Source organism: Macaca fascicularis, chromosome 9 (genome assembly GCF_037993035.2).
Source record: "Macaca fascicularis isolate 582-1 chromosome 9, T2T-MFA8v1.1".
Lineage (NCBI taxonomy): Eukaryota > Metazoa > Chordata > Mammalia > Primates > Cercopithecidae > Macaca > Macaca fascicularis.
Genome location: NC_088383.1, coordinates 56,450,542 through 56,522,630, shown reverse-complemented (window position 1 = coordinate 56,522,630; position 72,089 = coordinate 56,450,542). Strand labels below are relative to the sequence as shown.

The following is a 72,089-nucleotide window of genomic DNA, read 5'->3' as shown; positions in this document are numbered from 1 at the left end:
TTAAGCAAAGTCCATAGACCATATTTGAGAAAAGGGGTTAAATAAAGAGGCAGCCACCAACACACCAGAGCCTTGGGGTCACTCTGATCCCATAGACTCTAGAGGTCAAAGGGCCTCCAAGCATTTGAGAATCAGAGAGGACAAGTAATTTGGCTGATATCACATAGCACGAAGGTGGCAGAGCCAGGATTCCACCTGCTGGCCTCCCAGATGTCTTTCCTGCTGGACCCTGCTTGCTGGCCACTCCCAGTGGGGTCATTCCGCTGTTAGTGTGTTCATCAAACTAACAGTTGTGGTCCAGATCCCCTGCCTCTGGTGTGCCCAGCACCTTAGCTGGCACCTCCCTCAGCAAGCCCAGCCCTCACCATCCTCCCAAGCATACTTCCTAGGGCTGTTTTGTCCATTACGGTCCCAGAATATAGGGCCTTTGGGATTTTTCAGCACCTGTAAAAAGGTTTGAAACATGAAAAAAAGATTGGCAGTTCTAAAATTCTCAAATAAAATTGTAGAAATGCCTTAGGAATTAAATGTGTAATAAGATGTGAACACTTCATTACACGCCTACCATTAGTCACATGTCTACGATATGTGAATAACGTCAGGTCAGCTAGTGAACCATTGTATAGTAATTGCACATCACTTATATAGATATACACGAAGTGCACTTACTGACTTAAATGTGTGTGTTTTGTTGTTTGAAGTGGCGTGGGTGGAGGCTCCAAAATATAAAAGAGTATAGGGGCGGTGACTCTTCAAATGGCCCTCACCCACCCCTTACCCTCAGCTCAGCCACCATGAAGCTTCCCCCTCCAAGGAGGACACACCTCCTTTCCTAGAACATTCTGCAGTGCCACAGGCTGCTCAGTCAGCCCTGATTCCAGAGTCTCCAGTGAGTGAGGCCTGGGGTGGCCCCAGCGGGATGAGCCACACTCCCCACAGCACTCGGCCTGGATGTGGCGCCGGCTGCACAAAGCACGAGGCAGCTGTTGGACACCCGATCACCACATGTTCTGTTTTATCCTCCCAGCAACACCGAGTGAGGGAGGGAATATTAACCCACCATTCACCAGGTCTTACCAGAGCCCAAGCCCAGGCTGTCCCCACTGCACACTTTTAAAAGGGTCCTTTCACCTTCCCATTAAAGAGATTTGTTCCTTTGTTCCTCCTCTCCTGTTCTTCCTAAGACATCACTGAAATTTAAGCTTATAAATTTGAAATGGAATAAATCTATAAGGGAAAAGCATTAAAAAAGAGAGAAAGATGGCTTACTAATGGATGAGAGTCCAACACATTTCTGGAAGACAAGGTTCATGAGAGGCCTAGCACTGTGGCTCCCACCTGTAATCCCAGCACTTTGGGAGGCTGAGGCAGGAGGATCACTTGAGGACAGGAGTTCAAGCCTGCAGTGAGTTACCATCACACCACTCTGCTCCATCCTAGGCAACAAAGCGAGACTCTCTCTCTTAAAAAAGAAAAAAGAAGATTCACAAGAGGGTGTGGCAATATTAGACAGGCTAAGCCCCCAGGTGTACCCAGTGTAACCACAAAGGCCCTTTGGTGGAAAGGAGAAGCAGAAGAGGTCAGAGTGAAGCCACGCCTGCTGTGACAATGGAGGGAGAAGGTGGCTGGCCAAGGAACCCCATCAGCCTCTAGAAGCTGGAAAAGGCAAGGAAACGGTCTCTGCCCGGAGCCTCGTGGGAACACAGCTGCCTCATGGGAACACAGCTGCCCTGTGACACTGATTTTAGCCCCGTGAGACCCATGCTGGACTTCTGGCTCCAGAACTGTAAGATGTGTGATGCTCTAAGCAAATCGTAAATTTGTAGAAACTTGTTACAGCAGCAATAGAAAACTAGCACAGGCAGCCTATGTGCTAATTCTCATCTTACCTGAGGTGGGGTGTACAATACACCCTGCATTAACTGGAAAGCTGAAACAGTTCTCTATGCTAATACTGAAATTGTCAGGCCAGTGTAACTGTGACAGTGTGGAAGCAATGGAGGCGTCAGTGAGCAGGAGCGGCCGCCTTTCTCACCACCACAGCTTGATCTCTCTCACAACTTCCTCTCCACCTCCACTGACCTTTGGGTTGGTTTTCTCCTGCACCATCTTTCCACATGTCAGGGGCCTGGAGGCACCCTACTACAGCCGATTTTACATTTCCTTCCTAGAGGTAATCCTAGAACAAAAGAGAGCAGTTTTCGTAGTGAAAGTCCTGGAGGATTCTTAGTGGTCAAGACTGGGGAGCATGCCTGTATCCCACAGTGGCCAGGGCCCAGGACATATGCCTGGCCCTGTGACTGGCCGGTCATGGGCTTAGGCCCCTGAGAAGGAGGGGAGAGTCCTTTCAGAAGAAGGGGAGGGTATGGGAACAGACCCAACCTGGCTGCCCCAGACCGTTACCCTCCCTGAGGTGGATGGAATGCAGAATCAAAGTACAATTATATGGTTTAAAGTTTTAAAAGTAAATAACAGAAAACTAAAAATAACTATGCCAAAATGATAAAACTTTGGAAGGATGAAGGGAGGAAGAAGAGGTGCATAATGAGGCCATTTCTTATGTTCCGTCATAGGAAATAGAAACATTTGCTACTGATGAATAAAAAAATAAGTGCCTATACATGCCACTAAGCATTGTGGAGGCACCCACCAGAAGTACTAAAAATGGAAATGTTTACAAGAAGTTGGCTCTGGAGAGTGAGGCCAGGACTGGGGAGGGGAGAGGTTAGAAACTGTTTTCTCTCACCATAAACCCTTCTCTCATATTTGATTTGTTGCTATCTGTTTGTTTTATGTTGATCACAAGATGTGCTGTGAGAGTGAAAGATTTTTAAATATTTGGATGGATTGAGCTTTGATATGAAGTGCTGATCTGATCAATATCTAATATTGTAACTCCATTTGGGATAAAATTTTAGGGTCATGGGGAAAAAACATAATTTGGAACCATCTTTCTTCACATGCAAGTTATGCTTTTTAAGAAGGAAACTTCCTCGATTCTCATCTGCTGTGCTGAATCTTTAGGAGTTTAACCTGCTATGTCACATGTTTCAATAAAAGAGAGATGTTCCCAGCCTGTTAAACAAACTCGCCTGTTTAAATCAAAAAGCAATTACGAATGAATGAATGAACTCTTGTCCTCACCCTCTCTTCAGGAGAGAGTAAGGCACATTCATTCTCACAAGAAGACCTGGCCTCGCCCCATTTCTCTGTTTCCCAGGCATATGGTTCATCTGCGTCTAGTGTATGTTTGGCCAGGACACTGGACATGTCCCACTCAGCTCCTGCCTCTTGCCCCTGCCAGTCTGGCCTATAGCCCTGGGTCTGGGGAAGGACTGGGAGCCATCAGAGAGAGTAGCCGGCCAGGATCTGATTCGCCTTTGCATCTCTGGGATCTGGGTTGGAGCCCAGACTCTTTCCCTAGATCCCAACTCTGCTTGCCCAGAAGTCTTGGCCTGGTTACCTGGTACTCAAGTTTCCTACCGACTCACAGGTCACAGCCACCCAAAGCCCCAAGGCTAGGAAGCTCACTAAGGCCACCTGCTCCCATCTGCATCCATCTCTTACATTCACATCCCTTCTTTATCAGCCCTGGTCTTTCAGAAGGCCGGGAGCACCATCCTCCTGGTGGCTGCTCATCCCCAGACGTCTCCAGGTAAATCAACATTCACCGCCAGGCTTCCCTCCTGCAAGGGGCAGCACTAGGTCCAAGCTGTGGGAGCCACTGAGGCAGAACTCGGCCTGCCCTGCCAGCAGAGGCCCCAGGCAGCCAGCTGTGGCCCTAGGATGCTGGTCTGCCATGACCCAGGCCTAGTGCTCAATGCAGAGTTACTCTTCAGGCCCCAGCTCCTTCATGCAGAGCCGTGGGCCACATATTCGGAGTCAGATTCTCCACCCTCTTCCAGGGGTTCAGGTCATCGACTTACATCAAAGCTGGGAGCCATAAATCAGGAGCCTTCATTGGTCTCATTCCTGAACGCATCCCTGCAACCTTTGGTCATCGCCCCATAGGCCAGCCCTGACCATCCCATCTCCCTGCCACTCCCTCCATCCTGCTCTGGGACTCCTCTCCTTCCTGCTCTTCCGCCACCGCTGACTCTGCCTCCTCGTCACTGTTCCATTGGGAGGCCCATTTCAGAGCCAATGAGCCTTCTGTGTCATCAGCCTCTCTCCCCTCCCTTGAGGGCACACGCTTTTACTCTAGGTGGGGGCTTCTCACTCTTTCACTTCAAACTTGGCTAAGGACCCAGCAGGACAGGGAGCCTGTTCCTCCTCCCCTTTGCCCTCCTTCCACATCCCATTGTCTTTCACTCTCTGGAGGTGGGGGGACGGGCGGGGTGGAACCATCTCCCCAGCTCCTCACTCCCAGGAGACGGTCACCGTCTCCCTCGCCTCCCTGAGGCTGGAGGCCTGGCCGTGCCCATAGAGACAGCATCTCCCTTGCTCTGGGACCTCCCCAACTGCACAACAGGCTCCCAAGCCAGGACTGCTTTTGTCTCATCTCCCCTCGAGACTCAGGGAGCCCTCCATGGAAAACCGCAGTCGAAAAGTGGATTTAGCATATGCATTGCTCAGGATCATGGCAAGAAATGGCATCGAATGGTTCAGATGATGAGACTTTAATGTCAGTAGTCCTTACAGAAGTGTGGCCAGGTGAAGAGGATGAACAAGGGATGTTGAGAAGCACGAAGACAATTCTAGGATGCTGTTACCCATGGGACTAAAGGGACAGAGAGGAATAGTGTTGCCAGAGCCAGTAAGAGCTAGAGATGTGGAGAAGGGGCTTCCAGCAGGAGCTGATGTCTTGGAGAGACATAGCCTTGGGCAGAGGCAGTGGGGACGGGGTGGGGGAATACCCTGATCACTCTCTCTCTCTTCCTATACTTTTGCCTTCCAGCTAGAGTCTCCCATGGGCTAATTCCAACCTCTGTCCAGTCAGTAAGAAAGCCTGAGAGGCAGCTTAAAGAAGTCAGGTTCCCAGGGTCAAACAGGACACATGGCTGTGGGGGTGGGAAAGGAGAGTGGGCAAACACCCTGAAACTAAAAGGAGAGTAGCAGTGCAGAATCCAGGGTCACTGAAAACAGTTCCCAGAGTCCAACTTCTTCATTTTGCAAATGGAGAAGCCAAGGCTGGAAAAGGTTAGTGATTTTCCCGAGTCACACAAATTTGTGGCCAGGCTGAGCCCAGACCCTAGATCCCCATCCCCCTGGCTGCCTATCACACAACAAAGGCCTTGACACCAACACTCCCTTCTGTGGAGTCTCTTCAAGTGTTTATGCACTAAAAATCATTTTTAAAACATTTTCATCGAGTATATTGCTTTGAATCTCTTCACCAACAGGAAATATGCTGGCTGACTGGCAGAAGGCTTAGCAGCTGACCTTGAACTCCCTTGACCTCCCCACATCCAGGCTGAGATTTTCCATCCAACGGTATTGCCAGAGCCCAAGCTGAATGGAGGAGGCTGGAATTAAACAAGAATAGCCCCTTCCAGTTATCGCTCTGTAGTCAGCAGTTAGATAAATATTCGGAAAAGATCGGAGGAGAAATCTAATTGAATTCAAACATAATAAATTGAAGCCAACTCACTGGATTTATGGTCATGTCTTCTGGCATCTTTTAATTTTGCATCACATTCATTTGGAGGCAATCAAATTAGGGCGCTCATTAGCGGCCAAGGGAGGGGAAGCTGGAGCCACGCTCGCTGCGGTAATGAGATCTCTGCAGTGGGATGATTCAGAAGTCGGTTGCCAGGGAGGCTGCAAGGGAACAGTGGTCACTGCCTCCTTCAGGAAGGTTGTTGGGAGGAGCAAGAGGTCGATTGTAGGAGGGAGCAAGGGTGGAGTCCAGCCCGGCTACTCACAGGGTAACTGCAGCCTTCCCCGCCCACAGTGTCAGACTCCTCGATGGGATAGTAGTAGCGCCTGCCTCCGAAGGCTAAATGAGTAGGAAATGAGACAAGAGGTAGAAACCATATCTTCCTCCAGCCCTCAGAGTCGGATAACCTCTGCCCTCTCATTCCATTACAGCCCCATGGACAAAGCTCCTTGGCCCCCGATTCTCACCCATGGACCTCTGGCTTGTACATGTGAGAAACAAACTTACCCATTCAAACCCAAAGAATGGACTCAGAGACCTGGAGAGCAGCGAAAGTGAAACTTTTAATGATGGTCTTGCAAGATGGGGTGTCTGAGGGACAGGCACGCCCAGAAGCTTCGACAAGTAGTTTATCCGTAGAGTACGGGTCCCTCCCCCAGTTGCTCATAGACTGAGTACTATGGGATCACGATCTTCCCAGATGTTGCCAATTGATTGGGCTTTAGGTGTTTTTTTTTTAGGGTTGTCTTGCTGCATTTTGTTGCAGCTCACAATGCACTGCAATCCTAATCAGCTCAGGGGCTCTTCAAGTACTTGACTTATGACCTAAGTAGCGAGGCAGGCTGACAAGAACAGACAAATCAAGCTATTCTGCAGACTAGTAAACTTTTAACTTAAACTTCTTTGGTTCGGGTGAGGGCAACTAAGGGGGTGGGGAAGAAGGAGGAAGGAGGCGGCTATCCAAGCAGGGGCCTCGTGTGTCCTGTGTCTTCTATAGTTTGCTGACCTAAGCCGATTCAAGGCACTTGGTCTTGGAAATGGACCACTGTGTACATTATTTCCTTCAGACACTCACCATGGACACAATGCTCAGCTCATCCTGGCAACCTGGCAAGATATGGCCTTGCCGCTAGAGCCGTTCCAGGCATCCCTACCCCACACCAGGGGACTGGTCCAAGAGACCTGAGCTGGAACCTAAGACGGACATTCAGACAGCAGCCAAAGAGGTGCCTGGTGCCAACAGGTGTTCAGGAAACATGGGCTTTCTCATCCACCCCAGCCCCTGCACGGGGCCAAGGAGGAGGAGGGCAGGCAGCTTTCTTGTCTGACACAATCAAACATTCACTTATGGAACACCTCATACTCCTGTGGTGCCAGGCAGGATGCAGAACGTTCTCCCATTCCATCCTCACTGACCATAAGGGAAGTATGAACACATTTCACTTTGTAGATGAGGAAACTGAGTCCCAGCGAGAATAGGCATTTGCTCACAGCCACATAGCAGGTAAAAGATGGAGTCAGCAGTCAAACCCAGGTCTGACTGACCCGAGCCCGTGCACTCTCTGACAAGCAGCCCCACAGAACCGTGGCTGCCCAAGCAGGTGACTCCACAAAGAGCCTGGTACCTCTGGGACCTGGACAGGGAAGCAGATTACAGCCTTGTGAGAGCTACATCATGTGATGAGGGCTTTCCGATCCCACAGTCTACAGAGGGAAACGCAGCTGGAGCTGAGCAAAGCCAGCTCATCCAGGCAGGGGCTCCAGTGAGTGGGCCCTGCTGCTCGCCAGGTGGTCAGCCTTCCAGCTTCCCCAGGGAGGATCTACATGGCCCCCCAGTGCTTACTGCCCACTCTCAGGAGGGGCTGCGTGTCAGAGCCTGCCGGAGTGCCAGATGCCCTGTAAGCATGTGTCTCTGTGTGTTTGTGTATGTGAGTGTGCACACACATGTGTGTGGGTGTGTACACACTTGTGTGCATGCACAGGACTGTGTGTGTTTATAAGTGTGTGTCTCTGTGAGTGTGTGAGAGTGTGTGTGTGTGTGTGTGTGTATGTGAGGTAGGCCAAGCAATTCCAATCACTTATGTTCTGAAATGTCCTCAGATCCACCCAGGTGAAAGGTCATTACGTCATTGTAATCACTTTTTTTTATTGTTAAAATACAGTCTTGATTATATTTGCAATGACGACAGTTTACTTTACCCAACACAGTAGGTGATTCAATTAAACCTCTCCCCATCTATCCTTGGGCAGCCAGACAGGCCAGCCTTTCCAGGCACAGGGAGAAGAGGAGGCAAAGGTGACACTCCCATGGCTGCATACTCTCTCATCACATTCCTGATGCTTCCCCTCTCTTGGTTTTTTGAGGTCCCCCAGGGCTTGGCCAGGTGTCTGCTCATTAACATATTAGGCCTGAGTTCAAATCATGAGCCCCATGAGCTGAAATGCACTCCAGGTCCCCTCCCCACTCCACAGAGCAGTGCATCTGAAGCACAGACCTGACGGAGTAAAGAAAGTCTTGACAGTAACCACCGGATGTTAGCACAGATGCCACAGGCTTAGGGCCCCGCAGGACACTAGCTGCTTTCCCAGTGCACCCACACTTCTGATCACTGGCTGCCAAGATAGAGGCTCCCACTCAGGGCTTCAAGTTGAATAAATAATTCACTAGAATGTCTCACCAACCTCTGTACTTACAATTCTGATTTTATTGATCGGTACAAGTCAGGACAAGCTAAATGAAAAGATGCACAGGGAGAGGTTTGGGGAGATTCCCAAATGTGAAACCTCCCAGAATGTGGTTATAGGATTACCAACCAGGGTGGCTCCACTGAGCTACAATGTCCAGAGTTTTTATTTGGGTTTTGTTACGTAGGCATGACTGATGAAATCATTGCTTACACCTTTGTACTCAATTCTGATACCCACTCTCTCCCCAGAGGTCAGGCTGATACCATGTGGCTCAAAGTCCTGACCCTCTATTCACATGGCTAGTTTTTCCAAGGTTGGCCAGCCTGCATCCTGAAACTATGGAGTCCCACCATGAATCACCTGGTCAGCATAAACTCCGGTGTGGCCCAGGGACCCACGAGGAATAGCAAAGACACTCCTGCCACCCTGAAAATGCCAAGGGTGCAGAAGCTCCCTTCCAGGAACCTGGGACAAAGCCCAAATTCTTCATTTTACAACACCATGGGCCCCCTAAAGTATCTGGTGGCTCTTCATTGCCTTCTGGGTAAATCCAGGCTTCAGCCTTGCCTGGAAAGCCCCTTCCTCCTTGCCTGCCCTCATCTCCCAGCTCTCTGGCCAGGTGTCTTTTGTTCCAGTCACTCTGGCCTTCTTCACTTTCCAGACATACCAGGCCCTTTCCCATCCCTTTGGGATGATATCCTCCCCATCCTTTCTCCTTTCTTGATGCTTCCACTGTCCTGGCATGTGTGACATCTGCTCACCTCTCCATCTCCTTAATGAGGCTATGAGCACCCAAAGGCACCCTCAGGGCCCACACATTTCAGTTCTCCTGGATGACCTGAAGTCACACAGTGCAAGGTCTGCAGTGACTGTGCCATTCAGAATCCCTGAGACCCTTGACTGGGAGCCATATTAATGGTCCTCCCCTGGCCTACAGAGAGGCTGCACCATGCCTGAGTCCTAAGCATGGCATGGCCACAGTATTTGCATTTACCTTTAGCTCTGGTCATGTGGTTGAGCAAGCAGCTGACTCAAGGGCCAATGATCCTGCCAAGGTCTTCCTACAGGTGTTCCCAGCAGGCCTGCTGGCCAGGGGTGTGGTGCCACAGGTGCTTATCATGGGCCCACCACAGGATGGCTGGTCCCCAAGCAGCCCCACCCAGAGAAGCTTCCACCACGATCCTGAGGCAATGCCTAAGGCCTCTGGAGAATGAGGTGACTATCACTGTTGGGGGAGCATGACCAACACAGGGTGCAAGTAGGTTTCTTGGGTGCTTACAGTGTTCAATTCTTTAATCTGAGTGCCGGTGACATGGTTCCCTTGGCAAAGATTAATCGAATCATATACTTATAATTTGTATATTTTTGTATATGTCTGTTCACTTGAATAAAAATTTACATAAAATATCCTATTTAAGGCCGGGCGCGGTGGCTCAAGCCTGTAATCCCAGCACTTTGGGAGGCCGAGACGGTCGGATCACGAGGTCAGGAGATCGAGACCATCCTGGCTGACACAGTGAAACCCCGTCTCTACTAAAAAAATACAAAAAAACTAGCCGGGCGAGGTGGCGGGCGCCTGTAGTCCCAGCTACTCGGGAGGCTGAGGCAGGAGAATGGCATGAACTCGGGAGGCGGAGCTTGCAGTGAGCCAAGATCACGCCACTGCACTCCAGCCTGGGCGGCAGAGCGAGACTCTGTCTAAAAAAAAAAAAAAAATATCCTATTTTAAAAAAAAAAAAAAGGCTACTGTTGTCCCAGCTTCTTAGCATAGGCGTAAAGCAATGCTCAGAAAGCATCTTATTGATCACGAGAGTTGCCCCAAGGTGTTTAGAATTGGTTCTCAGAGAAATGCTGGCTCCCTCCTTCTGTCCCCTTAGCTGAAGCGGGCTGTGCATGATACAGCCGGAGGAGGGAGGCCGTCAGTGTTCTGCCAGAGTTATTTGAATTTAAGCTCCTGCACTCTAGAATTCTTGAGACTACCCAAAGCTTCATGGAGCTCTATGATGAGACTCAAGGTGCAGATTCCTATTTTGACATCTAAATCAAGTGAAGACACATTTATGCTAGGACCTTAAGCATCCATATAAGTCACAATAAACAATTTTTGAAATAATTTTAATTATTTTTAATAATGCATAATAAACAACCTCAAAACCTAGTGGCTTAAAACAATAATTTGTCACTATCTTTCACGGTTGAGGGAGTTGGCTTGGCTAAGCCAAGGAGGTGTTGTGTGGGGTCTCTCCCTGGGTTAGTCAGATGGCGTCTGAGTCATCCAAAGGCCCGACAGGGCTGGATATCCCAAGTGGCTTCCTCACATAGCTGGCCGCTGGGAACCAAGCGAGGGTTGTGGTCTGCAGGCCTAGGCACGGCTCCTCCGTGTGGCTTGGGCTTCTCACTGCATGGCATCTGGATCAGAAAGGCAGGAAGTGGAAGCTGACAGCCTCTTAGCCCTGAGCTTAGAAGCAGGTACAGCACCATGTCCCTCACTCTATGGGTCAGAGAAGTCATAGAGCTCACCTGATTCCAGGGGATGGGACAGAGACCCCACCTCTCAAGGTGAGCTCTCTAACTGGGAAATCCGTGATCATGACTTTGAAGTGAGGTTGGATCCAGGAGTCCCAGCAAGGTCCTTGGTTTTCCCTCCCCGTCTCTGGCCTCTGCAGGGCTCTCCTGGGCTTCAGCTTCAGACACAGGCTCCCCAGGAGACAGCTATGGTGCTCAGCAGGTCCAAGCTCAGAGTCCTTAGAGCACATGCAGAAGGAGAGACATTTCCTCTCCCAGCACTCAGTTTCCTAACAGTAGACCCTGGTTGGCCCTGTTTTCCACGTGCTGATCCCAAATAAGCACATCCAATGTCTGACACACTCTGGCCAATGGGGGTCCTCTGACTGCCCTTGTGGTGGGCAGTGGAGAGCTCTCTTTATTATTACCCCCACCACAATCACATAGAAAGTTGGTAAGGAGGATCCCTTTTCTCAAAGCAGGGAACCACAGAGCTCATACTGTACCCCCAATCCCCTGCAATGTGACCTACAGGTCATGCAACCAGCATTAAGTCACAAAGAGAAAGGTGGGTACATCTGGAACTCCCTAGATCTTCTTTTCCAGTCCCTACCTCGGGATGCCCAACTGTCACTCCACCCCTACGTTCTTCCCCCACCCTCTGGGCCTCACAGGCCACCTACCTCCCCCGCCTTTCCTGCCTCCTTCTCTAAAAGGTCAACTGCTTCTACTGGCCCCTTCAGATGCGCTCATCCACCGGCCCTCTCCCAGCCCTCACCCCTCTCTTGAGTTCTGAGAGGATAACATCGATGATACGATTTGGCTGCATCCCCTCCCAAAACCTCATCTTGAATTATGATCCCCATAATCCCTACGTGTTAAAGTCAGGACCAGATAGGCAGAGGTAACTGGATAGTGGGGGCAGTTTCCCCCATGCTGTTCTCATGATAGTGAGTGAGTCTCATGAGAACTGATGGCTTTGCAAGTGCCGGGCATTTCTCCTGCTAACACTCATTCTCTCTCCTGCTGCCCTGTGAAGAACTGTGAGTCAATTAAACCTCTTTTCTTTAGAAATTACCCAGTGTTGGGTGTTTCTTCACAGCAGAGTGAAAAAGGACTAATATAACTGGCTTCTAGGGAAAGCCGGGGAGTACCTCCAGCATAGACCGGGGGCCACATGGATTCAACATCAGACCACAGGCCTGTTAGAGGAGGAGGCAAAGCCATCGGTGGAAGACACACGAGGGATCTAAGTCCTTTTCCTCCCTGCCTGTCTGTGGCACAGGGAGCCAGTGGTGGAGATGCCACTTATTTTTATTTTTTATTTTTTTGAGACAGAGCCTCACTCTATCGCCTAGGCTGGAGTGCAGTGGCTCGATCTTGGCTCACTGCAACCTGCACCTTCTGGGTTCAAATGATTCTCCCGCCTCAGCCTCCCGCATGGCTGGGATTACAGGCATGCACCACCTCATCCGGCTAATTTTTGTATTTTTAGTAGAGACGGGGTTTTGCCATGTTGCTCCGGCTGGTCTCAAACTCCTGATTTCAAGTGCTCTGCCAGCCCCGGCTTCCCAGAGTGCTGGGGTTACAGGCTTGAACCACCATGCTCAGCCGGAGATGCCACTTCTAAGGTGTCCTTAGGTTTGGAAGGCCATGCGGGCCAATGGCGGGACAGTCGTGGTATTCTGCCTTTTGTTCTGGAATAATTATTATTAAAATCCTGGAGTGGGTTGAATTGTGGCCCCCACAAAAGGTTGGTCCAGGTCCAAACTCCCGGATCCTGTGACTATAACCTTATTTGGATAAAAGGTCATTGTAGATGTAATTAAATTAAGGATCTTCAGGTAGGTTCATCCTGACTTTGCCATTTTTAATTAAATTGTTTGTCTTATTATTGAATTACGGGAGTAATTTTTATGTTTTTGATACCAGTACTTTGTTAGATATAAGTTTGAGTACTCAGTCCTTGTAAGAGACAGAAAGGAGAGACACACACAGAAGAGAAGGCCGTGGGAGGCTGGAAGCAGAGATCAGAGCCACGAGCCAAGCCTGGAGCTACTAGAAGCAGGAAAGCAAAGAAGGACCTCGCCTGGAGCCTAAGTAGGGGACACAGCCCTGTGACACCGTGATTTCAGACTTCCAACTTCCAGAACCGTGAGAGGATAAATTTCTATTCTTTTAAACCATGAGGTTTGTGGCAATTTGTTACAGCAGCACTAAGAAAATAATACAAATCTCCTTTCACTGTCAAAAGTGCCCAGGTTGGAATCTATTGTAAGGACCCACAGAGAGCTCTGGGGAAAGGAAACAAGAAGTCGGCCCCCTAGGCCTGGGCCTGACTGAAACCGGGGACCAGAGGCTCAGGTGGGGCCCTGGAGGCCAGCAGGAGGTCCCAGCCCAGTCACCAGCACAGGAGATTGACAAGAATGAAAGAAATGTGTCAAGGGGAGTGCCTTAGGTCACAGGTCCCCAACAGCCAGCAGCATCCGGAGGCTAGCTGGGGTCCTGGGTCCTGGGTCCTGGCCATCTCTAGTCCTCAGAGACACAACTGATGTGCATGCCAGTCCATCCTCAGGCTCACAACCTTGAAATCTATCTCCTCTGGGAAAGAAAAGGAAGTTCATGTCAGAATTGGAGCCCAGAGAGATCATGAATATTCATAAGCTGATGTCAGTGGCCCACGCACAGCCAACCTTGCTCCTCTGAGCACCCTTACACCCAATCAAACATAGAAAATCAATGAGTCTGTAGCCCAGGATGCTGGGTACTACATCCACAGCCCAAACAGCCTCTCCGGGGACGGTTGCTGAGATACTAAGGGAAGGATACTTGAAAGCAAAAATATTTCCTACACCTTTTCTTTTGGAGAGACTATACCCGTATCTGAGATGCACAGGTGAGTTCAAACACCAGGGCATTTGTGGATGGTGCCCAGGCTATACTCGAAGCAGAGCAAGTATCTCTCTCGTTCCCTGAATGCCCTGCTCCTGAATGACCAACTGCAGGAGGCAGTGTCAGGCCCTGGGCTGTGCGAGGAAGGGAAGGCAGGGCACAGTGAGCCAGGGAAGGACACAGGACAGGGTTCACTGAAGCCCTACCCTACAGTGATACAAAACTGCTGCACAAGCTAGTCACCAGAGAGCAACAGAGGAAGACTTAGGAGGCAGAGAGACTGGGAACACGAGTGGGGATGGGAGGGAAGTCTCCAGCCTGAAAAAGAAAGCGGCCAATGGAAGAAACTGGGAAATAAATCATGGTTGAGAGTAGGGCATTCCCTACTTCTTCATATGAGTCTGGGTTCTAGGAGGTGAATATGCATACAGTCAAATGCTGTGTGACACTTCAGTCAACTACAGACTGCGTATTTGACAGTGCTCCCATTAAATTATAATGGAGCTGAAAGAATCTTATCACTTGGCAACAGCCTAGTGCAATGCATTACTTAGGTGTTTATGGTGATGCTGGTGTAAACAAACCTACTGCACTGCCGGTTGTATAAAATCTAGCACATACAATTATTTATAGTGCATAGTACTTGGCAGTAAAAAATGACTGCTAGCAGCTTATGTATTTACTATACTATACTTTTATGATTATTTTACAATGCACTCCTTCTACTTACTAAAAAAAAAAAAAGTTAATGTAAAATATCCTCAGGCAGTTCTTCAGGAGGGATACCAGAACAAGGCACTCTCATCTCAGGAGATGACAGCTCCATGTGCATGATTGCCCCAGGAGACCATCTGGTAGGACAAGATGCGGAGGTGGAACACAGTGATATTGATAATCCTGACCCTGGGTGGGTGTGGGCTAGTGTGTGTGTCTTCATTTTAATTTTTTTCTAATTTAAAATTTAAAAAAAAGAAAAAACCTTATAGGATAAGGATATAAAGAAAGAAAATATTTTTGTACAGCTGTACAATGTGTTTGTGTCTTAAGCTAATTATTATTATAAAAAACAAAAAATTTAAAAAATTAAACTTGATAACATAAAAAAGCTAAGGTTCATTTATTATTGAAGGAAGAAAAAAAATTTTAAATACATTTAGTGTAACCTAAGGGTATAGTGTTTATAAAATCTGTTAATAGTGTACAGTGATGTCCTGGGACTTCACATTCACTCACCACTCACTCACTAGCTCATCCAGAGCAACTTCCAGACCCGCAAGCTTCATTCATGGTAGATGCCCTACAGAGGTGCACTACTTTTTATCTTTTATGCTGTATTTTTACTCTACCCTTCCTATGTTTAGCTATGTTTGGATATACGAATATTACTGTGTTACAGTTGCCTGCAGTATTCAGTATAGTCACATGCTAGGAAATAAAACATGGTAGCCTAGGAGCAGTAGACTATGCCATAGAGCCCAGGTGTGTAGTAGGCTGTACCATTTAGGTTTGTGTAAGTACACTCTATGATGTTCACACAATGGCAAAATCCCCTAGTGATGTGTTTCTGAGAATGCATCACTGTCATCGAGCATCCCTTGTGTATTAATCCGTTTTCACGCTGCTGATAAAGACATACCCAAGACTGGGCAATTTACAAAAAAAAAGAGATTTAATGGACTTACAGTTCCAAGTGGCTGGGGACGCCTCACAATCATGGTGGGAGGCAAGGAGGAGCAAGTCACATCTTACATGGATGGCAGCAGGCAAAGAGAGCGCTTGTGCAGGGGAACTCCCCCTTACAACACCATCACATCTCATGAAGTTTATTCACTATCATGAGAACAGCACAGGAAAGATCTGACCCCATGATTCCATTACCCTCCACTGGGTCCCTCCCACAACACATGGGAATTCAAGATGAGATTTGGGTGGGGACACAGCCAAACTATATCACTATGACTGTCGTCTCTTGTGTGGGCTCCTTTCACGCATCATAGTGTTTCTGAGCTCCATTCTCCTTGTCATGTGTATCTGTAATCTCTCCTGCTTTAGTGTTGGGTAGTGTTCCATTCTGCAGCTATATCACAATTTGCTTATCCATTCTACTGTTTGGGGTTTTTCCCCAGTTTGAGGCTACTAAAATTGTTATAAATATTTGTTTATAAGTCCTTGTGAACACAGGTGTTTTTATTCCTCTTGAGTAAATAAATACCTAGGAGTGGAATTTCTGGGTTTTAATTTTTATTTTTTTGGGTGCATAGTAGGTGTATATATTTACGGAGTACATGAGGTGTTTTGATACAGGCATACTATGTGTAATAATCACATCAGGTAAATAAGGTATCCATCACCTCAAGCATTTATCATTTCTTTGTGATACAAACATTCCAATTATACACGTTTACTTATTTTTAAATATGCTAAAAATTATCATTGACTGGCCAGCCTGTTAACACCACATCTTATTCATTGTATTTAACTATACTTTTGTACCCATTAACCATCCCTGTTTCCTACCCCCCAACCCCCACAACCTTTTCCTGGCTCTGGTGACCATCACACCCTCTATCTCCATAAGTTCAATATTTTTAATTTTTAGCTCCCACAAATGAGTAAGAACCTGCAAAATTTGTGTTTCTGTGCCTTTTTTATTTCATTTAACATTATGTCATCTAATTCCACCCATGTTGTTGCAAATGACAGGATCTTATTCTCTTTTTATGGCTGAGTAGTACTCCATTGTATATATGTACCACAGTTTCTTTATCCATTTGTCTATTGGTGAACAGTTAGAGTGATTTCAAATCTTGGCTATTGTGAATAGTGTTGAAATAAACATGAGAGTGCAGACATCTCTTTGATATACTAATTTCCTTTCTTTTGGGTATTTACTTACCAGTAGGATTGCTGGATCATAGGTAGCTCTATTTTCAGTTGTTTGGGGAACCTCCATACTGTTCATCCTAGTGGCTATATTAATCTACATTCCCACCAACAGTGTATAGGGTTTGCTTTTCTCCACATCCTCGCCAGCGTTTGTTACTGCCTTTCTTTTGGATAAAAGCCATTTTAACCCGGTTGACATGATATCCCATTGTAGTTTTGATTTGCATATCTCTGATAGTCAATGATGTTGAGCACCTTTTCATATGCCTGTGTGTCATTTGTATGACCTCTTTTGAGAAGTGGCTATTCATATATTTTGGCCATTTTTAATTATATTATTAGATTTCTTCCTATTTAGTTGTTTGAGCTTTGCATACATTCTGGTTATTGATCAAACGGGTAGTTTGCAAATATTTTCTCCCATTCTGTGGGCTGTCTCTTCACTTTGCCATTTCCTTTGCTGTGCAGCTTTTTAACTTGATGTGGAAATTTCTGGTTTGTATAGTAAGTATATATTTAAATTCATAAGAAACTTCCAAACTGTTTTTCGAAGTGACAGTATTAATTCTGAATTTCCACTAACATTGTACAAGAGTTCTAGTTGCTCCCGATTCTTACAAAAATTCGGAATTGTTGATCTTTAATTTCAGGCATGCTCATGGTGTGAGGGGCTGTCACATTTCCCTGATGCGTAATGCTGCAGTGCATCTTTTCATGTGTTTATTGGTTGTTTTGGGAAGTGTCTACTCAAACTTTTCTGCCCATTTTGATCAAGTTATGTTGTCTTCTTCTTATTGATCTTCCAGGGTTCTTTTTAAATTTGCATACCATTACTTTGCCAGATACCTGTGTATATTTTCTCCTGGTCTCCAACTTGCCCTTTCATTTTCCCTTCATGGTGCCTTTTGTAGACCAAAGCTTTTAATTTCAATAAGGCCCATTTATCAATTTTTCTCCTTGAAAATTTTTTGTGCCCTGAGAAATCTTTGCTTGCCCAAGTTGTGAAGATTTTCTTTTATGTTTTTCTCTAGAAGCTTTACAAATTTAGCTTTTATTTTGTCTGTGATCCATTTCAAGTTATGGTATAGGTAAGGGTTGAAGTTCACTTTTTTCACATATAGATCTTCATTTGTTTTGGCACCATTTATTCAAAAACTATCTTTTTCCCTATCAAATTACTTTGGTAACTTTGTCAGAAATCAACATATTATGTATATCCAGAAACAGGATATCTGATTCTGTTCCACTGACCGACTTGTCTAAACTAAAACCTATACCACATGTCTTAATTACTGACTTTCCTATAATCTTGAAATAAAGTAGGTAAGTATTCAACATTCGTTCTTTTTAAAAATTGCTTTGACTATTCTAGATTATTTCTACTTCTATGTAGATTTTGGAATCGCTTTGCCAATTTCCACCAAAAATCAAGACAGCTGACTTCTTGACAATACTGAGCTTCCAATCCATACATATGGTACATCTCTACTTTTATTTAGGCCTGCTTCACTTTGTCTCCACAACGTTTCATAGTTTTTTACATAGTGGTTTTGCTCACCTTGTAACTATTTTCAAATGGCACTATAAACAGTATTATTTATAGAATTTAATATTCCAATGTGCCAGAATTTAGGAAAACAACTGATCTTTTGTTTGTTGACCATTGTATCTTATGACCTTGCTAAATTCACTTATTTTAGTAACTTTTTTGTAAGTTCCTTAGGATTTTCAAGTACATTATTATTTCTTCTATGAATGGAATCAGTTTTACTTCCTCCTTTCGAATCTTATGTTGGTGTTTCTTCTTACCTTATTGCACCACCTAGGACTTCTGATACAATGTTGAATGACCATGGCAAAAGTGGATATTCCTGCCTCACTCCCAACCTGAGGAGGAAAACATTGTGTTTCACTATTAAATTTGATAATACCTGTAGGTTTTTCATGACTGCATTTTGTCAGGTTGATGAAGTTCCCTTCTACTCCAGTATTTTAAGAGGATTTTATTTTTTAAAAAAATACATCATGAATGAGTATTGCATATTATCATATGCTTTTATAACATCTATCTACATCATCACATGGGTTTTCAGCTTTAAACTACTAGAACTGCATTCATTGATTGATCAATTGCACGGATTAACTTTTTATTTCTAGGATAAGCACTCTTGGTCATGGTGTGTTACCCTCTACATATATTCCCAGATTCACCATACTAAAATATTTTAAGGATGTTTGCATGTATATTCCTTTGTTTGTTTGTTTGTTGGAGACAGAGCAAGACTCTGTCTTCCAGGCTGGAGTGCAATGGTGCAATCTCAGCTCACTGCAACCTCCACCTCCCAGGTTCAAGTGATTCTCCTGCCTCAGCTTCCTGAGTAGTGGGGATTACATGCGTACACTACCACACCCAGCTAATTTTGTGTAGTTTTAGTAGAGATGGGATTTCACCATGTTGCCCAGGCTGGTCTTGAACTCCTGGCCTCAAGTGATCCACCCGCCTCAGTCTCTCAAAGTGCCGGGATTACAGGCATGAGCCATGGTGCCCAGCTGCATGTATATTCCTTGTGGACATTGGCCTATAAGATTTTTTTCTTGTAGTATTTTTTCTCTGAGTTTGATACCAGGGTTATGCTGACCCCATAAATTAAGTTAGAAAGTCTTTCCTCCTCCTTTACTTTCTGCAAGTTTGTATAAAAGTGATACTCCTACTTCCTTAAATATTTGATTGAATTCACCAGTGAAGTCATTGGAGCCTGGAATTTTCCTTGTGTGAAGGTTTTTAATTACAAAGTTAATTTCTTTAATGGTTATAGAGCTATTCAGGTTATCTATTTTTTTATTCAGTGGGCTTCAGTAATTTTTCTTTGGAAAAATGTTCCCATTTCCTTTGGGCTGTCAAATTTGTTGCCATAAAGCTTCTGTAATATCCTCATATTATTTCTGTAATCTCTGCATTGTCTGTAATTTTTATTCCCTCTTTTATTAGTGATGTTGGTAATTTGTTTTATGACTTTTTATTAGGAGTTTATCAATTTTATTGATCTTTTCAAATAGCTTTTTGTCTTATTGACTTTATTATTCCTTTTTCTATTACATTGTTTTCTGCTATTAACTTGATTTCCTTTCTTCTACTTACATTAGGTTTAATTGGTTCCTCTTTTTCCAACTTCTTAAAGTAAAGCTTAAATCATTGACCTTGGACTTTTTATATTTTCTAATAAAAATTATTTAAAGTTATAAATTCGTTCTCTAATCATTACATAAATTTTGACATTCTGTGTTCTAATTCTTATTTAGAAAAAATTATTTTAAAAGATCTTTTGTGATTTTCTCTTTGATCCATGTATTATTTAAAAGTATGTTGCTCAATTTCCAAATACTTGGGGATTTTCTAGATATCTTTCTGCTATTAATTTCTATTTTAGTTCCATTGAATTTAGATAACATGTTCTATATTACTTTGGTCCTCCTAAATGTATAAAAACTTGTTTTCTGCCCCAGATATGGTCCATTTTAATGAATGTTTTGTGTTCAGTTGGAAAAAATGTGGATTCTATGAATATGGTGAATTGCATTGATTGATTTATTGCACTGTTGATTAAACTGACTTTGCATTCCTAGGATATAGAACACTCCACCTAAAAATCTGTATTTAGGTAGAAGGTTCTATAGGCGTCAATTAAATCAAGTTGGTTAATAGTATTGTTCAAGTGTCCTACTCCTTTTTCATTTTTTCTACTTGTTATATAAGTTCCTGAGAGACAAGTATGACAATTGTAAATATAAGCATAGATTTCTGTACTTCCCCCTTCAGTTCTGTCCATTTCTTTGTCGTATTTTGAAGTTCTATTATTAGGTGAATACATGTTTAGAATTTTTCTCTTCCTGATAAATTTATCATTATGAAATGATCTCTTTTATTTCTTGTTCTGAAGTTTACTTTTTCTGGTATTTAACTAGCCCCTCCAACTTTCTTGTAATTGGTGCTACATTGTATATTTTTTTCCATCCTCTTACTTTTAACCTACATGTGCCTTTAAATTATTGGGGTCTTTAGACAACATAGAGTTGAATCTTGCCTTATTATACCATCTAAAAACATTTGTCTTTTTATTGGAATTTTTAGACTAGTTTCATTTAATATAATTATCAGTATAGTTGGGTATAAATCTACCATTTGTCATTTGTTCTCTGTTCATTTCATCTGTTCTTCATCCTTTATTTCTCTTTTCTTGATTTCTTTTAGAGGAATTAAAATGTTTATGGTTCTATTTTATCTCCACTGTGAGTTCATTAGCTATAACTCTGGCTTCATGTTTAGTGGTTGCATTAGGGTACACAATATGTATCATTAGCTCATCACAAATATACTATTATAACATTTTATGTACAGTGTAAGACCTTACAATCATATACTTCCATTTCCTCCATTCTGTCCATCGTGCTATCATTACATATTTTGCTTTAATATGTTATAAACCACACAGTATGTCGTTATTATTTTTGTTTAAACAATCATCTTTTAAGGAAATTTAAAAATGAGAAAAGTCTTTGTATTTACCCACATACTTACTATTAAGTGTTTTTCATCCTTTGTCCACTTAGTATCACTTCACATTAGAAACACCTAGACAGTCTTACTATATTTGTTAGTTTGAGGAAAATAATTGAAAGTATACACAGTCACCCAGCTCCTTGTCTCTTATAAGGGGTTGATTAGGAGTATCCATTGGTGATATCTTTATTGCTAGATCATGCCATGCACTATTAGTGTTCTCTTTACAACTGGAAATAAAGTTATTAGCAACTTTAAATGTAATCAGATTAGAGAACCAATTTTGGAATAGATAGATATGATTATACTTAAATATATAATTATATATAATTTTATACATATACATAACGTGTGTGTGTGTGTGTGTGTGTGTGTGTGTGTGTGTAAGAAATTGGCTCCTATGATTATGGACGCTGACAAGTCCCAAAATCTGCAGTTAGTAAGCTGAAAAGAGCAGAGCCAATGGTGTACTTCCAGTTCAAGGGCTGGCAGGCCCAAGACTCATAAAAAGCTGATACTTCAGTTCAAGTCCAATGGCAGGAAAAAACCATGTCCCAGATCAAAGCAGTCAGTCAGGATGAACTTCTCTCTAACTTGCAGGAGAGTCAGTCTGTCTGTCCTATTCAGGTCTTCATTAGATTTGATGAAGCCCACCCACATTTCTTAGCACTGGTATTTAGCAATTGGATTATGTTTTACCTTGCGTAATTTTCATTGTGTTTATCTTGCTTTAGATCTATTGAGCATTGTGGATGGGTGGGTCTATATGTTTCATCAAATTTGGAGCATTTTTTACCATTATTTCTTCAAATATTTTTTTCTCTTCCCTCTTTCCTTTCCTTCTCAGCTTCCAATTACAAGTATGTGACCCATACTTGTATGGGTATTTTCCCACAGGTTACTAAAGATTCACTTACATTTTTTAAGTCTCTTTTGATTGAGTTTTAGTTTCGAAAGTTTCTATTGCAACATTCAAGTTCACTGATCTTTTCTTCTTCACGTCTAATCTGTTCATTTCATTAAGACATTTTTTATTTAAGATATTTTATTTTCAGCTCTAGTATTTCCTTTTTAATTTTTCTCCTTCTTTGATAATTACTTTCACGTTTCCTTTAAATTCATGTGTATATCTGTAATTGGTGTTTTAAATCCTTTGTGTGCTATTTCCAACATCCATCATTCCTGAGTGTATTTCTATTGACTGGTTTTTCTCCTGGTAGGAGTTGCACTTTTGTGCATCTTTACATGTCTCTGTTTCTTATATGATACTGAACATTGTTAATTATACCTTACTTAATGCTGGATTTTGTTGTCCTCCTGTAAAGACTGGTAGATATTTTTCTGGCAGCCAACTAAGTTACTTACAAATTACCTTGACGCTTTTGAGGTTTGTTTTGAAGCTTTGACTGAAGGAAAGGGGTTGGATTAGACTTTATTTTAGGGCTTCTTTACTTCTCCTGCCAAGATATGACTTTCCTGGGATCTAAACTGAACGCACCAGATTTTCTACAAGGATGCTCCACTCTGGCTGGTAGGAATGCAGGAGTCCCCCCATGCCCCACATGAACTCTGAAAGTGCCCGCTCTCTGCTTTCCAGTCACCCTTTGTCCATCCTCCTGGAGTTTCATGATAGACATCCACAACCTAATTTTTATAACAGATCCATGGGGAACCCTGTTGTATTAATCTATTCTCACACTGCTATAAAGAATGACCTGAGACTGGACAATTTATGAGGAAAAGAGGTTTAGCTGATTCACAGTTCCACAGGCTGTATAGGAAGCATGGTTGGGGAAGCCTCAGGAAACTCAAAATCATGGCAGAAGGGAAAGAGGAATCAAACACATCCTTCACATGTTGGAGCAGGAGGAAGAGTGATGATCTCATGAGAACTCACTCACTATGACAAGAACAGCAAGGGGGAAATCCGCCCCATGATCCAATCACCTCCCCCCAGGCCCCTCCTCTAACACTGAAGACCACAATTCAACAGGAGATTTGGGTGGGGACATAGAGCCAAACCATATCACCTGTACAGATTTCTGGATATTTTTCTCTACATTACTCCCTCCTCTCAAAACTGCTGCATTGGGGATTAAGTTTCCAACACATAAACTTTGTGGGACACATGCAACCACAGCAATCCCCCTCCAGGGAGGTTCTGCAAAGAGGCCTGCCACTGATTCCTCATTGCATGGAGATGAGATCTCACTTATTCTGCAAGGCCATGTGGTTTTTCCATCTCTTTCTAATCTGTGTGCTCAGGTAAAAGTCCACACCTGCTAACAGGAGCAAGCAGGGCTAAAAATTAGTGAAGAGGGTCCAACTAACTGAAGAGTAGCGTGCCCACGCAAAGGGCCAGCTGTGACCAAGATCCCACAAAGGCAGCCATGCACGAATGCAGGCCAGGGCTGCTCAACTTCAGATTCTTCAAAAGAAGATGCAAGTCACAATTTTTACATGAAATTTCTTGTGTGTTAAAAGTTAGCAACTGTGGGCCAGGCTTGGTGGCTCATGCCTGTCATCCCAGCACTTTGGCAAGCCAAGGAAGATGGATCACAAGGTCAGGAGTTCAAGACCAACCTGGCCAATATGGTGAAACCCCGTCTCTAACTATACATACAAAAATTAGCTGGGCATGGTGGCACATGCCTGTAATCTCAGCTACTCAGGAGGCTGAGGCAGGAGAATTGCCTGACACCAGGAGGTGGAGGTTGCAGTGAGCTTTAGTCACGTGACTGCACTCCAGCCTGGGTGACAAAGGGAGACTTTGTCTCAAAAAAAAAAGTTAGCAACTGTGGAGGACAAGCAAAATGCTGACCCTGTCTTCAGACTCCTCTTGGATGGAAGGGATGGCAGACCCAAGCTTTTGGCTTAAGAAATCTCCCCAGGGCCAGGTCCTAATGAAATGTGGCTTCTCCCATGATGTTCTCCATGTGTCAATGCTAAACCCTCCCTCTGGCTCTGACAATTCAAAGTCAACTCAACAAATGCTTACTGAGCATTTGCTGCCTGACAGGCTGTGGCCTTGACGTTGGGAATAAGACTGGACCAGTCACTCATCTCTCTGCCCTCAGAGATGTGACCTCAGAGATTAAGCCTCTAGTGTTTAACTAGTGGTTAAACACTAGTGAGGAGGCAGATATTAGCCCAACCGCCACAAAAAAAAATGTGACTACAAACCTAGACAAATGTTAGGAAGAAAAAATTGGAGGAAACTAAGAGAGTTTATTACACAGATTTTACCTATTCTGGCTATGATATTTGAACTGAATGTTGAAGGATGGATAGCATTCAAATAATTAAAGGGGTTGGATGAGATTGAGAGCAAAGCTTTCCATAAAGTGAGCACAGTATATGCAAAGGCCCTGAGGCAGAGCAGAGTGTAGGAATTCTACAAACTCGAAGGCCAGTGTGGCTGGAGTGCAGGGAGAAAGAGAGAAAGTGCACCCAGCTCTTCTGACTCCTAAAAAAATGTGTTAGCCACCTAGGTTTCCCCAGTGTAACCAGAAATGCATTGGTAAAGAAAGACCCAGGTTAAAGCAAGCCCAAGTGTGTGTGACTACTCTCTGCATGGCGGCTTCTGTCCTGCTACCCATCCCAGGAGGACACAGCAAAGCCAGGGGCCACATCTTTGATTCTATAACTTGCATCACAGGTCCTCCAAGTAGAGCTCCTTCCCCATCAGTCCCTGGATGCTTCTAAGATTATTCCCTGATCAACTTCCCTCTGGCCTATACATCTTAACCATTGAGGACATTGTTTGGCTCATGGCCTGGTCCCTCTGTGTTTACCACTTACTGTGTGTCCCCTCAGGGCCCAGATCAGAGCCACAGACGTGGGCTGGACCCCTCCCCAGGGGGTGAAGAGCCCTGGTGTCATCATCCGGGAAGAGGCTGATCCTCGCAAGGAAATGGGACCAGAGGGAGGGGAACTCAGGCTGTCCCTCTCCGGAGCTGACGTAGGCCCATCTCCACCCTGGTTTTGACTTGAGTTTAGATTTGTCTGAGGCCAGGAAGGTTAGTGAGGCAGCAGGGGTTGGGCAAAGAGGCCCTTACCCAGTAAAGACAGCTGGGGTGAGGCCACCTCAGGGTAAGGCCCTTTGAAGAGGAGAGGGGTTTTCCTATGAGCCCATAACATCGAGTCACCTGCTGCCTCCTGATGCAGTCAACATTGCTGAGTGTCTGCAGCTGAGCCCGCTCTCTGTGCTGGCACTGGAATCCTAGGGGACAAAAAGCCCAGGCCCTGTTCTGAGGAAGCAGATGCCCCTGAGGAGGTGGACAACAGCCCAACAACCCCATGTGGTAGTGGAAGCACAAGTGAGGGCATGGCTATGCCCAGGAGTTCTCTGAACCACAAGAGGGTCGAACTCAGGGCCTGAGCCAGTCTTGGGGGTCAGCAAGAGCATCCCAGAAGGAGTGACATAGAAGCTCTCCACTCCAGGCTAGCTGGAAACTGTAGGCCAGGAGGAGTACATTCCAGGCAGAGGAAACAGCAGATACAAAATCCTGGGAGCAGGAGGGAGTACAGACTTTAAGGAAGAAAGAAGTCACAAGGAGCAAGATGGGGCTGGAGGAGAGGGAACCTGTACAAGGAGAGACTAAAGAGGGTTGAGGGGTGAGGGGGTCCCAGGCTGTCAGTAGATGTATTAACTTATTCTCACATTGCTAATAAAGACATATCCGAGACTGGGTAAAAGAAAAAGGTTTAATTGACTGACAGTTCCACATGGCTGGAGAGGCCTTTCAGTCATGGTGGAGGGTGTATGAGGAGCAAAGTCACATCCTACATGGAGGCAGGCAAAAGAGAGCATGTGCAGGGGAACTCCTCTTTATAAAACCATCAGATCTTGTGAGACTTATCAGCATCATGAGAACAGCATGGGAAAGACCCGCCTGCATGATACAATTACCTCCCACCAGGTCCCTCCCACGACATGTGGGAATTATGGGAGCTATCATTCAAGATGAGATTTGGGTGGAGACACAGCCAAACCATATCAGGAGATTAGGTGAGCCCTTTCAGCACAGTCTGTCCTGGGCAAAGAGACTTAAGGAAGACTTGGGGCCCCCCTTGGGTGTGGACATTCGCCTGGGAGCAGAGCCCGTGGTGGGGAGGGAGGATGCTCTAGACCAACTGTGTTTACCCAAAGTGCATGTGCTGAAATCCTAAACCTCAAGGTGATGCTATTATAAAAAAAATGCTATTATAAAAGCAAAGTGGTATGAGGTGCCCATGCAGGGAGACGGGGAGCCTCAGGTGTTCCTCTCGGCCAGCCTCCAAGGATTGTCAGACTTCTGAGTCCGGTTTCTCATCTCTAACTTGAGATGCCTGAACTAGACAGATCCCCATCCTAACACTCCGATTGAAACAATGTGTGATCCCAAGTCCAAAACCTTCAAGGTTGGGATCCTCAAATGACACTGAGCAAACACACTGAGGAGTTTTTCCAGGTGCTGAGGTTACCCCGAGGGTTCGCCTGGCATCTCCCTCTACCAGGACATGCAGAATGACTGGATGTTTGAGCGGGAAGGGCATGAGAGTGCACATCACAGGGAAGGAAGCTGTGGTCCAGGGTCCCCAGGCTGCCTGGCTCCCCACTTAAGGCTCTCTCTGCCATAGCAATTGGCCTCCTGCTGCCTGTAGGGTTGGCACCATCTCAGTGACAGCAATAACACCTGGAGTGAACAGGCCTCCTGCAAACTTCCTGCTGCTCTGGAGACAACAGACGGTTCAGACAGACTCAAACACTTTCAGCCAAGGCAGAGGAGTAAGGTCTCCGGCAACAGCAGCACGCATTTGCTCTTGGAGATAACGCTGCTGAGGCTGACTGAACTGTGCTCCAGTCTCTTGTCCAAATATGTGTATTTCTCATCTCTTAACCATGCCTGCATGTTTGGAGATAAGACCTAGGCAGGAGCCTTGGCAACTAGATCAGCCAGCATCCTGTGGGAGAAAAGTGGACTGCCACTAAGTGTCACCAGACAGAACACCATCCCTTCAGGACACAGCTGTCTGCTCCAAACCCTGTGCCTCTCATACCAGCTGGTGAGGGAGCAGGTGAAGCAGCACAGCCTTGCAGGAAAGCAATTTTGCAAAAGGTGTGAGAAGCTTAGAAACTTGCATTTCCTGCTTCCCCTTCATTTTGCTTTAGGTAGCTCTCCTACAGGAATGACTCAAACCAGCCTCCGCTGACAAAACACCAAGAACTCAGGGGACCCTACAAAGCTTCCTGGACAGGCTTTTCAACTATGCATAAGGAATTTTTAATTTAAGAAATATAAAAAGTACAAACAAAAATGTTACTACAATCCCATGATCACTGGGATATTTCCTTCCAGGGGTATTTCTGTGAATGTATAAGTGCACTTCTAAATAATGAGGCACATAGTCTGCAGCTTAGTATCCTGATTTTAAATTATTTAACAGATCGCGAGCTTTTCCCAGTGCTGTTAAAAAGCAGCCTGTCATGTCCAGCGTTCTCTGATTGCTGGACATTCTATTGTTTCTTGTCTTTCACTATATGATACAGCACACAGAAAGGCATTTTGTACAGAAATCTTACAATCAAATGTAGACTCCCCTGTCAGCTCTGAGCTTCTCCACATGGCTTTTCCTTCTGTATAGTGCTGCTTCCCGTTGCCACGGGCCTGGCCCGTAGTAGGTGGCGTTTGATAATGCTTCCCAAATGACCCTCCTTCACTGATGACATACATAGTGGCTTCCTTCTCATTGTGAAGTCAGTAAATGCATGTATCTGGTACAGCATAAGCACTGAAGAAAATGCCAGCTTTTTTTTTTTCTTTTTTTTCTTTTTTTGAGCTGGAGTCTCTGTCCCCCAGGCTGGAATGCCGTGGCACAATCTTGGCTCCCTGCAACCTCTGCCTCCCGGGTGCAAGCGATCCTGGTGCCTCAGCCTCCTGAGTAGCTGGGACTTGAGGCACACGCTACCACGCCCAGCTAATTTTTGTATTTTTAGCAGAGGCGGGGTTTCACCATGTTGGCCAGGCTGATCTCAAACTCCTGACCTCCAATGATCCATCTACCTCGGCCTCCCAAAGTGCTGGGATTACAGACATGAGCCACCAAGCCCAGCTGAAAATGCCAGCTTTAATAGAGATTGAAGGACAAGGACAAGAACCATCCCCATGCTCAGAACATAGCAGGGAAGACAGAGGAAAATAGATGCTTCCAGGTACTGGCCCTCCTAGAGGAGGGCACAGCAGCCTGCTTCTTAACTGGACTGTGTTTCTTAAATATTTCTAAAAATACTGCCAGGTGTCTGCTTACCCCTGTCTGCAGAAGGAAGTTTGCATATTTGCACAGGAATATAAGCATTTGTTAATTGTTTTCTGTGTTGATATATACAAATGTTGTAGATCCCTGGGTCAATAGTTCTGCCTGGGGAAAGGTGGAGGAAGTACAATCAGGTGATAAAGTACTGTTCCTGAGATACAGAACTTGCTTCCACCAGTGCCCAGAGAATTGGCAGGGGACCATGGTCTGCCTGCCTGCCCATTTCCCTCCCACTCTCCCTCCCTTCCTCTCTCCCTCTTTCTCTCTCTCTCCCTCTCTTTCTCTCTTTTTATTGAGCTTAATTTGCAATATACTGTCCTGCTTTCTTCCTTTCTTTCTTTTCTTTTTTTTTTTTTTGAGATGAAGTCTCGCTCTGTCGCCCAAGCTGGAGTGCAGTGGCATGATCTCGGCTCACTGCAAACTCCACCTTCCAAATTCAAGCAATTTTCTGCCTCAGCCTCCAGAGTAGCTGGGATTACAGATGCTCGCCACCAAGCCTGGCTAATTTTTTGTATTTTTAGTAGAGACGGGGATTCACCATGTTGGCCAAATGGGTCTTGAACTCCTGATCTCGTGATCCACCCACCTTGGCCTCCCGAAGTGCTGGGATTACCACGCTCGGCCTGTCCTGCTTTCTTAAATAGAGGCAGACAAGCCCCATTCCCCTAGGCCCCGAAGTCCAGTTTCCATGCTTTGTATGGAGAGCTATTTTTTTCATGCTGTTGCTGGAGCCCTCTGGAGTCTTGATTGTCTGCGTCATGGGGAAGATGGGCTTGCTGGCCTTGCACCTCCCTGGTCCCATCTTGGAGGCCAGCGCACCTTCAAGCTCCAACATCTGTTCTTCAAGGTGGAAACCAAGTTACTGTCCTCTCAGGGGGCATTATTCTGGGCCAGGCACTGTGCAGGCTGCCCAGGAGATAACAGCCTAAACCCTTTGCTTGCAGGGGTTACAGCCAGGTGGAAAGATGGAGACTCTCTTGCATCCTTCCAGCTCTAAGATTCCCTAAGTGCCCAACAGGAATATGGCAAAGTGCAAAATCCAGGGATGCAGACAAGAAACAAGGGAGCCAGGAAAAATTTTCAGAGAAGGTAAACTTGGAATTGGAAAGCATGAGATTCGGTAGGCATTGAGTTGGGCACAGTGTGGCATCTGTGATGACCCAAAAATAAGGAGTCTGTAGATTCAAACATGGGGTGGGAGTGAGGGGGCGCCGGAACAAGCAGGAGAGGAAGGCCAGCCAGGGGGATGCTGTGGATGGCCAGGGGCCATATGAAAGCACGGGGACCCCATCCTCCAGAGGGCAGGAACTGCTGAGTGGGAGAGTCAAGGTCAGATGTGTGACCTTGTCCAGGGAAAGGATCACTGGACAAAAGGCCTGGAGGCAGATATGTCACTGAGGGAGGTTCTTGAGATCGTCCAAGCTAAAGGAACAAGACTGAATCAGATGCCCCTAATTGGGAAATTCAGTGGTTCACAATAGGAATAACTGTGATGGAAAATCCAGCTGGAATCTGAGAAGGACCCACATTTTGCTTTGGACTTGCACTTGAGATATGTGTGGAACACCCCGTGGAGGCATCCAGCCTGCAGGTAGACAGAGACTGGAGAAGGTGTGAGTCTGGGAACGGGGCACAGTTGCAATTGCTCATGGAGTGTGGCGAGGAGGGCACAGGACACAAAAGCTACACAGAACCAGGAAAGCCTGGCATGTGAGGGACAGAGGACCTAGCTGGAGTCATGCCATGGGAGCTAAGGGAAGAGATTTCAGGGAGGTGATGTCAAGAATGAAGCTGCAAAGATCGAGTATTGCAAGAATCAAAATCACATGGCAAGAATATGCCACTTGTGCTTTTGTTTTGTTTTGTTTTGTTTTTTGAAACAGAGTTTTGCTCTTAGTGCCCAGGGTGGAGTGCAGTGGCGTGATCTCAGCTCACTGCAACCTCTGCCTCCTGGGTTCAAGCAATTCTCCTGCCTCAGCCTCCCAAGTAGCTGGGATTACAGGTGCCCGCCACCGCACCCAGCTAATTTTCTTTATCTTTAGTAGAGACCGGCTTTTATGCAGAGCAGTTTCAGCAGTGATGGAGGTGAGAATGCCTGTCAGCTGAGAAGCAAAGAGAAAGTGAGAGTGTGGTGGCCGGGTGTGTAGAACACTCTTGTGGGGCTCGGCTCTGAGGGGAAGAAGATCCAGAACAGGGGCTGGCAAAGTCGTGGGGAGTATTTTCCCTAATGGAAACTTTGCCAAGTTTGTAGCTGCAGTGGCAGAGCCTTTAGAGGAAGAGAAGATGAAGATGACCTTGAGGATGCCATCCTGGAAGGCTGGGGAACTGTGATGTCATTACTTATGGGATAAACTCTCCCCAGAGGAGGAATCCTCACGTGCTTTGCATTTGTTCCTTCCTCCAGGCTCAGATACTTTGACACTTCCCAGTCCTGAGTGTGAGGCCAGTTCAGGCGAGGCAGGAGGGAGGAGGAGGCTCAGCGCCCCATGGAAAATTTTCCTGGGAAGGCTCAAGTCTGACACTGGGAGACAGGGCAGCATCACAGAAAGCAGGGCTGCACCCAGGCCAGCACAGGGCCTGGAGTGGCAGGCTGGCAACCTGTGTCCCCCTCAACTCATCTCACATTTTTTCTCAACAGTTTGGACATTTATGGCTTGTTATCTAGTACCACATGCCCGTCGATGGGAGCGATGAGGCTGTTGTTCTGGCTTTTAATAGCACAGCTCAGAGGTGGATATGGCTAATACTAACTTAGATGAGGAAATTAGCTGGAAGAGCCATGGAATCAAGCTTGGCCTGTGTGTGCAGGGCCAGAAGAATCAGGACAGTCCTCTTAAAATGAGACTATGATTTTAACAAAAATCACACAGCACCTGCCATGTACTGGATACTCCACTTGGTCCTGATACTGGCTTTGCTGGCAGATCTCTACTTCATTCCATGGAGAGGTTGGAGGGCCACAAAATTACTCTATTTCCCACAAAGATAAATCATAGACTCAAAAAATAACAGATGCTGGTAAGGTTGTAGAGAAAAAGGAATGCTTATACACTGTTGTTGGGAGTGTAAATTAGTTCAATCGTTGTGGAAAACAGTGAGGTAATTCCCCAAAGACCTAAAAACAGAACTACCGTTCAACCCAGAAATCCTATTACTGGGTATATACGCAAAGGAATATAAATCGTTCTACCATAAAGACACGTGCATGCATATGTTCATTGCATCACTATTCACAATAGCAAAGACATGGAATCAACCTAAATGCCCATCAATAGTAGATTGGATAAAGAAAATGTGGTACATATACACTATGGAATACTATGCAGCCATAAAAATGAATGAGATCATGTCCTTTACAGGAACATGGTCTCATTCCATAGTATTCCATAGTGTAGGATAGAGCTGGAGGCCATTATCCTTAGCAAATTAGCACAGGAACAGAAAACAAAATACCACATGTTCTCACTTATAAATGGGAGCTAAATGATGAGAACCCATGGGCACAAAGAGGAGAACAACAGACACTGGGGCCTACTTGAGTGTGGAGAGTAGGATGAGGGAGAGGATCAGAAAAATAACTATTGAGTACTAGGCTCAGTACCTGAGTGATTAAATAATCTGTGCAACAAATCCCCATGACACGAGTTTGTCTATGTAACAAACCTGCACATGTACCCCGAAACCTAAAATAAAAGATTTTTTAAAATAAATGAAAATTTTTAAATAAAATAAAAAATAAATTTTAAAACTTAAATTAACTTTTTAAGAAAAATATGGACTCTTAGAAGAGCACAAATTCTTGAAAATATTCTGGTTCAAACCCTTCATTTGACTACTAGGGATCCGAGACTCAGAGTTAGCAACTTCCAGACTTCTCTGAGTAGGCGGCAGATCCATTGAACTATCAGAAAACAGCTGCCATCATTTGACAAGGCTTCTGTGGGGCCCAAGCACCTCTTTCAGACAAGTGTGGGGCTTGGATCAGAGTCCCCATAACTTCTGGGTGGTAGGGGGCAGGTCTGGGTAATGCATTGTAGGGGCGATCTGGGCGGCGAGAGGAGGATTAGAAGGAGGCACAGCTAACAGCGGCAACTTTCAGCATTCCCCCAAAGTTCCTGCCTTCCTCAGAACTCCACCTCCCTTTAGCAAGCTGAAGAGGGTGAGAGCAGCTTCCCTTTAGCAAGCTGAAACAAAAGGCTGTGGGAATGATCTTGGTGCCCCAAACTTGAGCGAACAAGGGAAAAGTACTTAGCAGCCCACACACTGCCTGCCAAATCAGAGTTCATCAGGGAAAATTCACAGAGATAAGCTCAGGAACAAGCATTCTGACCCGTTCCAGGGCAGTGCACTGGAACCCAGCCTGGCTGATATCAGACTCCAGGAGAGTGACCCTGGACCTTGGGCTTATATGATCAGGGAAGCACAGCCCCTGGCCTGGTGGGGTCAGAGCCTGGGATCCAATCATAGCGCGGTATGGCAGAACTCTGGCTGTCAGCCCTGCTCTTCCAGCTCACGGGGGAGGCAGGTGGGGTTGCAGACACTCCAGCAAGATCAGGAGCTGGGGTTCCAGACTATGACACAGCAACGTCCTACCAGTGTTGGTCATCTTCAGATTCAGCCAAAACCAGCTTCCGTGGAGCTCTGCAGGAGACCAACTTTGTGAGGCCAGCCTGTAGAGAATAGGGAAACCAGGAATTGGCTGAAGTTTGGCAGTGGCTTACAAAACTAAACACACCGTTGCCATACAATCCAGCAAAAGCACTCCTTGATATTTACCCAAAGGACTTGAAAGCTTATGTTCACATAAAAACCTGCACATGGATGTTTACAGTAGCTTTATTCATCATTGCCAAAACTTGGAAGCAACCAAGATGTCCCTGAGCAGGTGGATGGCTAAATAAACTTTGGCACATCCAGACAATGGAATATCACTCAACTATAAAAAGAAATGAACTGTCAAGCCATGAAAAGCAATGGAGGAACTTTAAATGCTTATTACTAAGTGAAAAAAGCCAATCTGAAAAGACAACACACTGTATTATTCCAACTACATGGCATCCTGAAAAAGACAAAATTATGGAGACGGTAAAAAGATCGGTGGTTGCCAGGGTTTAACAGGAAAGGAGGTGATAAATAGGTAAGACACAGGATTTTTAGGGTCATGAAGCTGTTCTGTGTGATACTATAATGGTGGATACATGTCATGAGGCATTTGTCCAAACCCATAGAACGTACAACACCAAGAGCGAACCCTGACGAAAACCATGGAGTCTGGCATCAACTGAAACAAACGCACCACTCTAGTGGACGGTGTAGCTAACGGGGAGCCTGTGCATGTTTGGGGCCCAGGAAGGATACGGGAAGTCACTATGCTTTCTGCTCCGTTTCGCTGTGACTATAAAGCTGCTCTAAAAAATAGTGAAAGTAAAACGAAAAGGTTGATGTTGATTTTCATACTTTAACCCAATATATCTAAAATATTACTATTTCAACATATAATCAATATACAAAATTATTAATGAGACACTTCACATTCTTTGTTGGGGCTGTCTTTGAAATGTAATGTGTAATTTAGACTTGGCACATCTCAATTTGTGCCAGTCCCATTTCACATGCTCAGGAGTCACATGTGGCCCATGGCCACCACACTGGACAGCTCTGGTTTCGTTGTCCAACCCCGCCTTGGAACGCAAATGACCACTCCGTCTGTCCTAAGCCAGTCTGAGGGCTTTCTGTCCAGCCCTAACACTGTACCATGATCCTCACTGTACAAATATGGAAGCTGAGACCAACGACTATAAAACAATCCTTATAAGAATTCAGATCTGTTGACTGAAAAGCGTATCTTCTTTCTACGAGTTCACACTGAACCTTTACACCTAGAGCTGAAAAGGCCCGGGAAGAGTTGAATGGAGCTCAGACTCACGCTGGAACAGAAGCCCAGGAGGTAAGACTGAGCAGACACTCATCACCTTTGAGTTTAGTGGGAGGCCACTGGGCTGTCTGAAATGTCAGTTCAAGAAATGAAATAAATTTTAATTTTAATTGTACTACTTTTAGAGCAACTTTATATCACGGTGAATTTTAATTATGACGAGATTACTATTTGTTGTTTGTTTCTCCAAAGAGATGAAAAGATGGGCCAGGAGTCCAGTTTCTGGAAGGCCAAGAATCAAAGTAGCAAGCTGCAGCCGTTTTCCAGACAAGCAGGATGCGGGGACACAGAAGAATTCAGGACTGGAGAGGCTAACTCCACAAGCAAGGACTGTCACGCTTCCCATCTCCCTCTGTAAACCTCTCTCTTTTCATGTCCTACTGTTCCATGTTATATGTAACTGTTTTAAAGCTACATACTGGACAAAAAGTGGAACAGACTCCAGCCTCTGAATCGTTATATAAGCGGATGAGAAACCTCCACATTTTCTCCATCAGGATGTGATTGAGGCCCCACTGCCAAATGGCAGCATGCTTGGACAGCGCCCAGGAATTTGGGGGAAAAACTGGTGCTCACAGCTGCCCAGTTAAGGCACAAGTCTCCCACCTGCCGCAGGTATGTGGGTGGGACAAGTGGATCAGTCCACAGAACAAAAGGTATGTAAAGGAGGCCTTCTTTTTGGGAAATCCTTTGTAGATCCACCACCCACACCTTAGTCACAAACCCAGAAGGGCCTGCAAATGACATTTCCAAGGGGCACAGGCTGCCAGCCATCACAAAGCACACTATCTGGCGGGGGAGATACGGCTATCGCAGAGTTTTCGCCCGCAAGCTGGAGTTCTTTGTTCTGAATGCATGCCCTGCTTTCAGTATGGTTTCCTTGGCAGTCAAAAAGATGCCTAATCGAATGCCCCATTAATAGCTTTATGAATGAAAGGATATGTACTTTAAGAGAGCTTTGTGCCAGCACCCAGTTACACTGATAAACGTTTTGCAGTCTGACAGGAATTAGTTTCAAATAAGTGGTGACATTTAAACAATAAGAAACCTCAAGGCCACGATTATGCAGCCGTACTCTCAAGCACCCTCCTGCTCCACCAAATGTTGTCAAGTCCCCTTGCAGATGCCTGCTCAGCTGCCCAGGCCAGGAGCGCTGGCTACCGCCGGCTAAGCAGACATCTTGCTGTGCTCCACGGACCCTTTCCCAATATCTCCTCTGGACCTGGGAGCCCCAGTCCAGTCTGTCTGTATTTGCAGGGGTTGTGAGGTGCATCAGAACCTTGAAGAGGTACTCTAGGAAGAAAGGCCTTCCCAGACTGCCTCTCCGCAGGGCTGTAAGAATCAGATTTCTTCTCTGGGGAACTTCCAGGTCTCTTCAGCATTTTCTCAGTCATCACTGTATCCCTGCAACTCAGTGGACCACAGCAACAACTCCCAGCTTCCAGCCAAGAAGCTTGACCCTGAAGCTGGCCTCGATTCTCTACAGAAGTGAGGCCACAGAACACAGGTGAAGGGCCACTGACCTGGTGTCATCTCTGGTCTCAGCTCTGGAGAACCAGCTCCTCTGCCAGCTGCCCCGTCCTGTCCACCAAGACCTCCTTGCTGAACCCCACCCCCACCCTGTGCCTCAGGACCCTAACTTTGTTTGCTGACCTCCATGTCCTCTCACCAGATCCAGCCCTGGGAAGCTGAACTTCCTCTGGCCCACCGCCAGCTCTGGATCAGTCCACACCCCAGCCAGCCACGGCCCAGCCCTGCCTCTCTCTCTCTCTCTCTCTCTCTCTCTCTCTCTCTCTCTCTCTGTCTCTCTCTCTGTCATGGCTGGGTTGGCCTCGGCCAATGCTCTGTCAAGAGATCAAGACACAGGTACCTCTCTTGGTCTGTTCTGGCTGCTGTGACAAAATGCCTTAAGCTGGGTGACTTATAAACAACAGAAATTTATTTCTCACAGTTCTAGAGCCTGGGGAGTCCTACAGACTGGGACACTGGCCTGCTTGTTTCCTAGTGAGGGCTCTCTTCCTGGGTTGCAGACAGACGTCTCCCTGATGTATCTTCACATGGCAGAAAGAGAGAGAGAGAGAGAGCATGCTCTTTGGTCTCTTCTTGTAAGGGCCTAAGCCCATCATGAAGAATCCCCATAACCTCAACTAAATCTAATCACTTCTCAAAGGCTGCATCTCCACATACCATCCCATTGTGGGTTATGGTTTCAACATAGGAATTCTGGAGGCACACAAACGCAGTTCAAAACATGTGGAGACAAGGGGGCAAGGACTAGAGAGCCCTACCATCCTCGTTCAAACCCCTGAATCAAGCCTGAAGTCAAAGAACTTCCTTTGGAGAGCCCCATTCCATGAGCTGATAAGTTCCCCATTTTGCCACGACCCACTTGAGTTTGGGATTTTCCCCTAGCTACTGAGTGCCTGACTGACATGATGCCCCCGACAGACGGGCCTCCCTGCCCCCAATCTCACCTCCTCTGTTAGTTTCCTGGGGTTGCCACAACAAAGTGTCACAGACAGAACGGCTAAAATGACAGAAACTTATGGTCTCACAGTTCTGGAGGCTGCAAGTTCAAGGTCAAGGTGTCAGCAGGGTTGGCTCCTTCGGAAGGCTGTGCGGGAGCCTGTTGGGTGCCTCTCCCCCAGCTTCTAGTGGTTTACGACCATCTTCAGCATGCCTTGGCTTGTAGAAGGACTACCCTGAACTCTGCCTTCATGGTCACAACACATCCTCCTTGTGTGTGTTTCTGTGTCCAAATTTCCTCTTCTTACAAGGACACTAGTCTTGTATGGACAATGCTCCATGTAGAACCTTTGCCAAGGGATTGGATCAGGGACACACTATACTCCAGTGCGACCCCATCTTAACCAATTATATCTGCAATGACACCACTTCCAAAGAAGGTCACATGATGAGGTGCTGTGGGTTAGGAATTCAATATATGAGTTGGGGGGGACACAGTTCAGCCCACACCACCTCCTCTGACCCTGAATTGGATGCTGTTTATGCTCTGCTTCTGATCCTCTTGTCCTCACTGGCCTCTTGGTCCAGCACCCACTAAGGCACCAGCTCTGAGAGAGCTCACTGGCTTCACACAAGTGTGACCTGATGGCTCCTCACCTCACACCCCAAACATCCTTCTCACCTCCGCAGGAACTGCTCTGTTCATGTCCAGGTATGTTCAGCATTCCTGTGTGTCCCCAGACTGTGGGGAGCTAATGCTCCATGTACAAACCCTTGCCAAGGGAATACGGGAGCCCATGGATGAGTTCTTACCTCTTTTTTCATCTAGACAAACTGTCCTGAGATGGTTTTAAGAGACATCGAGTAATCAGCTGCCAGCTCAGTAGCACATCTTCAGATTGACTCTCCCTCCTTCCCTGTCTCCTTCCCTGTATTCTTCATTCTGTTCCCTGGGATCTTTCTCCCCAATAAAGGTAAAGCTCATAGACCTCAACCCCAGCTTCTGCTTTCTGGGGAACGCAGGCCAATCCAGCCACACTACACTACCTCCATGTAACCTGACCATGCCATCCCCCTGCATCCTCCCAACCTTTCAGTGCCTCTCCATTGCCCATAAAGCTCATACTCTCTAGCTATGAGCTTCAAGGCCACTCGGAGGTCATCTGACCGACTGTCTTTCCTGCTACAACAGTCTAAGTCTTAGACTTTGGAAGACAACTGATTGGGTTTCAACTTTGGCTCTTACTGAAAATGTGGAAAAGATTATTTCACTTCTATAAGCTTCAGTTTCTTCATCTATCTGATCTCAGGACTGAGGGAAGGCAATGTGTATAAACCATCTGGCACAGTGGTTGGGGCACTAAATACATGGCAGCCAGTGTTTATTATTATAAACCAGAAAACCAGGATGCAAAGGGAGCTGCTTCAGGTCACACAGTCAGCAGACAACGACTGTCAAACTTGGGACCAAACAGCTACAATACCAGATGCCCGCTCTCCACAAATAAGAGGCTTGAGTGCAGCTCTCCACTGATGAATTATAACAGTTGGAAATTCACTTGTACTATCGATATTTCTTCTGCACCTCTCATGAACAGGCTGTGCTTGCTGAGAGCTGGACAGTAAATAAAACATCTACAGTGCCTGCTTCCCTGGGGTTCATGTTCTAATGAGGGAGTGGAGACCCTCAACAAGGAACCAGTCAATGTGCTAAGTTCCGTGGCAGAAACTGGGCGGGAAAGGGAAGAGAGAGGGAGGATGGTTATATTTTTACAGGATGGTTAAAAAATTAGTCTTCTTTTTTTTTTGAGACAGGCTTTCACTCTGTTGCCCAGGCTGGTGTGCAATGGTGTGATCACGGCTCACTGCAGCCTTCACCTGTGCTCAGTCAATCCTCCCACCTCAGCCTCCCAAGTAGCTCAGAACACAGGCTTGTGCCACCATGCCCAGCTGATTTTTGTAATTTTTGTAGAGACGAGGTTTCACTATGTTGTCTGGACTGGTCTTGAATTCCTGGGCTGAAGTGATCTGCCTGCTTTGGCCTCCCAAAGTGCTGAGATTACAGGCACAAACCACTATGCCCAGCCAGGAAATTAATCTAATAAAGGTTCACTTAAGGTGAAGGGAGCAAGGGAGAAAGTTGGTATCAAGGGGTGGCATTCCAAGCAGCAAGAGTAGGAAGTAGAAAGGCCTGAGGCGGGAGCAGTCTTAGCCTGTTCAAAAGATAGCAGAGAAGCAAGCACTGCTGAAGAGGAGTGCGTGACGGGAAGGGCAGTAGGAAGTGAGGCCAGAGAGGGGGTGGATGGTCTGCAGACACAGGTGCAGACTGTGACTGTGAAATTTGCCCTGAGTATGACGGAAAGCCACTGGAGGGTTTTGAACAAAGTTGTAGAGGCACCTGACTAGTTTCAATGGATCACTCTGGCTGAATGAGTCCAGAAAGGAGGCCTCTGCCATAGTTGCAATAAGGAGAACGGTGGCTTGAACCCAAGGGCAGAGCCTGGAGGCAGTGAGAAGTGGTTATTCTGAGAACATTTTGAAGGCAGAGCTTACAGAACTCACTGATAGATTGGATGAGGGGTGTGAATAGGAGGTGATCCCAAAGACTATGGCCCAAGCAAATGAAAAGCAGGACTTGCCCTTTCATGAAAAGGACACTGAGGAAGGAGGTAGCAGGGACAAATGTGGAGTTTTGCCAAGTTTGAGATGCCGACTGGTGTCCAGGAAACACAAAGCATGCCTGGACACCCAAATCCGGAGGTCAGGGAGAAGTTCAGACTGGAGACACATTGGGGAACATTAGGGTATTTGTGGCATTTAGCACCAGAAAACTGGGTGAGCTCACCACAGGAATGAGAGGACCTCCATGGCTCCTTGGGGATGCTCCAATGTCCCAAAGTCAGGGCAACAAGAGTCCAGGAAAGAAGATGGGGAAGGAGAGCCCAATAAGGCAGAGAGAGCCACGACCATTATGCCCTGAAAAAGCCACATGCAGGAGTCTCAAGGAGAAGGGAGTGACCAACTGCCTAGTACAGCTGACGACCATATCAGACAAGACTGAGAACTGGCCACAGGATTTGGCAACATGGAGGTCATTGATGACCTTGGCAAGAGCTATATGAATGGACTGGTGAGCACATAAGAGGAGAGGAAGTGGAAGCTTCAGGATTAGACAGGGGGCCAGGCACAGTATCCCATGCCAATCCCAGCACTTTGGGAGGCCGAGATAGGAGGATCATTTGAGGCCAGGAGTTCAAGACCAGCCTGGGCAACAGAGAGAGACCTCGTCTCTACAAAAAAGGAAAAAAAGAAAAGAAAAACCAGCCTGGGCAACATAGGGAGACCCAGTGTCTACCAAAAAAAAAAAATTAATTTTTTAATTAGCTGAACATGGTGGTGTGCACCTGTGGTCCTAGCTATTGGGGAGGCTGAGGTGAGAGGATCACTTAAGCCCAGGAGTTCGAGGTTGCAGTGAGCTATGATCATGCCACTACGTTCCAGCCTGGGTGACAGAGCAAGGCCCTGTCTCTAAAAGAACACACACACAAAAAAAAGAGAGAGAGAGAGAGAGAGAAAGAGGTTAGACAAGGCTTTGGAGGAGTTTTGTGCAAAAAGGAGCAGATGTACAAGAGTGATGTTCTTCAGGAGATGACAGCGAATGGGATCTGGGGACAATGGAGATCTTTGGGGCTATTAGCTTGTTTGTTCTTCTCTGGCCATTCCAGCTTTCAGTGTAACCTTCCCCTCCAGGCCCCTCCACTCCAGTGACTCCTTTGGTGACTTATCCACTCGTGCATTCTGAGTCTTTCCTGTATCACCTCCTGACCCCTCCAGTGGCTCAGTCACTATCTAGCTATGTGACCTTGGATGAGTCACTTAACCTCACGAGAAGCAGCAATCAGTGAATCTGGTGACTTCAGTTTCTTCCAGCATCAGGGTCACAGTGGTAGGACCTGGGGGTGTTTCTCTAAGGTATGGGGAAATTTAGTCTCCCCTTTGATCTCAGATTTACGGAGAACCCAGAACTGGTTATTAGAAAACTCTTGCAGAGTGAATAGGTAAGCTTATTTAATATTAATTCTTCACTTGGCAAATGCTTGAGTGCCTACTCTATCCAAGGGTGTGTCAGGTTCTGCAAGGGTGGAGGATGAGCCTCTTAGATTTTGCCCTCAAAGAGCTCACAACCTTGTGGGGTGGTGGGTGTGTCTATTCAAAACCATAACGGGTCAGACTGTCTGGCACATCACTTTGTGCTCATCTTTAGGACCAGTTGACACAGTTGTGCACAGAAATTAAAGTTCCACAGGAGGTGGGATGTTTTCGGTCTTGTACTCTATGTGCCTGACACATCCTAAGCAGTCAGTACATGTTTGTTGAATGAAAGCAGTATTGAATGGTACCATTTAATTTGTGTTTTGAAGCAAGGGTGGGATTTGGACCTACACAGATGGGTGAGGGGGGCATTGCAGACTGGCAGGAGGTGGGGTGGCTAGAGGCAGGAGGAGGGAATGGCAGGAGCAGTTGTACAGAGACAGTGACACCCAAGGCATGGTTGGCAATTGCAGGCCCAGTGTGACTGAATCGTGTGATATCTCAGGATGCAAAGAGGCTGAACAGGTAAGTTGGGGCCAGATAGTGGAGAGGGTTGAATTCAAGCTATGTTAAAGGGATCAGATTTATCTATAGTAGGATGATCTCATGTTCCCATTGCCCAGGGTAGTTTTGCCTGTTGTCCCAGTGTGATTACTCATGGCGGCCCCTTTCATGCTCAAGTATCCCTGTTTGGATAAGTTATGTGGTCCTGCAATCCTAAAGGCTTTGTGGAACCCCCAAAGGTTTCACAGAGGGACAGGGTTAGGCTAGCCTTGAAAGGTCAGTGCCCACAATGCTTGCTGGACCTGGAGGCAGGAGCTGGGACACCCTCCAGTCTGGGTGATTCAGGTCAAAATCTTTTGGTTAATGGTAAATCACCAACAGTAGCCAGGATACGGTGAAATGGGCACTCTTCGGGGAGTGCAAATTGTTCCAGACCTTTTTTGGAAATCAGTTTTGCAGCACACGTCAAGAGCCTTGAAAAATGTCCATGCCCTTTGTTAATTTCACTTCTGGAAATCTCTCCTACGGAAATAATCCCAAATATAGAAAAGGTTCTTTGCATAGACGTTCATCATAAAACTCTATGCAACAGGTCTAGAGACCAATCAGAATGCCACAATAGATGATATTGAGGACATAGGATATATCTATCAATGGACTCTAAGTTCCATAGAACAGGGACAATGTCTGATTACTGACCACTGTATCCCCACAGCTAACATAGTATCTGACATATTTGTTTAATGAATAAACAAGTGAATAAAATTTTGTATCAGGTTAAACAAAAAAGATATAAAACAATCCTTAAATATGACATATAAGTACCTATATGGACACACTACGATCTCAATCATTTTTTTAAAAAACAGACATATGTATATGACTATGCATATGAAAACTTTTAAAATGACTCCCCAAAATGTAAACAGTGATTATGTTTGAGTGGCGGAACTCCTGATAATTTCCTTTAATTTTATTTTTGTATATATTATATATCTTTCGTAATGAATATGATTAATTTTGTAATGGGAAAAAAAAAAAGGCCACATCAATACTTTAATAAAGAAAGGATAGCATTAGGCAGGGTTTTAGCACTCAGCGAGGATGTGATAAAATTTTGCATCTTCCGAGGATTCCCAGTCAGTCTTTGTGGTATGAGTCTCTAATTCCAGCCATGATCCTCCTCTGTAAGATGGGTTCCTCCTGCAATGGGTGGCAGAGGGTCCACTTGCTGGCTACAGATGCCCCCCCACACCTACCCCCCACCACCCCCAGGAGCTAGAGATACTGAAAGGTGCTGGCTTTCATTGGGGCAGTTTCTACACTCATAAGCAGCCATCAGAAATGATATCTAGGCCAGGCAGTGACTCATGCCTGTAATCCCAGCATTTTGGAAGGCAGAGCAGGGCGGATCACCTGAGGTCAGGAGTTCGAGACCAGCCTGGCCAAAATAGTGAAACCCCGTCTCTACTAAAAATACAAAAAGAAAAAAAAATTAGCTGGGTGTGGTGGCAGGCACCTGTAATCCCAGTTACATGGGAGGCTGAGGCAGGAGAATTGCTTGAATCCAGGAAGTGGAAGTTGCAGTGAGCCAAGATCACGCCATTGCACTCCAGCCTGGGCAGCATGAGTGAAACTCCGTCTCAAAACAAAAAAAGAAAGAAAGAAAAAGAAAAAGATATCCAGCAAGATGAAAAACTATTGGTGATACAGTTTTAAGTGAAATAGACCAGAATACAAAAAGCCATGATCACTATGAACATATCTTTGCAAACTATGCACATGGCAAAAATTTACCAAAAGAATGAAAAAGCCTCACAAAAAATATGACTACATGCAGCCAGAGGTGAGACAGACAACCAAAACCGAATGCACCTTTTCAGCAACAACAATTTTAGAGACATTCCCGGAACTAGCATGGGTGTCTACAGTTGCTTACCCAGTGACTCTAGGCTCCAGGGCAACCTGTTTCTTAGAGCAGAGCTTGTCAAACTTTAATGTGCACACAATTAAGGGATTGTGTGATAAAACGTGGATTTGGATTCAATTGAGCTGGGCTGGCAACAAGGACTCTGCGTTATCTACAAGCTCCAGGTGATACTGGGGCACAGAACACACTCATTGAGGCTTCTACCCACTATCCCAATTCTTAGCACCAAGCACCTTCCCCAGATGCCTGGCCTGGCCCTCCGTCCTCAAACATGTCTGCACCTGAAGTTATCTGTGTCCCCAGTATCTTGGCACCATCAAGACTAATAATGAGAAGCAACTTCAGGCACTTGCGCAGGGTCCAGGGGGGCCTGAGGCCCCCAATTCCTTGGGAAGTTTGGACAATGACATCTTTCTGGGGTGATGTGAAGACAAAAGTGACTCATCTTGGATGCTAATTTGCCATGTTGACTTCTGATTAGCCCCAGTCCCATGAATGCCTCCTGACTCCTACTTTATTTACTGTCCCGAGTGTAAGAATACGTACTCCTGCTTTTAGATCAAAGCAAGCTTGATGCTATTGTGCAAATTCTGGGCTATGATGCACATGGCATTCTTGCCTGCTCTGGTGCACTGCCTTTCATTGTCTTGCTGGAGCACGTATATCCATTTTCTATGGTATATAAGCCTTGGGTCCGTGAGTAACAGTGCAGAGATCTGCCTGTCTTGTGGCCACCCAAGACCACCCTTCTGCCTATAAGTTCCCTCAATAAAACACTCAATACCAACAAACTGGATTTGTTTGCCTCCTTCTTTGGTCTCTTGGCTCCTTTGGCATTTGGGGGTTACTTTGTGCATGTGGCGTTTTCACAAAATAGATGGGTCCCGGAGCCTGGGCTTTGCTGGCAGGTGGTCACCTGGAGCAGCCAGCAGTAGATGGCACCACAGGACAAGCACAAGCTGTGTCCAAGAGAGTGGCCCAAGAAATCTGCCCAAAATCCAACACAAAAATGAACAAAGGAACTGAATGGGAGATGTGACCAAAAGAAGTGATAAGATAAACAGCTCCAGGAAGAGAGCTGCTGGCTCAAAGAGCACTTGTCTTGGGTGTCAGTTCATGGGTTCTTGGTCGGCGTGAGAGCCCTGTGCCAGACGCCCTGTGCAGAACCGATGCCGGCTTATGATGAGGCTCTTCCAGGGCTCTGGGCTACTATAGCCCTGGGAGGCTATAGTAGGCCAGTCACTGTCCACTCTGCTGGAGGGTTGGTCTGAGCCAACAGAGCCGTGCAGAGACATCCCATCCAATGCAGCCCAGAAGCAGTCTTGACATTTCTTTCCCTGCAAGGACAGGCTGTCTGGTCCACACATAGATGAAGCCTTGGGCCTGGTTCAGCATCCAGAGGACTAGGCCAAAACCCCCAAGGTAAGATATTCACACTCATTGGAGCCCTTTCTCCTTTTTCCCTGGCTGGCTGGAGGAAGGGGACCCCTGCTTTTTTCAGCCAGTGCCCCATGAAGTTAGACTCCCAGGACTCCCTGCCCCTGATCCTACTGAAGGCCACTTGGATGCCCAGGATGCCCAATACCCTGAGGAAGCTTTGAAAGATTCGTGGCACATTATCTGGGGCAAGTCAGCTCAGTGGTCAGAGCACGGAGTGAAGGAAGCTGCAGCCATGGCCTTGAGTTCTGGAGGCCTCTGTAGTGGGTCAACAGTGGGGAAAGCCACAGAGTCTCAGTCCAGCTGCTGTATCACATGAGGTCCTTGGAGGCAAGGAAGGGCAGGCAGGAGACTGTGGCTGCAGCAGCCTGAGCCCTGGCCCCTTCCCATGCTGGACTCCTATCCAGCACCAAACATTCAGCAGTGAGTGGCACCTTTACCATCAACCCACCACGGAAAACTTCCCTGGAGCTCTCTCCTTGTGCCAGGGCCTGTCCATGGCATGGAAGACACAAGCCCCATGATGATATATGGATTTCACCTGCAGGGCGCTCGCCATCTCATCGAGGAGAGAAACTTGCAGGCTGATTTCCATGTAAGGCGGAAGACACAGTGATAGAGAAAAGGGATGGAGTAGGAAGTAAGTCCTGGAATTCCTGCTGCAGAGGGCTGTGAACCAAGACTACTGGATCTATTCTCTTCAGCTGGATGCACTAATGATATAACAGTAATCCCACTGTTTTGCATTCACGGAATTCTTTACTTCTGAAGCGCCTCCATACGCCATCTCTCACAGAGGTGAGGAGTTGACCAAGGTCTGGAGCTCTGACTCCAAGCGCTCCTTCCCTCACCCTACAGTGACCCCGTGATCTCACTGATGGAGGTGAAATCCCTGGGTTCCCAGGCCAGGCATCTGTTGCTGTGTCACCAGAATGAACCCTGCCTGCTGCCAGCAGACATCTCCGGCTCTGGCATCTTTCAGCTCAAGCTGCAAGGCTTACTGTGACCTCTGGAATCTGCACTCAGAATTCTCCCAGGAACAAACAGCTGAAGTATCAGAATGCCAGTTTTCACGATGCAAACGGATGCAAAAACAGCTCTTGCCAGCCTCTCTGGGCCCCAGAAAGCCAGGAATGCTGGGGTGCCACCCCAGCTTGCAGTGTGCCCACTTCGCTAAGTGAAAGAGCCTGGCAAGGGACACGGCAGGGAGAAGCCCTAGACCTGATTAAATGGGATTGGACCTGCCATTTAGCCTCAGGGACACTTTGGAGACTTCCGTGTGTACTGTGGACAGGGGTAGATGCTCCAACTCCTCCAGGGGGGGACTCTGCTGGCAAGTCAGCACCAGGGCCTTGATCTCCTTCTTGAAGTTGGTGTTGAGAAAGCCGTAGATGAATGGGTTGACACAGGTGGAGGCCATGGCAAGCAAGTGGCACACCAAGAAGATGAGGTTCCCATGGCAGATGGGGATGGCCTCATGGTGCCAGTCCTCCAGGCTGTTGAACACATGCAGAGGCAGCCAGAGCACAGCGAAGGCCACCACCATCGCCACCAGCACCACATTGACCTGCTTCATCTGCCCAGCTCGCAAGCTGTAGGTGCCCTTGTGGAACACACGCCCCTGCCTCTGCAGGCGCCGGTAGATGCGTGCATAACAGACCAGGATGAAGCCCAGTGGGAGGCAGTACTGGAAGAGGAGGAGGAAGGTGGTATAGATGGTGCGGTGGTGAGCCAGTGGCCAGGACTCAGTACAGACCACCTTATCCGCCAGGAACTCCAGAGCCTTGGAGTGGTTCTTGTGGAAGACATTCTCCAGGATGCTATTGGCCAGGAAGGGCAGGGAGAGGACACAGGCAATGACCCAGATGAGCACAATCCCCAGGTAAGCCTGAGAGATGCTGGGCTTCCAGCCTGTTGGGTTGATGATGAGCTGATGCCTCTCCAGGGCCACAAGGACGAGCGAGAGGATAGAGACCGTCACCGACACACACTGGATGAAGGCCGACATCTTGCAGAGGGTCTCTCCGAAGATCCAGTAATCCATGATGGTATAGATGGCGGTCAGCGGCTGGCAGAGGAGGCACATGAGGAAGTCAGAGAAGGCCAGGTTGGTGATAAGCAGGTTGGTCACATTGGTTTTCTCCTTCTGCCTCACAGTTACACACATCAGGCAGAGGTTACCCAGGACCCCCACGACAGTCTCAATGCTGTAGGAAGTGACGATGAAGACCATCATGTCCACAGAATCCTGGCAAGGGTCAGAGAAGTTGTATGGGATGCCCAGGGGCTTGCTTCTGTTTTCACCCTGTAGGGATTTTGGCAGCTGCAAGGCCAGGAGGTGAGAGGTGTTCATGGTGGATGTGAAAAGATTCCAGGACACTTGAACTAAGTGATACACTTCAGGGATGATGCCTGCAAGGCAAACAGACAAACAATACTCAGGGATCAAGCCCAGGGTAGAATCCAGGGAGGAGCAGGGCGGGGTAGAAAGGCTCTCAGCTGCTTCCATCCCAAGGCTGGTACCTGGAGGGGCTATTACCTAAGGCTCATGGTAAGACACTGGCATCCAATGATTTCTACCCTGTTAGAAGCACTTGTTGCATGCTGGCTACTGTGCTCAGCGCTTTCGTCTATTAGCTAGTTTATTCCTAGTTTATCAATCCATTTCATAGATGAGGAATCTAAGACCCTGAGATGGAAAGCAACTTGCCCATAGTCACACAGTTTATTAGTAACAGGGCCCCGTTACAAACTCAGGTCGTCTAATGCCAGAACTTGTTCTACCAATTCCCTCTGGCCTCAGGATCTGAGGCTGTTCTGATGATGAAGAAGTTGGAGTGCTGTATGCAGAGTTCAGTGAAGGAATTGTTCAGGGAGGATGGGTAGAATGCCCCTTGTCACATTTTATCTGAATGGAGACAGCAATAAATGCCACTCTGCACAGGATTGCTTGTGTCATTCCACGGCACCCCATTCCCTTCAACGTAGAGCTAAAGCCTCGAGGATCCACACTCAGTGCACCCGCCTGGTCTCAGTCCCTCCCTGCCCTGCCAGCCTTGTTTTTTAAGGGATACCTGGCAAAGTTGAAGACTGCCCGGTATGAAAAGCCTGGCTCATCAGCACACCAGCTTCCTTCTACCACCCACTATGTGCACACACATACCTGGCCAAAGTCACAGGTGCCCAGTGTCCTCCCCAGAACCCACTCCATGACTATGTTCAAGTCACCTGATGCAGTGTGCAGCTCACAAGCACACCAGACTGTTCCACATCTCTATGCCCTGGTACAGGCTGTCCCTTCCTCGAGACCTCCTCAGCACAACGGACCCCCTGCCAAGACTGGGTTGGAATTTAGACTCCAGAGTTCCCCTGTGGTAGTGCCAATGATGGATGTTTTGCATGGGAAGCACCATACCACTACACACATCATTGTGACTCACCTCTCAGATTCTCTAGTCATTATTAATCCCACAGGGTTGCAGTTCTCAACCTTCAGTAAACATCAGAATCATTCTAGAAGCATGTTGAAAGTGCAGATCCCAGGGCCATTCCACCAGGAGATGTAGTTAAGTGAGTCCAGGATGGGGGCCAGGAATCTGTATTTAACAAGTAGACTATGTGATTCTGACACACATGGCCCTTAGACCCCATCTTGTAAAACACTATTTATAGCAGAAAACCCTATTTGAGATATTCTTTAAGTCTCATATAATGGCCATATGTATTTTTGAACATACATATTTTCTTCATGATCGATTGGTACGTTAGGGCAGTTTTTGCAGAGTACAATGCCAAAATCAACCAGAGTTCAGTAAATTCTGTTTGTCGGCTGTCATGAATGTCACTCACTGTGCATTTGATCTACTTATAATGATGAGTCTCTGAGGTCTGGAGTTCAATACCCGGCTTGCCAACATGGTGAAACCCCATCTCCATTGAAAATACTAAAATTAGCCAAGTGTGATGGCACATGCCTGTAGTCCTAGCTACATGGGAGGCTGAAGCAGGAGAATCACTCGAACCTGGGAGGCGGAGGTTGCAGTCAGCAGAGAGTGTACCACTGTACTCCAGCCTGGGCAACAGAGTAAGACTCTGTCTCAAAAAAAAAAAAAAAAAAAAAAAAAAAAAAGATGAGTCTCATTTGGTCATTTAAAAGATCAAGCTGTGAATTCACCTGATAGTTTACAGTCTGGTTATTTAGGAACCAGATCTCAAAGGCAGGAAGATTTTTCTGGCACTATGGTCTTCTGGCAAAAAGGGCCATTTGGGGCTGAACATGACAAAATAAACTATTCTAGAGGCAAACACAAGGCCCAATATAAGATAAAGAGCAGCCCCAGCTGCATGAACCTGTGGCAGAGGCACTGCACTCAGAAGCAGCAAATGGGCCAGAACCCAAGGCTCTGGGTGACCATCAGCAGGGCTCGGCCAGGAGTGTGGAGAAACACCATTCATCCTAAACTGACCACCTACAGCAGGATCAGAGTGGAAGGACTGGGCTGGGAGGGCTCCAGAAAATGCTCACTGCTTCATTCACCCACTCAATAAGTGTGTGTCAAGCCCTGGGCTAGAAACAAGGGCTGCAAAGATGACTTATACAGCCATGGCCCTCCCAGAACAGAGGGGCTGACCAGCACAGAGGGGCTGACCAGCACAAATGCAGATAGAACTCACTGCATTGCCAACACCAATATGAAAGAGAGGCCTGTGAGTTGAGAGATCAGAGAAGGAGCAGGGAGATGGGAGAAGAGGTGGCAATGGTACAGGGCTCGACGGCTGAAGAGGAGTCAACCAGCCAAAGGGACAGGGAGAGGAGGGAACTCGAGGTGCAAGGAACAGCATATGCAAAGGCACAGAGGCAGGAAGGAACAGAGCCTGCTGGGAAAAGTAAGCAGAATAACAGGCTCCAGGGTGGCAGATGATGAAGTTGGAGGGGTGGGCCAGACCAGCAAGGCCAGGTCCATTCCAGTAAGATCACTTGGATATAGAAAATGGATTGGAGGAGAGGGCCAAGACAGGAGGAGGAGGAGCACTGAAAAGGTGGTGTTGGGCATCTGCCTGGTACTGCTGGGCTTAGGGTACACTGACCAGTGAGGACCAGGGGACCTCAAGTCCCTCAGGCATACCCAAGGGGGTGGCGAGTGTAGGAGGGAGAGGGTGAATTATTACACAAGGTCAGTAAAATGATGTCACTGCATTTTGTCCCCAGGCAGCTCTCTAGATCAAAAACTAGAACCAGCTGCAAGCCCCAACAGGGACCCCCTGCAGCCTGCCTTCCCAGTCAATCAGAGGAAAACTAATGAATCATACACACAATGCTATCTCCCAGTGGGGTTAGAGTAGGGAAAGGCCCTTTGGTTTGTCTCCTGAAATCTCAGCAAAAGCTACTATATCCTAACGCCCATAGCGCCCAGACACCTCAGATGCACCCCTTACCTCCTTGGCTCGCAGCTTACAGGGTGAGGATGGGACAGCCCATGTCTCAGGTGAGGAGACTGAGGTCCACAGTGGGGGCAGGATGCTCCCCAGATCCAGTGTGACGCTCTGCGCCCCGGGCCAAGGGCAGGCAGGGCGCCCGGCTTCCTGGAGAGTTCATATGCGGGCTCACTCGGCCCCGCCCCCGGCTGCACTCCTGTGCCCAGGAGGCATCAGACACGGTGCGGAGCCGCGCCTGCTTCACCTGCTCCTGCTGTGCCGATGCTGCCTGCCCGAGGAGCGGAGCGGCTGCCAGGTTCCCGCCTGCACCCGCCCAGCCTGCCCCTTGTGCCCGCCCACGAGAGCGCTCCAGCCGCCCGCTGGCCCTGGGACCCCAGCACCCTCCCTGGGGAGCCGCATCTTGAGCCTCCAAGGCCTGCCTGGAGCTGCAGCCCTGCCTGCGTGTGTCTCTCATGCCCACCTCAACCCTGCACACAGGCAGACTGGAGCTGAGCTGTCTCTCTCTCTCTCTCTCTCTCTCTCTCTCTCTCTCTTCCCCCTCCCTCTCTCTCTCTCTCCCTCCCTCCCTCCCTCCCTCCCTCCCTCCCTCTCTCCCTCCCTTTCTCTTTCTTTTTTCTTTTTTTTTTTTTGAGACAGAGACTGGAGTGCAGTGGCGCGATCTCGGCTCACTGCAAGCTCCGCCTGCCGGGTTCACGCCATTCTCCTGCCTCAGCCTCCTGAGTAGCTGGGACTACAGGCGCCCGCCACCGCGCCCGGCTAATTTTTTGTATTTTTAGTAGAGACGGGGTTTCACCGTCGTCTCGATCTCCTGACCTTGTGATCCGCCCGCCTTGGCCTCCCAAAGTGCTGGGATTACAGGCGTGAGCCACCGCGCCCGGCCCTCCTTTCTCTTTCTTTAGGAGTGTCTCTCTCTCTCTCTCTCTCTCTCTCTCTCTCTCTCTCTCTCTCTCTCTCTCTCTCTCTCTCTCTCGGTGTGTGCCTCTGCCTCTCTCTCTCTCCCTCTCCCCCTCCCTCCCTCCCTTTCCCTCTCCCTCTCTCCCTTTCCCTCTCCCTCTCTCCCTCCCTTTCTCTTTCTTTAGGAGTGTCTCTCTCTCTCTCTAGGGGTGTGTGCGTCTGCCTGTCTCTCTCTCTCTCTCTCTCTCTCTCTCTCTCTCTCCCCCTCCCCCCTCAGTTTCCTCATCCATGAAATGGGTATAAAAAGAACTGCCTTTCATAAGTTCGTTCAGAAACATTACTTGCAGACCTCCTATGAGCCTGGCTCTCCTGCTGGGCACCAGAGCTGGACAAGACAGGCTCCCTGTCCTTGGTTCCTTCTGGAGCTCTCAGCCCTGGGGGAGAAGACAGACAGGGTACAAGGAACGAGGGAAATAAATTATTCCAGAGAGTGAGATGCTGTGAGCAAATGGGTTCGACAGGCCAGATGGATGGCACAGCCACGGCCAAAGCCCTGAGGCTGGGAGCATTCAGCCCCTGGAGACCCAGGGAGGGCAGTGTTGCTGAGAATGTCAGCCAGGGTGAGGGAAGGAGGTGGGCATCCAGGGTGTGAGTGAAAACTCAGGGTGGGCCCTGGAAGTGGAACGTCTTATCTCAGCCAGTCCCAAGGTTGTGGCAATGAGAATTCAATGAGAATGGTCACTTTCTCCTTTGGAGCTGAGATGCACATGACTTGGCTGTAATGGAACAGCTTTGCTTACAAGGGCTGCTCCTGTTTTGAATACACTAGCTTCTAATTCCCTGCCCCTCACCCCCACATGGCAAAGTCACATGTGTGCTTAGAGGACCTTCTGAGAGTAACAGATTTGCTTCAAGAGCACCTCCTAAACACTGGACATACACACCTGTCCAGCGAACCTCCTGTGGCTCCCATGGAAATGTCCCCATGAAGTCACGGCAGTGGTCCCTCTAGAATAGCAGCTGCCGTTTGTAGCGCATAGACTCTACAGACACTACCTTAGTTAATCATCACAACAGCTCTGAGAGGTGGGCATTTTTATTCCCATTGTGCTGATGAAGCAAAGTGACACTCAGTGGTTGAGCAACTTGCCCAAAGTCACTCGCTAAGAAACAGCCAGATCCAGGATGCGAACCCATCTGCCAAGCACCCAGGCCTCTGCTCACTGTCGCTGTAGACTGGCACCTGTCATCTCTTCTTTCTGGACTGTGCTCCTTCCTGCCTTGACTACCTGGAAAGCTGCTGCTCCTCCATTGCACCCCAGCTCCGATGTCCCTGCTGCCACGACAAATTCCCGCCACCCTCCCGTGCTCTGCTGCAGAGGCCGATGTAGAAGTGTACTTGGTTGTCTGCCTGAGTACCCTTGTCTCCCCACTCCCCTATTTCTAGGTCACAGTTCTTGTCTCTGCCTCCAGATCCCAGCACAGGTCCAAGTGCAGCATCTGACAAAGGAAGGAAGGGAAGGGAAGGGGAGCGGAGGGGAGAGGAGGGAGAGGAGGGGAGGGAAGGAAAAGGAAGGAAGACATTTAAGGAGACCTGATTGTAATGGTAGCTTCCAGACGTGTAAAATCAGAGAACATTGTTTGACCAGAAACTGCTCAACTCCAGCTGGGAACTCTATGGACACCTGTCCTCTGTGCAGGCAAGAACTCAGTCACTGTCACCTCCTTCTTGCAGGGAAGCTGTGTGGGGTCTGGATTTGCTGGTGAGCCCTTGGAGGCAAGTTTCCACATAGACACATTTGAGAACTACTGCCCAAGGCATGTGGCCCGAGCCCTAGCTCTTGTGGGTCAGAGAACAGCAGAAGACCTGAAATGGTAGTAAAAGCAGCAAACAGCTCCCATGCCAGGCAGAAGCACGTGAAACGGCCCTTAGTCCATCCTCATGCCTAACTGGTGTGGTGTGATCATCCCATTTCACAGGCGAGAAAACTGAGCCTCGAAGAAGTAGAGTGTCTTGTCTCAGCCAACCAACTTGTAGATGGCAGGGCTGGACTTTCAATCCAAAGTCCAAGCTCTACCTTCAGGACCATAATGCCCAGGAGAGGGGTAGGTAGCTCTTCCTAGCAGACATTTCAGGTTAAACCAATACGCCCAGAGCTGGCTGCCAGACCCTTTGCCTCTGCTAGGGAAAGGAGACAGCACCCCCTGGAGGCAGCAGAGCCCTGCACCAATCATAGCCAGGGCACTTGAAGCTCCTCAAGCAAGCAGTCTATAAGAAAGAACTGGGAGCTGCTGTCCTTCCCGCTTGCTGGAGTCCAGGGTCGGAAGCATAGCCTGAGAGGCTCTGCCAGTCAGCCAGGCTGCATTCCGCCATCTCTGGGGAAGGGGCTGGGTAGGATTTTCCTTCTGCCATAAAAGTGACTGGCTGGTGTGACCTGCTGGAGACTGGTCTTCCTAAATAGCTTAGTGATAGGTTCCCTTCCCACCCCATCAGGAATGTTCCTCATGAATCACCCGGAAGTCACACAGGCACACAAGTCCCTCAGGTGTGTGCAGCGCTCCACATGACCTCTCTGACCCTCAGTCCACTGCATGCTCAGTATTCCCCCGGTCCTACGAGGAAGCTGAAGATCAGCTAGTCAGGGGATGGATAGACCCCAGCCACCCTCCTTAGTGTAAATTTGCTGGGATTTGGAATCGGGCCCATTCACAGTTGCTTTCACCATATTGAGAGTCAGTGTGGCGACTGGTCACAAGCTGGGCACAGAAGCCATCTCACATTGCCCCAGATTCTCACCTGCAAAGCAGAGCTAATAACGAGGTTTGCCTTGGGAGTTGTTGTGGCAAGAAATGAGTTGAGATGAGAACGGCTCTCCATACAGTTATGGGAGGGTGGGAAATGCCCTGCAGAGCTGTGGCTGCTATTAGTATTCCTGTGTCCTGCATGCCTGCCCACCTCCCTGAGCCTCTGCCCCAGAGCTAATGGGCCATCCCGACCAATTCTAGCTAGAAACCTCTCCAAACCCACATCACGACCCATACATCTCACCTGGACAGTCCTAAGAGGCCCTGCAAGCTTAGCCATGGTGAGCACTTCCTAGACACTAGACAGACAGACACAACTCTCCAGTGAAACCTCCTGTGACTCCCCTTGGAAATGTCCCCATGGAGTCATGGCAGTGGTCCCTCTAGAATGGGTCCCTCTGAAATCAGTCTGACTCTATTCCTCTTTCAGCCCTTCTAGTGCTGCCTCCCCCAGACTCACTCTGCATGTAAACTCTTCATTTTCAGGGAGTATGGTTGAGTTTCTCAGATCCAGGCTTGTGTAGATGTTGCTTCCATGGCCTGAACTCATAAAGCTCTCCATTCTCAGAGACCCATCCCATACACACAGCTCCCTGAGAAATGTCCTTGACCATCCCTGCCCCCAATCTGCGCATTCTGAAGGGCAGCTGCAAAGCACGGCCCACTCACATATAGCTCCCAGAAGCTGTCCTACTTTTCTCATGGAAGGCTATAGCAGAGGGAAGCCACATCAGCTATCCGTGGAAACCAGTTTATTTTCCGGTTCTTATAACAGAGAACCAAATATCCTCACACATTTAGAAAATCAACAGCATAAAGGAGATAGGTCAAGATGAATAAACAAGATAACTGACTCCAAAAGAAGCTGAAATAACTTAGGGAATAGAAAATAACTTTAAGAGATTAAAAAAACTTCCTTTAATGCCTAAATTAGAGAAATTACTGAATCCATATAACAAGAGCAGATTGCCATGAAATAAGAGAGACCAAGAAAGCAAGAAAGAACCATTGAAAACTAAGCATGACTACTGAAATTTGAAAACACATCATTAGAAGGGATGGGAGAACAAGCTAAGGAAATATCCCATAACGTAGAGCAAAAACACAAAAAGATGGAAAACTTCAGAGCTAAAATAAGAGACATGGATGATTAACACTAATGACCCATCATCCAATTACTAAAATTTCCAGGAAGGAAAAATCAAGACAATAAAAGGCAGCATATCAGTCATAGTCTGCGCAGGACACATAATTCACCCCCAGATTGTCAAACAAAGGGACTTTAATAAAAAGGTAACTTACAGAGGTGTGGGAAGGGTTAAAGGAAAAAAACAAGAAATGGTGAGGTGCCCAGAGACTGGCAGGAGAGAGAAGCAGTTACCACCCTACAACTAAAAGAACAAAAGGAGAAAACCACGTTACCAGAGCCAGAGGACTGTGGAGGAAGGGCCCCCAGTGGGAGCTTCTGTAGTATGGCGGCATGCCACCGCCTCTAGACAGCATCGAAGCAAGGGGAAGTAGAAAAGAATTATACCAACCTCTCTCTCCTTCCACTTCCAGTGTCCTGTCAGTCCCTCCCATTGACCAAACCCAGCTGGAGCCCTGCCAGCAAAGGAGCCAACAGCCTCCCTGGACACAGGGAAGAGCAGAGAACTACGGTAGAGAATGCATCTGGGTGGGGTGTGAGCAAAATAGTCAACATATAGAATCACCAATAGCAAGAGTATTCCAGAGCTACAGATTAAGGCCTATATTCCCTGTCTTCCGTGAACCAGTGAAATTATCAACCCACAGTGGGTCAGCTGCCCTTCTGTGGAGCACATCAGAGGAAAAATACCAACGCAGCCCTGCCTGCACAGTTTTTATCGACTCTCCCAATCCTTCTCCCTGCCTTCTGGAACTACAGAGGTTCGTTCAGTCTACTGTCATTCAACTAATATTTTAAAACAGTTCAGTAGACTGACTGTTACATGGACAATAGACTCAGTGTTACATAGACACTGGATGTACAGTTTCGCTTCCAAAGACATGTTATAAAAAAAGGCACAGATGGGATAATAAGTAAAATATGCACCAGATTACCATATGCTTTGAACAGAGGATTTACCCTATTCTATTCCCCATCTCAGATTGTGCTTAGCTATGTTGTCCTACCAAATTTCCCTGATATGGTGATATATCAGTTAGCTAAAGCTGTGTAAGAAAGAGCCACAAAATCTCAGTGACATGCAGTTGACATGACTGCAGGTCAACTGGGTCTAGCTGACCTAGGCTGAGCTCAGTGGGGCAGCTCTCTTTCAAGCTATGAGTCCAACTGGACTTGGCTCCTCCCTGAGATTTAAGCTTCTCCACTGGTGTTCCATCTGGGACTCAGGCTGAAGGAGAAGTTCAAAAGAAGCATTAGGCTTGGAGATGGCAGCAGTTCAAGAGGACAAGCCCAGCTATGCAAAGTCATTTCCATTCCTCCATGAGTCACATCTGCTAACATCCATTGACCAAAGCAAACTGCATGGCTGAGCACAGCCGAGAGGCAAAGAACTGTCCCTCACCTACCCTGAGGCCAAAGCAAGTCAGAGCCATGCCCAACATTAATAAAACCAGTAACCACACTCTTCCAGTGAAATGGAGAGGTGGAAGAGTGAATATGTTTGAACAGTAATCTCATCTATCATAGTCAATAATACAATTTCAGAAATATTAAGGAAATCAGTATTTGTATCTATCTCATTGAATATAATAATGAAAATTTTCCCATCTTACATTATCAAGTCCAACTCATTCTTTCCACAGATAATTTTAAATCTTCCCCCAAAAGAAGCCCCATTCCATTTTCTCATGGAAATAATAAACTCAAAAATAATAAACTCCCATCCCCTAGAGTAGTTTCACTCTGAAACAGATACAGTTTCTCTACACTTCGAGACTGGGCTATATAAAGTTCTACAAGGACACACAAACATAGACAAAAAAGAATATTGCAGTATTAGTCATGTGTGTGTGCATGTGTATACATACATCACATGAGAAAATTCCCAGATCCAAATGAGGTTATCATAGCAGCTTATAATTAGAGTAACTATTCCATTACACAAAAATCTTTCTCCCAAAAGGTACTGTTAAATCAAGTTTAGCCAGCCCGGTGCAGTAATCCCAGCACTTTGGGAGGCCAAGGTGGGTGGATTACCTGAGACCAGGAGCTCGAGACCAGTCAGGACAACATGGGGAAACCCCATCTCTACTAAAAATACAAAAAACAGCCAGGAATGGTGGCACACACCTGTAGTCCCAGCTACTTGGGAGACTAAGGCAGGAGAATTGCTTAAACCCAGGAGATGGAGGTTGCAGTGAGCCAAGATCATGCCACTGCACTTCAGCCTGGGCAACTGAGCGAGACTCTGTCTGAAAAATATTTTAAAAAAAGATAAATTGAGGGGGCAGAGCAAGATGGCTGAATAAGAACAGCTCCAGTCTCCAGCTCCCAGCGCGAGCGACATTTTCAACTGAGGTACTGGGTTCATGTCACTAGGGAGTGCCGGACAATCGGTGCTGGTCAGCTGCTGCAGCCCGACCAGCGAGAGCTGAAGCAGGGCGAGGCATCGCCTCACCTGGGAAGCACAAGGGAGAAGGGAATCCCTTTTCCTAGCCAGGGGAACTGAGACACACAACGCCTGGAAAATCGGGTAACTCCCACTCCAATACTGTGCTTTACCAAGGGTCTTAGCAAACGGGCACACCAGGAGATTATATCCCACACCTGGCTGGGAGGGTCCCACGCCCACAGAGCCTCCCTTATTGCTAGCACAGCAGTCTGCCATCTAACGGCAAGGCAGCAGCAAGGCTGGGAGTGGGGTGCCCACCATTGCTGAGGCTTAAGTAGGTAAACAAAGCCGCTGGGAAGCTCAAACTGGGTGGAGCTCACAGCAGCTCAAGGAGGCCTGCCTGTCTCTGTAGACTCCACCTCTGGGGACAGGGTACAGCTAAACAACAACAACAACAACAACAACAAAGCAGCAGAAACCTCTGCAGATGCAAATGACTCTGTCTGACAGCTTTCAAGGGAGCAGTGGATCTCCCAACACAGAGGTTGAGATCTGAGAATGGACAGACTGTCTGCTCAAGTGGGTCCCTGACTCCTGAGTAGCCTAACTGGGAGACATCCCCCACTAGGGGCAGACTGACACCCCACACTTCACACGGTGGAGTACACCCCTGAGAGGAAGCTTCCAAAGCAAGAATCAGACAGGTACACTCGCTGTTCAGAAATATTCTATCTTCTGCAGCCTCTGCTGCTGATACCCAGGCAAACAGGGTCTGGAGTGGACCTCAAGCAATCTCCAACAGACCTACAGCTGAGGGTCCTGACTGTTAGAAGGAAAACTAACGAACAAGAAGGACACCCACACCAAAACCCCATCAGTACGTCACCATCATCAAAGACCAGAGGCAGATAAAACCACAAAGATGGGGAAAAAACAGGGCAGAAAAGCTGGAAATTCAAAAAATAAGAGTGCATCTCCCCCTGCAAAGGAACGCAGCTCATCACCAGCAATGGATCAAAGCTGGACAGAGAATGACTTTGACGAGATGAGAGAAGAAGGCTTCAGTCCATCAAACTTCTCAGAGCTAAAGGAGGAATTACGTACCCAGCGCAAAGAAACCAAAAATCTTGAAAAAAGAGTGGAAGAACTGATAACTAGAATAATTAATGCAGAGAAGGCCATAAATGAACTGACAGAGATGAAAACCATGACATGAGAAATACATGACAAATGCACAAGCTTCAGTAACCGACTCGACCAACTGGAAGAGAGAGTATCAGCGATTGAGGATCAAATGAATGAAATGAAGCGAGAAGAGAAATCTAAAGAAAAAAGAAGAAAAAGAAATGAACAAAGCCTGCAAGAAGTATGGGATTATGTAAAAAGACCAAATCTACGTCTGATTGGGGTGCCTGGAAGTGAGGGGGAAAATGGAACCAAGTTGGAAAACACTCTTCAGGATATCATCCAGGAGAACTTCCCCAACCTAGTAGGGCAGGCCAACATTCAAATTCAGGAAATACAGAGAACACCACAAAGATACTCCTTGAGAAGAGCAACTCCAAGACACATAATTGCCAGATTCACCAAAGTTGAAATGAAGGAAAAAATCTTAAGGGCAGCCAGAGAGAAAGGTCGGGTTACCCACAAAGAGAAGCCCATCAGACTAACAGCAGATCTCTCGGCAGAAACTCTACAAGCCAGAAGAGAGTGGGGGCCAATATTCAACATTCTTAAAGAAAAGAATTTTAAACCCAGAATTTCATATCCAGCCAAGCTAAGTTTCATAAGTGAAGGAGAAATAAAATCCTTTACAGATAAGCAAACGCTTGGAGATTTTGTCACCATCGGGCCTGCCTTACAAGAGACCCTGAAGGAAGCACTAAACATGAAAAGGAACAACCAGTACCAGCCATTGCAAAAACATGCCAAAATGTAAAGACCATCAAGGCTAGGAAGAAACTGCATCAACTAACGAGCAAAATAACCAGTTAATATCATAATGGCAGGATCAAGTTCACAGATAACAATATTATCCTTAATTGTAAATGGACTAAATGATCCAATTAAAAGACACAGACTGGCAAACTGGATAAAGAGTCAAGACCCATCAGTTTGCTGTATTCAGGAGACCCATCTCACATGCAGAGACATACATAGGCTCAAAATGAAGGGATGGAGGAAGATCTACCAAGCAAATGGAGAACAAAAAAAAGCAAGGGTTGCAATATTAGTCTCTGATAAAACAGACTTTAAACCATCAAAGATCAAAAGAGACAAAGAAGGTCATTACATAATGGTAAAGGGATCAATTCAACAGCAAGAGCTAACTATCCTAAATATATATGCACCCAATACAGGAGCACCCAGATTCATCAAGCAAGTCCTTAGAGACTTACAAAGAGACTTAGATTCCCATACAATAATAATGGGAGACTTCAACACCCCACTGTCAATATTAGACAGATCAACGAGACAGAAAGTTAACAAGGATATCCAGGAATTGAACTCATTTCTGCAGCAAGCAGACCTAATAGACATCTATAGAACTCTCCACCCCAAATCAACAGAATATACATTCTTCTCAGCACCACATCACACTTATTCCAAAATTGACCACATAATTGGAAGTAAAGCACTCCTCAGCAAATGTGCAAGAACAGAAATTATAACAAACTGTCTCTCAGACCACAGTGCAATCAAACTAGAACTCAGGACTAAGAAACTCAATCAAAACTGCGCAACTACATGGAAACTGAATAACCTGCTCCTGAATGACTACTGGGTACATAATGAAACGAAGGCAGAAATAAAGATGTTCTTTGAAACCAATGAGAACAAAGATATAACATACCAGAATCTCTGGGACACATTTAAAGCAGTGTGTAGAGGGAAATTTATAGCACTAAATGCCCACGAGAGAAAGCTGGAAAGATCTAAAATTGACACTCTAACATCACAATTAACAGAACTAGAGAAGCAAGAGCAAACACATTCAAAAGCTAGCAGAAGGCAAGAAATAACTAAGATCAGAGCAGAACTGAAGGAGATAGAGACACAAAAAACCCTCCAAAAAATTAATGAATCCAGGAGTTGGTTTTTGGAAAAGATCCACAAAATTGATAGACCGCTAGCAAGACTAATAAAGAAGAAAAGAGAGAAGAATCAAAGAGACGCAATAAAAAATGATAAAGGGGATATCACCACTGACCCCACAGAAATACAAACTACCATCAGAGAATACTATAAACACCTCTACGCAAATAAACTAGAAAATCTAGAAGAAATGGATAATTTCCTGGACACTTACACTCTCCCAAGACTAAACCAGGAAGAAGCTGAATCCCTGAATAGACCAATAGCAGGCTCTGAAATTGAGGCAATAATTAATAGCCTACCAACCAAAAAAAGTCCAGGACCAGATGGATTCACAGCTGAATTCTACCAGAGGTACAAGGAGGAGCTGGTACCATTCCTTCTGAAACTATTCCAATCAATAGAAAAAGAGGGAATCCTCCCTAACTCATTTTATGAGGCCAACATCATCCTGATACCAAAGCCTGGCAGAGACACAACAAAAAAAGAGAATTTTAGACCAATATCCCTGATGAACATCGATGCAAAAATCCTCAATAAAATACTGGCAAACTGGATCCAGCAGCACATCAAAAAGCTTATCCACCATGATCAAGTGGGCTTCATCCCTGGGATGCAAGGCTGGTTCAACATATGCAAATCAATAAACGTAATCCAGCATATAAACAGAACCAAAGACAAAAACCACATGATTACCTCAATAGATGCAGAAAAGGCCTTTGACGAAATTCAACAGCCCTTCATGCTAAAAACGCTCAATAAATTCGTTATTGATGGAACGTATCTCAAAATAATAAGAGCTATTTATGACAAACCCACAGCCAATATCATACTGAATGGGCAAAAACTGGAAAAATTCCCTTTAAAAACTGGCAGAAGACAGGGATGCCCTCTCTCATCACTCCTATTCAACATAGTGTTGGAAGTTCTGGCTAGGGCAATCATGCAAGAGAAAGAAATAAAGGGTATTCAGTTAGGAAAAGAAGAAGTCAAATTGTCCATGTTTGCAGATGACATGATTGTATATTTAGAAAACCCCATTGTCTCAGCCCAAAATCTCCTTAAGCTGATAAGAAACTTCAGTAAAGTCTCAGGATACAAAATTCATGTGCAAAAATCACAAGCATTCTTATACACCAGTAACAGACAAACAGAGAGCCAAATCATGAATGAACTTCCATTCACAATTGCTTCAAAGAGAATAAAATACCTAGGAATCCAACTTACAAGGGATGTAAAGGACTCTTCAAGGAGAACTACAAACCACTGCTCAGTGAAATAAAAGAGGACACAAAGAAATGGAAGAACATTGCTCATAGATAGGAAGAATCAATATCGTAAAAATGGCCATACTGCCAAAAGTAATTTATAGATTCAATGCCATCCCCATCAAGCTACCAATGAGTTTCTTCACAGAATTGGAAAAAACTGCTTTAAAGTTCATATGGAACCAAAAAAGAGCCTGCATTGCCAAGACAATCCTAAGTCAAAAGAACAAAGCTGGAGGCATCACGCTACCTGACTTCAAACTATACTACAAGGCTACAGTAACCAAAACAGCATGGTACTGGTACCAAAACAGACATATAGACCAATGGAACAGAACAGAGCCCTCAGAAATAATACCACACATCTACAGCCATCTGATCTTTGACAAACCTGAGAAAAACAAGAAATGGGGAAAGGATTTCCTATTTAATAAATGGTGCTGGGAAAATTGGCTAGCCATAAATAGAAAGCTGAAACTGGATCCTTTCCTTACTCCTTATACGAAAATTAATTCAAGATGGATTAGAGACTTAAATGTTAGACCTAATACCATAAAAACCCTAGAAGAAAACCTAGATAATACCATTCAGGACATAGGCATGGGCAAGGACTTCATGTCTAAAACACCAAAAGCAACGGCAACAAAAGCCAAAATTGACAAATGGGATCTAATTAAACTAAAGAGCTTCTGCACAGCAAAAGAAACTACCATGAGAGTGAACAGGCAACCTACAGAACGGGAGAAAATTTTTGCAATCTACTCATCTGACAAAGGGCTAATATCCAGAACCTACAAAGAACTCAAACAAATTTACAAGAAAAAAACAACCCATCAAAAAGTGGGCAAAGGATATGAACAGACATTTCTCAAAAGAAGACATTCATACAGCCAACAGACACATGAAAAAATGCTCATCATGACTGGCCATCAGAAAAATGCAAATCAAAACCACAATGAGATACCATCTCACACCAGTTAGAATGGCAATCATTAAAAAGTCAGGAAACAGGTGCTGGAGAGGATGTGGAGAAATAGGAACGCTTTTACACTGTTGGTGGGATTGTAAACTAGTTCAACCATTATGGAAAACAGTATGGTGATTCCTCACGGATCTAGAACTAGAAGTACCATATGACCCAGCCATCCCATTACTGGGTATATACCCAAAGGATTATAAATCATGCTGCTATAAAGACACATGCACACGTATGTTTATTGCGGCACTATTCACAACAGCAAAGACTTGGAATCAACCCAAATGTCTATCAGTGACAGACTGGATTAAGAAAATGTGGCACATATACACCATGGAATACTATGCAGCCATAAAAAAGGATGAATTTGTGTCCTTTGTAGGGACATGGATGCAGCTGGAAACCATCATTCTCAGCAAACTATTGCAAGAACAGAAAACCAAACACCGCATGTTCTCACTCATTGGTGGGAACTGAACAATGAGATTACTTGGACTCGGGAAGGGGAACATCACACACCAGGGCCTATCATGGGAGCGGGGGAGGGATTGCATTGGGAGTTATACCTGACGTAAAGGACGAGTTGATGGGTGCTGACGAGTTGATGGGTGCAGCACACCAACATGGCACAAGTATACATATGTAACAAACCTGCATGTTATGCACATGTACCCTAGAACTTAAAGTATAATAATAATTAAAAAAAAGAAAAAAAAAAGATAAATCAAGTTTAGCCTAAAGCTGCCTCCTTACGTATTTTAAGTTCAGCCTAAAGATTTTTCTGTACATCATGAACTATAACAAGTGGAGGTCTAAACAGACTGTAGTCTACACTTGTGCTAATCACTGAGTTTTGGCCAGTCAAATGTAGCCAACTGTTCAAACCCTGTTCAAATAAGGCGAACACCGAGCTGTAACCAATCAGCTATTTCTGTACCTCACTTCTGTTTTCTGTACCTCACTTTCCTTTCTCTGTCCATAAATCTTCCTCCACTATGTGGCTGTGCTGGAGTCTCTGAGCCTACTCTGGCTCAGAAAGCTGCCTGATTTGTGAATCATTCATTGCTTGCTCACTTAAGCTCCTTTAAATTTAATTCAGCTGAAGTTTTTCTTTTATCAGGTGGTGTCAGAGCGGGATCTGAAGTAGAGCTTCTAACGACCCCCAGGAGTGCTGAGTGACCGAAGCCAGGTATCTGCAGGACCCATTTGTGTCTGTTGATCTCTCAGATCAGCTGGAGGTCAAGGTAAGTTTTTCTCCAATGTCAGAGCTCAATGGATTTGTGTTTTGAGCTCTCCGAGTTTCTTTGAGCAAATTTCTGTTCCAAACTGGGTTTGGACATCATGACAGAAGCTGGGCTGGTTCGAGGAATGGATTTGATCCAGTAATTAACTGGCTTGGATTCAGTAAGAGGCCTCTGACATCTGACTAGGTCAGAAAGAAACTGGTAGTAAATGGTAATATTGCAGGGGGTGTAAAATTTGGCTATTGAAAATTCACAAGGATTTTTGTGTTTTACCCCTTTGTTTCTTTCTTTTTTCTTTTTTCTTTTCTTTTTTTTTTTTTTTTTTGAGACAGAGTCTCGCCTTGTTGCCCAGGCTGGAGTGCAGTGGCTCAATCTCAGGTCACTGCAAACTCTGCCCAGGTTCAAATGATTCTACTGCCTCAGCCTCCTAAGTAGCTAGGATTACAGGCGTCTGCCACCATGCCCTGCTAATTTTTGTATTTTTAGTAGAGATCGGGTTTCACCATGTTGGCCAGGCTGGTCTTGAACTCCTGACCTCGGGTGATCCAGCCACCTCGGCCTCCCAAAGTGCTGGGATTACAAGCACGAGCCACTGCAGCCTTGTTTAATTTTTCTTACACACTTTGGTAGGAGAAAAATCACTGGCTAAGTTGATCAAAGGAACCTGAGTGCAAAGCCAAAATCTGAGGTAAAAATTGGATCCTTAATTTCTGAAGTACTGAGTTCCTTCTGGCTAATACATGCATAAATGTTAGGCCCCGGAAGCAGCAAAGTCTTACAGAAATGGCAAAATCTTGCTAAAGATAACTTGGAGTGGAATGTTCCAAATGAACAAAACTGCACTGAAGTGCATTTGAAAATGAGGGCTCCCAAGTTAGTCTCATCTAGGGATGATGAGACTGTTGATATTCAGAAGCTTCTAAAAAGATTTCAGTATTTTTATTTGAAGACTTTACAAAAGGCAAATAGAAAGCTTATGGGACTCATTGACTTAAAAAATTAAATCTGCTAACCTTTTAGCTTAGTCATGATCCCGATCCAAAGGAAATAGACCGCAGCACCAGTCGGCTGACTTTGGGTGAGTAGTAGGCTCATTTTACCTGGTAAAGGATGGGATTGGGTTAGAGGCCTTCCCCATCAGTAAAGTCCCTCTTGGTTAAACATGGATTTGGCACTACAGGGTTAACCACTATTCTCTTTGGAGTCATCTGCCTTGCACTCCTTGCTAACACCAGTGGGTGATAGGATTAGGCGTGTACCAGGCCATAGAACATGGGGAACTTTTTCTCCCCAAAGGGGAAAATTTGAGAGCTGATGGGACTGCTGGAAAAGATCCCTTCATGACCAACAATCAGCCGTCTGAACTTTTGATTCAGTATCCCTGCAATGGGTGGGTCTTTCTCTGGCCTCCCCGAGCACCTCATCTTCCCCACTCTGCCACAGGCAATGCTTTTCTCCCTTTCTCTTCTTTCCTTTTCTTTTCTGTTACTCAGGGCGGCCATCTTGCCCAAATATCACATGTTGAAACTCCTTTAATCCACTTTGAATGTATTAAAGATGACAGGTACCAACTGGGGGCAAGTTTGAGCCTCACCAGTTCGATAGTGGCTGCTAAGCAGAGCGGCTAATGTCTATGTTTTGTCACATGTATTTTGCTCTGGCCAGAATGGAAAACGTTAATTTGGGTCTTCCATGCAGCTAGTTGGGTGGCAACTTGCAAAATTGAGAGGATTTTGCCTATGGTTACAAACTTTGTTACAGGTTCCTAAAACAAAAAACTGGATGAGGTCTCCATCTTGTTTTATGTCCTTGGGAGCTTGACCTTCTAACCATATGGCAGTACTTTCTCTTGGTTTCTGCCATTCTAGGGAAGAGGAATTTGGGGGTTCATATCATAGTTAGCTCTAAATATTATTTAGAATAGTTAAAAGCCATTGCAAGCTCAAAATTGACTGCTCTAGACTCTTTGTGGGAAGAGGAATGGAAACTGCCCAATGTTTTAGCTCAGCAGCTGAGACTTTGCCATTTTATAATGGCAGCCTGGGTTCAATCCCAGCTTAGAGAATGAGTACATTCCGGTGGACATCTCTGTGACCTTTACCATTTGTTGATTCTCTTCCCCTCCATTAACAACTTCTGGCTTCCCTTCTTAAATTTTCCTTTCTCTGAGCTACCTTTGAAGATTCTTAATTTTGTAAAAATTAAAAATACCTCATACACTCATGGTTAAGTCATAACCTTAGTTGAGGTTTGTTGGTTTCACTTGTAGGGTTACTTTTGGTAAAGTTTAAAAGCCAAATATATTGGCTGTTTGGCCTGGCTAAAGAAGAGTAATGAGAAATGAAAAGGACATTTTTGTTAGACAGTGCTATGGTTAAAAGTCAGTTTAATTAAAGCTGACTTGGATACGTATATCCAAGCTATATGTATATTTAAATGGCGTTTATGGGTTTTTATTCTCTTCTTGGATCTTATTTTTCTGAAGAAAAAAGGTTTGTTTGTTTTTTCTTCTCAGCCAACTGAATTGTTTTTCTCCATTTTGTCTTCTTGCCACTCTTAATGCACACATGAGAAGACTTAAGTAACTCCCAATAGTCTGGGACTTCTTAGGAAAAACAGAGGAAGTGCCATAGACCCAGTTTTGGGAAAACAACTAGGTTTCCCTCATGAAACCCCAGGAATTGAAAGTAAATAGATTTTGCATTGTGTTATCTGATGGTTTTCAGTTTGGGGGGTATCAAAAATTACTTGCATTGTGAGAGAACTTTTGTGTGTAATAACTAGGTAGGAAGTATACTTTTAGAGATGGTTAATGGCAGTTATCGGGGGATATTTCTCATGCTTGAATCAGAGAAGCATGCTCTTGGCCACCTAGAAGGTACGGAAAAATCCCCACCCACTACTGGGAGTTAAATTAATTGACTCCCACGGGGGACAGGCTGATTGCAAAATGAGCTGATTGGTTTTGGGTTGCCATGCAATTAAACGCATGGTAAAGCATTGCACTGTCTTCTCCTATAGCATTTTCCTCTTTTGGGGGATCCAGGATGTGATATAAAAATGGGACCCTTGATTTTGGAGATCTGTTTTTGTCATCCAGTTGTGCCTCCTTATTAGGTCCTAGAAACTGCATCCTTTCCTGGCCCTGCTCCTTGAAGGACTCCACCCTGAAGCCAGTAATCCAATTAAGAAACTTAAAAACTGGCAAATGAAAAATCTTACAACTACTGGATCTTTTTCTGTCTATGTAGTTGTGTATGTGTTATGTGTGTGATGTTTATATAAATGAACTCTAATTGGCTTAAAGAAAAATAAGGTTTAAATAAAATATTTTGAAAGAAAAAACTGTAATGCCTTGTAATTCACGTGACTTTAGTAATCTTTGGGAAATAAAAACAGTTTTAAAGATTATTGGTAAAATAAAGACATTTGGTCTAAATTAGGAAGGTCAGGCTGGGTGCAGTGGCTCATGCTTGTAATCCCAGCACTTTGGGAGGCCAAGGCAGGTGGATCCCTTGAGTCAGGAGTTCAAGACCAGCCTGGCCAGCATGGTAAAGCCCCATCTCTACTAAAAATACAAAAATTAGCCAGGCATGGTGGCATGTGCCTGCAATCCCACTTACTCAGGAGGCTGAGGCAAGAGAATTGCTTGAGCCTGGGAGGTGGAGGTTGCAGTGAGCCGAGATCGCACCGCTGCACTCCAGCCTGGGTGACAGAGCAAGACTCCATCTCAAACAATAATAATAATAATAAAATAAGTGAATAAATTAGGTAGGCCAGATATTAGGTTTACTAAATGGTTTAAGGTCATAAATTGCTTCTTTGGCTTTTGAAAATTGTTCAACTTGCCTGTTTCACAGCTAGGTCAGACCCAGGGACATGTGGAATTAACGACACCACTAGCTATACTGAAAAGAGTCAGACCTTATCTGTACTTCTGTATGGTGTCCTAGGCTCCAAACTTAGTACATAATTAAAATCACTTAACAGAGTTTTCACCAAAAATTAAAATTGCTAAGAATTAACATTGTAACTTGTAATTAAGACTACTTTAAAAAGTTTTACATGCAAAGTGTGTAAGGAAAGTAAAATGTGCTTTTACTAAAAGATTATTACAAGGCATGGAAATGTAAATTTTTGCCTAGTTTAGAGAGCTAAAGTATTGTTTTAAATTAGATAGGATAAAGCTAAAGGTTTGAACAAGTTGTGAAACATTTGTGAAAAATTAATTGTAACAGAGATTCTGTGTATGAGCATATTGGCTAAATTTAAAGGGGTATTATTCAGTTTTTTCTGTAAGTTGAACATTGGAATAAAAGCACAACAGTTTCCTTAGAGCACTGATCTGCTGTTTAACAAAAATTGTAAAGGGTTATAAAAAAAAGACATGACAATCTTATCTTACGGTCAGACATTAAAATTGAACGTATTTGTCTATAAGGTTTTATTAAGAATGGGGTTTGATATCAACAATGCATTAATGCAATGGTAAAATTAGCTTTCTCTCTTGAACAAGATTTTTATGCTATATTTTTAAAAATTAAACATTTTTGTTTGCCTTTTGAATAAACTACCAGAAAAAGAAGGGAAAGACAGGAGACAGATTGTCTGGAAAGCTAAGTCTTCCCTCCATCAATGAGTAAAGGTTTATGCCTTCTGTATTTTTGAGTCATCATTTTGGCTAAATGAATGACTCAAGATGACCTGAGATTCTATTTCGTAATATCAAGTGTTTTAAACCTTAACATATTTGATGAGCTTCCCAAAATCAAATTTCAGCTTCAAAATTTTCTTTTCTGACCTCTAACTTTGAGGTGCTACAGAGAACCCCTGAAGCATCCAAAAGAGAGGTTAACAGGATTATTTGACATGTTAAGTTACATAAGAAGCATTGTCAAAATAAAAACTAATGTTTAACCTTCTTCAGGCTATATTTTAGTGAATGATACTAATATATGTTCCAAAATTGTATGGGATTTCTAAAATTCTAATATATCTGAATATATGCTATCAGTCATAATTATGGTTATGTTAAGTTATTGTAAACCACAGAAATAACCAAATTTTCTCGTCAATCCTGTTTCAAACTATGCCTGTTTAAAGTCATTTCCACAGTTATTTGCTTACTGCTGATGCTGTAAGATCTTGGTGTGTGTGTATATGTGTTTAGATGTGTTTACACATATGTACATGTATTATGTTTTATGTTGTGTCTACATGGCAAAATCTGGCATAGCTGGCCAAAAATTCCTTAAAGAATTCTATTTAGATAAATGAGCACTCATGTAAAATATACAGCAATTAACGAAAATTGTTTTCATTCACATGACTTAAGTAAATATTGGATATATTAATTGGCTTCAAAATTGTTGATAACATAAAATTAGAAATGTCTTCAAAATTGTCAACATATATTTTTTGCCTGGGATTACTGATTAGACAGTTTTTTATTTGCCTCTGTTAGATCCTTTAAGGTCACAAAGCTGTGAACCCAGCCTAAAACAGAATGATTTTTGTGCAATTCTTTGATAAGTAAGATTATTTTAATATTGTTGATTCAATAAAAACAGCTATAGCCTGTGAGTTATCAACCAAATACCTATTTATTTAACGTTAAGGCTCTTACTTAGGTAAACACTTGATATTAACAGGCTACCAAATTGGTTAATAAAAGAACTTAATGACTAGCTCTAATACCTCAATTTTCATAGTAAATTCTAGATATAATTGTTAAAAAAAATAGGTGATTATACATATAAACTCTAGATATAATTATTTTAAAAAATAAGTGATTGTAAATAGAATAAATGTTTACAAATAAACTTTTCATGTAATCTAAAATCTTAAAGTTATGGTAAATTAAATAATAGGTACTCATTAAATGTCTGGTTCATATCCAAATAAGAAAAAACAAACAAATTGCAAATAAATATGTTTGTTCTTGGCTTCTTCAATTTTATAATAATACTAAATATATTTAGGTCTATTAATCAAAATATAAATAATATGAAAAAAAATTTATTTGAGAAAGAATCTTATGTAGTAAATTGTTGTCCTCAAGCAAAATAACTAGTTATTTAAGAAACAGAAAGTATAGAAAAAAGCAAAAAGCACAAGTATGTCAACTATGGTCCAAGTAAGTCATAAAAAGGTTCATGAAGGGGGAAGTTATGAAATAAATTTTGTGTATGATCAAGTTGTTTATAATTAGAAGGGAATTATTTATAAATATTTCTAAAGATTGAAATTTGATACTAAAAATACACTAATACTAAACCAAAAAAATGTGGCCCTCTATTTAGAACAACAAGGTTTTTTTGAAGTGTTGGTCTGCTCTTAATAAAATTGTAAGATGTTTTTATTTTTAATTCTAAAATCTGGTTTTTTTTAAACAACAATCTTCTAAACTGCAGCCAGTGTCTATATCTGCCACATTTCCTGAGATCTAATTAATTTCCCTAGTTTTGGCTTAAAAATATGGTCCTCTTTCTTTATAATGGTAACTCATTCCTTGAGGTAAAGTTTTCCTTTTGAAATTTCCCAAATTTATGTCTCAGAAGTTCAACTTCTGCTGTACCTTGCAGCACATGACTTGCAGCAAAAGATCCTTGCCTTTTGAACTTTCTCCCTTTGAAAAGGTGTATGTTTTTGCTTGGCTGGGGTGATAATTCTCTCCTTCAACCTTTTTTGTCAACTCTTATATCTTTCTTTTTCCCGCCTTACATCTTTCTTTTTCCTGCCAGTTCTAACTGCTGTTATGGTCTGATGCTGAAGTGTTTCTCTTAAAAACCTAGAAAAGCAATGTTTTCCTCCAGTATAATTTGATTCTATACTGTTGGCTTTTCTCAATATTTCTGAATTGTACCGGGTAACCAGGAAACTTTTCCATGCTGTTACTAAGAGCCATGTATTTTCCTTCTCGAGGTACTAGTTTTCTTGTTTACATTCTTCTATAATATAGTGTATACTCACAATCTTGGGCATATTCTTCCTGGGTATGATTAAAATCAAGTATATTTTTAATTAGGTTCAACTTCCAGGTTATATTAGTGAGATTCCAGTAAGGAGAAACAATCATTCTGCAGAAGATTTTCTTTTTAACTTTTTGGTTACTGAGCCAAAAAAATAAAAAAATTATCAAGATAATTTATAGTGTTGTCTTTATTAGGTTTTTGATTACTTAGAAAAACTGATATTGAAAAAGTTTAAGGTGTTTACATCCATGTAACTTTCTGTATTGCTTCTGAAGCCTTGACTATCACTTTAGTTAAGTGAATGACTATTATTTTTCAGTGATCTGTGATTCTATTTCAATCAAATATTTTAAGCTTTTTAACATCGTTGACAAACTTCCCCAAAATCAAATCCTAACCTAAGTCTTAATGACCTAGAATTAACCTTGGGATTTTCTAGCTGGGCCCCTGGAAAGTCTCAAGAGCTATACCTCTCATCTTGTAAATGGGGATATTAAATGATTACTGTTATTTGGTAAATCATACAAGAAACATTATTAAATGATAAGTGATACTAGATCTTCTTTTGGTTGCATTTATTGGTATGTTATTGATATTAAAGTTTTGAAAATTCTGTAAATTTATAAAAAATAAAAGATGAGAAAAAAAGAAAAAAGTATAAATAAATTTATAGAAATATATCTTAGTCATAATTCTGGTTATCTTAAAATGCTATATATAAGAGAAATAACTAAATTTCCTTGTTGATTATAAACTTTAATCAGGTTTTTAACTATGGCTATTCTAAGTTTTTGTCATCCACAGTTTTGAATTCTTCTCTAAAAACATTTACAATCAGATTAATGGAAAAGATTCTAACAAATACTCTTAAATACAGGTTTCTGTTAACTTTAAGATCAATGGACGAAATAAAAATGTCCAGATCTCTAATAAATAAATTGATGGGTTCATGAAACTAGTAATCAAGATCAATCAGGTCAAAATTAATTACATGAATTGAGTAATTGATAAAGATGTTTTTGGCCAGGCATGGTGGCTTATGCCTGTAATCCAAAGACCAGTGGATCAC

At 45.1% G+C, this 72,089-nt stretch overlaps 1 protein-coding gene across 1 annotated transcript; it reads right to left on the bottom strand.

The window, feature by feature from the left end:
• Nucleotides 1-42,374: 42,374 nt before the first annotated feature.
• On the bottom strand, nt 42,375-47,200 carry LOC102146244 (neuropeptide Y receptor type 4-2). Its single transcript, XM_015456084.3, has one exon. The coding sequence runs from the start codon at nt 47,139-47,141 to the stop codon at nt 46,014-46,016; it is 1,128 nt and encodes a 375-aa protein (XP_015311570.3). The 5' UTR covers nt 47,142-47,200; the 3' UTR covers nt 42,375-46,013.
• Nucleotides 47,201-72,089: the final 24,889 nt, after the last annotated feature.

Coding starts and splice junctions, on each gene's coding strand:
- LOC102146244 (XM_015456084.3), bottom strand. CDS start 47,141: ATGAACACCTCTCACCTCCTGGCCTTGCAGCTGCCAAAATCCCTACAG.